Source organism: Oenanthe melanoleuca, chromosome 1A (assembly GCF_029582105.1).
Source record: "Oenanthe melanoleuca isolate GR-GAL-2019-014 chromosome 1A, OMel1.0, whole genome shotgun sequence".
Lineage (NCBI taxonomy): Eukaryota > Metazoa > Chordata > Aves > Passeriformes > Muscicapidae > Oenanthe > Oenanthe melanoleuca.
This window is the reverse complement of record NC_079334.1, coordinates 5,758,692-5,828,758: the sequence shown is the minus strand read 5'-3', so window position 1 is coordinate 5,828,758 and position 70,067 is coordinate 5,758,692. Positions and strand designations below refer to the sequence as shown.

The following is a 70,067-nucleotide window of genomic DNA, read 5'->3' as shown; positions in this document are numbered from 1 at the left end:
GCAAGAGAATATCAGTCATTTGCACGGACGTCTGATGGTTCTGCACAACTTGCCATGCTTTGTAGAAAATGGTATGAATCGATTTCTTCAATTAATCTCATGTATCCTTGTCCACAAATGTCTTACAGGTTGCTCTAAGAAACCAAAAGAAGGGTGTTATACTGGAACAGTGTTTACAAAATTGGTTTAATAGCAAAACATCAGAGAAAATTACTGTCAGTGCTAGCAAGGAAAAGGTTTTCAGGTGAAAAACTTTACTTACAGGTTTCCTGGGTGATTACTGATGTGTTCTGTTGATGGACCATTCTCTTCTTGTTGCAATAGACCTGAAGCAATCTCTCAGTAAATTTGTAGAAGAGGAAACTATAAAAGATTATGACAGAGAAGCTGAAGTGGCTCTGGAAGCAGTAAAATCAGGAAAAGTAGACATCAACCAGCTGGCAGATACTTGGGCTAAAGCTTACAAAGAGGTAAGATTAAGGCTGGAAAGTTAATATTCGAGACTTGCTTTGTGAGAGTATGTGTGTGTGTGCAATCACAGTTGTGAGGATGAAATATTGCACTAAAATTTACTGCAACTCTTGCAATTTGTTTTTTTTTATCTGAAATCGAAAGGATGAGGCTTTAGTTGGAATAATGTCTCCAGTTTCACGTGGGTTCTTAAAAACAGTGGAGTGCAAAAGAACTGGAGGAGTCCTAGTAAGGAGAAAAAAAAAGAATGACAAACCTGCAGTATTTGAGGAAAAGTTTATAGGAACTCAATTTGCTTCTCATGAAATATAGAAAAATGTGAAAAATTCTACCAAAAGCTTGCAAAATCAGCTTTCTTGGGCCATTCTTTGTTTAAAAAAATAGCTTTTCTTAAATCAATGTTGCTGTTCAAATTCTTAGTGACATCAGATGTTAGTCATCCTTACTAGCAAAGCATTTTTGTTTGCACAGCTGGTGTTTTGGGCCTTATCTAAAATTCATCAGGTGCAAATATTATTGTGGTTATTGCTGTTCTTTCCAAGCTGGTGTTGTGTGAAAACACTACTCACTGTAGTCCAAGCCTTAATGATTTTGACTTTAGTTGCTTTGAAAGAGAAAGAATGGGAGAGGAGAAGATGGAAAGCTAAAGTAGAATGCAGAAAGCTTAAATTAGGAAGATAATTTCTGTATGGTAAAGGCTGTTTGTGGGGCCCCATGGTTTTACCCCACCATTATGAGGGATCATCATAAGTCCCAGGAGGTCTTATCCTTTAAAATCTCTTACATTTTCTTTAGACAACATTAGAACACGCCAAACCTGAAGAAACCAGCTGGGATGAAGATTTTGCAGATGTTTATCATGATCTGATCCATTCTCCAGCTTCTGAAATGCTGTTAAACCTGGAACACAATTATTTTGTTAGCATCTCAGAATTAATAAGTGAAAGGGATGTGGAACTGAAAAAACTACGTGAAAGGTATTACTTTTTATTATTTAGGTTTAATAAATATTATTATTAAAAAGGGATGCCTGCCACTGAGTGTGTAAACTCATAGGACAACGTGTGTAGCTTGTATTTGTCTGTGTAAACACAAAGTCATACAACAGTCGGCTGGCACAAGAGTGTGTAGCAAGGGGGAATAGCTTCAAACTGAAAGAGTGGAAATTTAGATTGTATATTAGGAAAAAATATTTTGCACAGAGTATGGTGATACCCCTGGCACAGGTTGCCCCAGAGAAACTGTGGCTGCCTCATCCCTGGCAGTGTCCCAGGCCAGGTTGGATGGGGCTCTGAGCAACCTGGGATAGTGGAAGGTGTCCCTGCCCATGCAATGAAATGAACATTCCTGTCCTTTCCAGCCCAAACCATCCCATGATTCTATGATGTCATTAGGGCCAGCTACCTTATATTACTTTGATGTCCTTCTATTATTTTCAGTGACTGAGGAGAATATAAGTTTTGATTTCCAGAAAGTGTTGAGTTTGAGTAAGTTTGCATAGTTGCAGGTGACTCCTTTAGCCACAAGAGGGAACATCTTGAATGTGGATTTTTCTTTTTGTGCCAGAGTCATTTCAGGAGGTCTGGTTTAGCATTCTGAGTGGCAGTATTCCTCTTGAGCTGTGTGTGTTTAAGCTCACATTAGACAGTGCATAATCAGTTCATACTATGGTTTCTTCTGGACTGAATTGGACATATTTCTAGTTTGGGGGTCAATGTTGCCGGTGAGGTGTTAGCAAATCTCTTTGCTGCTCATTGCCTCTTCTCAAGCCTGCATACAGAAGCAAGAGCAGTATTGTTGTAGAGCTCAGGTGTGATGTAGCTGTGTATTGACCCTGCTGGAATTTATATCTCTGTTGGAATTTCTCACATCCCTATGTTGGGGGGCAGCTGAGACTGTCCCAGATGAGGGTAAGTGGTGTTCTACTTACACAGAAGCTGACTTGAATCCCTGACCTTTAACTCCAGTTTGTTTTGTGGATTTTCATTGCTACATCTGTGGCTGTTCATTCTGTCAGTAACAAACAATCCAGTTTGTTGTTGTATTACAGCAAAGGGTGTTCTGCTGCCAGTCTTCTGAAATCTGTGTTTGCTTCTCTTTCAGGCAAGGAGCTGAAATGGATAAGGTGATGCAGGAGCTTGGGAAGTCACTGACTGACCAGGATGTGAATTCCTTAGCAGCTCAGCATTTTGAGTCTCAGCAGGTAACTAGAATATGTCATGCACCTAATCACCTTAAAAAGAATACCCACACCACTCAAATTATCTCTGCTCTCCTGCCAGGATTTGGAGAACAAATGGACCAATGAATTGAAACAGACTACTGCTATCCAGAAGCAGGAATATCAGGAATGGGTGATAAAGCTTCATCAGGACCTAAAGAATCCCAACAACAGCTCAGTCAGGTATTTAATTCCTCTGTGATGCTTAATTCCAGCTGAACTAGTTCAAAGGATTTGCATTTACAAATCTTTCCTATTTTTATGATACGATAATATCTATAAGTAATTTACATAGAATAATCAAAGCATATTAAAAGGAAATAGACCATCATAAATAAATATGTATAATTTTAGGAGTTTCTTCATTGTGTGAAATTACAACTTCTCTGTAGCAGAAAGTGTTGTAATGCACTAAAGTACAGCTTGACATGAGTGGAATTTCCTCCTATTTTGCCTTTTTTTCCTTTTGTGTCTTTAACACTGTTTCACAAGGCTTTCTGTTACTACCTAAGCATGTTCTGGAGAATAATGGTACTTTAAAAAATGGTAACAATGGTTTGAATTCACAAGCCTCTCTTTTTTTTATGTGTATGTCACTGGACAGCTAAAAAATGGAATTTCTTAGTGTGAACATTTGTGGAGAGAATTGAATGAGAAGCTGTCTTTCCTCTGTTTGAGGAAATAGCAGGGAAATTAGAATTTGTAAATTGGGTGGGATCCTTGTTCCTTATCACTAATACATTACTACTTGGCAGTTGAAATCAGTAGAATTGCTTGCAAGTGTATAAAAGATTTTTGGAGGTGAGGCACTTTGAAAACAGATGAATTTCTCATTAATGCAGAAACAAATTGGAGAGATGCTGATGTTCTTTCATGTACTAGAACAGTATTTATTATATCACTACTAGACATTTGAATTTAGGGAAAAAATTAAAATGATACCTGAAATGTTTCCTGGTAGTTTGAACACTGTGGAACATTAGATAAGGTGTTTTTTAATCTCCCATTTTGTGTGGGAGGAAGAAAAGAAGTGCTTCATCTAATAACTACATAAATAAGGTTTTGGCTGCTGTAAATGGGCTGAGAATTCTTTATCTTTTCCTTTTATTCCTACGTTCTTACTGTGTTATAATTAGGTATTGTGACTTATTTTCATTTCTCTGTCTTGGAATGCTTTACAAATGGCCAAGTAATGTAAATCTAACAGTGGAGTCTCCTCTTCCTGCTGCCAGGAAGGTAAAGGTGAAACCTCACAAGTGGAGTTCATGCTTATAGGTTTGGTCTCCTGTTTCCACAGACCAGCTGAGAAAACTTGGGATAACTTTCCCAAAGTTGTTGGTCTTGAATAAAAATTAAGATTAATTTTTTTGTATGTTTCTCATTATTTTAGTGATGAAATTAAAGTTCAGCCCAGCCAGCTGAGGGAATCTGTGGAAGGAAATGGGAGAATCTATGAAGAGCAAAGGCTGCTAGAAGAAAGCTTTACTATTCACTTAGGTAAGTGGAGTAAACCAAATAACAGCTGGTAATAAATAATGTATCCAAGTCATGTATTATTTACAGTATTTAACTTTAAAGGTCTATAATCCATAGTTTGGAATTGTTTTGTGTTTGTTTTTTACATGTGTAAGAGAACAGCATAAACTGTATCAAGCAATGTCTGAAATAGGTGGAAATCTTAGTGGAAAGCATTCTAGAAGCAAATTTTCATCCATTTTGGTTGGGTGACTCATGTAAAAAAGCACAGCAACAGCAAAACATATTGTCTGAAAATGATGCTTCAACTTTTCTTACATTTGGTAGAAAAATGTGTTTACAAAATTCACTTCCCATGATCAGTTGACAGCAGAATAGATACTTGCAATTTGTATTTTTGTTTGTGCAGTAGAGACTTCTTGTGTTGTTTTGACCATGTTATGTTGTGCAGGAGTGGTTTAGATCACTTAAAAAATCACCATCAAAGGCATCAGCCAAAGCAGGTTTGATACAAATTTGCAAAGAGCATGAAAAAGTTCAAAGGCAAGGTGCATTCTATTACTATATAGATAAAACACAGAGAGGAAAATTGGATTATAACCAAGTCTTAATTGATTTAGGCAGAGATGGGCAGCAACAATCCTCCCAGTATCACAGACTTGGGAGTTTGCAAGCTCTTAGAGGCATCTCTCAGTCAGAGGGAGATGCTGGTACAGCCTTCTGTGGTGCAGGAAAGCTCCAAGGACATCCCTCAGGACCACTGTCCATAGGGTCATAAGATGATTGCCTTGAATCATTTGGAAAAGTTCATCCTCAGGTTGAATTGTTGGAGTTTCCAAAACTCCAGTAATGGTGCTGTTCACCTCAGGCCATGGGTCAGGTAGGGGATGTTTCCAGGCTGTTAGGGGCTGACTGATGATCCCTTTTCCCTCCATGCAGCTCCACTTCAGCCATGCAGCAGTTCCTGGGATGGCCAAGGGATGCCTCAGCACCCAGGTCATTGCACAAGGAATTCCTGAGCTTGTTCCTGGTTCTGGGGAGGGTGGGGAAGGATATACCACCACACATCAGTATTTCATCCCTAGCCCTGCAGTATTCCTCAGGAAGAATTCCTTCATAGAAAGGGTTGGAAAGGACTGCCCAGGGAAGTTTGGAGTCCCCATCCCTGGAGGTGTCCAAGGAATGTGTGGATGTGGCACTCTGTGCTCTGGTGACAGGGTGGGGTTTGGGCACAGGTTGGACTTGATTTTGGAAGTCTTTCCTAATCTTAATAATTTTGTGATTCTACAATGGGAACAAGACTCATTTCACGATGGACAAGCCTCACATTGTGAAAACACTGCTTTTAGTGCTACTTTGCAAATTGCTGATGTGTCTGTAAAACTGAACGTGTGGCTAAGAACTTCCTCTGGGCGTTACTGGTTACAGCTCCCTTACAGATCTTTAGGGAAGCACTCTGTGCCCTTGCATTTCAATCCCAGTCCTCAGTTTAGTCTTCTGCTGGGATTAAGCCACCTGTGCTCTGTGCAGGAGCTCAGCTGAAGACCATGCACAACCTGAGGCTGCTGAGAGCTGATATGTTGGATTTCTGCAAACACAAGCGCAATCACCGCAGTGGGGTGAAGCTGCACAGGCTTCAGACTGCAATGTCCCTCTACTCAACTTCCCTCTGTGGCCTGGTGTTACTGGTGGATAACAGGATCAGCTCATACAGTGGAATCAAAAGAGGTGAGCCTTCTAATGGGAGGTATCAATTAATAACAAATTAGAATAAAATCTTGCTGTCATCTCTCACAGAAAAATATTCTTTGTAAAATTAAAATTCAGTGGAGGCACACATGTTTTGGATATGGTATTGCAAAAGGGTAACAAATGCAAAAAGAGATATTGAGGAGGATGTTGTGCTGTTATCTCTCATCTCTTCCCTATATTAGTCTGAGTAACAAACAGTATTGAAGAGGACCCTTCAGTATTGATCTGGACAAACTTATTATAGGAGTTTCTAACTTTTTAATGCCAGATTATCACACTGAAACCTGTTTGCAAAAATGAAAAAGAAATATTCCCAGATTTTAAAGTGATAGGTAAATATATAAAAATACCACGTACTTTTGATACTGTGAATTTCATAAAAAATGAATAATAGGAATATTCCCTACTCCTGGAAAGTTTGATTAATAGTCATTTTAGATGCATGTCTTTTGAGTAAGTGGGCACTATGATGGTGTTGTCTATTAAGGTTAACCAATGAAACTTCTGTTTATTCCTGTTTGACTTTTCCACATCCATCTTGAAGTTTAATCCCAAAATACTTACACTTGGAATGTCTTTTTTTGACTATTACTTGTCATTTTTCTTGTATGCCATAAAAAATGTACTGTGCTCATTGATATTTCCTGGAAACAGTTGGAATCAGGCTTGTAGTAAGAAGGAGAGGGAAGTATACCAGGAAAAACTTCAGTTGCATTTGTGCTGTTGATGGTTTCCAACTTGTTTACTTGTAACAGTATTATTTTGTACTTATTTTGCAGGTACTTGTCTAACTTTTTAAATATTTACATGAATTACAAAAGAAGATCTGTTTTTATGCTAAATTGTATCTGATGAGAGAAGGCAGGCATTTAAATAATGCCATTAAACACAAAAGTGCATCTTCTAGCCACCAACTAGATCCTGCAGCCACAGTAGGGGGGAAAGTATGGGACCATGTCACAATCTGTCAAATATAATCCCCAATAAATTTTGGAAGAGGAGTCCAGTAGAGCTTTTTATCTGCTTTTGGAGAGTTTGCCTTTATAGCTGGATTTACTTGATGACTAGAGTAGAATTACATAATGTTACTGAATACAACCTCAGGATGTGCATTTCAATCTTATTTTTTTCCTAGATTTCGCAACTGTTTGCCAAGAATGCACGGATTTCCATTTTCCTGGAATCCAAGAACAACTTGAAATTGTCCAGAAGGTTGTACTTAAGGCCAGAGCACAGCGTAGCAGCAAGACAAAAAGACACCACGGTCAGTGACAACCAAAATTACCCTCCTTGAAATAGAACAGTGGTCAGCTGGATGTTTGTGGGCAGGGCAGAGTTGATGCCACTCTTCTGCAGTTATTTCATCTGTGAAATGGAATGTTTGGGTTCATCAAGAAACTGTGTGAACTTCACAGAGAGAATGTGATGTTGAGGTGGTGTCTTCTTTAAAATGAATCAACATATAAAAGTCACATTTTAACAGCATGGGAAATACATCAGGCCATTCTGCTTTCCTATACTGCCTGCAGTGGAACAAACTTTTTCTGTCTTTGTCTTTTTATTGCCATTTACATTTAAACCTTTGAAAATTGCAGAAAAGGAGGTTATGACTTTTCCCCCTTCCTTTAAAGTGAATGTGGAAAACCAAATAACAAATTGCCTAAAGGTGTGTTTAGCTTTTTAGTGCTGACCAAAACTTTGGGATAGGTTTTCCTTGTAGTTGTATTTGCAAATGGCTGGGAAATGCTCTGACCACATGGTGTTTAGGCAGTGCAATTGTACATCATGAAACTTTGTTATTACTGCAGAGAGCTACTTATGTGATTTAAATGCATCAGGAACATGAACAAATATGAGTACACAGAAAAACAAGTTCCCTTGAGAATCTGTATATTGCTGCATCTCAAGGGGAATGGTGAAAGCTGCTTTGATGCTGCTGATTTATGTAAATCTCTTGGGAACAAATTTGTTTTAATTTATTACATTATTGAAAGAGTAATAGCAAGATACTATGTGGCTGTGGGACAATTTCCAAAGTTTCATTTCATGTCTGAGAATATCATGTTTGCTTTTGTCCAAATGAAGAAATGTCAAAGCATGGTAAATAAGAAGGGCAGTGATTTGAGGTAGGATTCAGTTTTTTGGGGTGTGTTGAAGACAGCAAAAACACTTCTACCCATTCCCCTTGCATTTTGGGGACTTTATGATAACTTCATGGAAAAAATTCAGGCCAGGTATCAGTACATTAACCTTTTCATTTTGGTGTAATTAATAGAGGATATGATTAGTATTTGTTCCATGTGTTCATTCACAGAAAACAAAATCAATGGGAATGAAGATAAATTAAAGAATATTGAACGAAACCAGTCGAACATTTTGCCGGGTGAGTTGTGTGACATTGACCCCCTCTTCCTGAAGCAATTTGTGTTTCATACATCCACATTTTTAGCTCTAAACTCAGAGCATAAATTATAAACTGAACCCAAGCTGACCTCAATCAGAGGAGAAGGATGTTCCTGTGGCTGAGGCAGAGAACTGGGTGTCAGGACATCTGGTTTCTATTCCCAGCTTTGCCACCGCATCACATGGTATGGTGCAAATCACTTCTCTTTACCTAAAATTTCCTTTTGGAATTTGAGGGTGAAAAAAGAAGATATCTGAGCATCTTAGGAAAAGGTGAAAACTTCAATACTAGCAGCTAATTTTATTTTTGAAAATGGCTATATGTATATCACTGTTGTGGTACAGAAAAGCATTTTTGAGTAGATTTTTTAACTTTGAGAAATCTCTCAGGGAAAGCATCTTCTGTGTATAGTGTTATGTTTAGTAAGGAAAGTTGCTGTGGAATTTGGAGATGGATATGCAGTTGGAGGGAGGAGGAATTAAGTCCATACAACCCATGGCTGAGTGGGGGCTTATTAAAATTAATTTCATGACAGTCTTATAAATATTGTTAGTGGAAGTGGATTATAAATCAACTTGGATCAGATAAATCCAGGTGTGTCTTGCAGCAGTGGCCTGTCTGTTACTGCTCATGGATGGTCAGTGCTGGGCATTCCTGCCTCCTTAGCACTCATCCAGGAGTACAAGACCCATTCTGCAGCTGTTCCAGTTCAAAGAAAGGATCTTAACTTCAGTGGCCAGTGGGAATAGGTTTGAAGGAAGATGTTTATTTTTGATTGAAAGAATGAGGGCAATTGTACACCTGCTTTTCCCTTGACTGTACTGTAGACTTTAGATCTCCAGTGCAAAGGAGTGATGGAGAAACCTGGATTTCACTGCCTGTCACCTCTGATAAATGAATACCAAGTCTAAAAATACCCCCAACAAGATGTCTTGGTTACTTTTCTCAAGCAACTCTCTAACTCACCTTTCCACTGCTCTGAATTATTTGAAATTCTAATGGTCACTGATCCCTTTGTGTCCCTGTGCCATATCTCAGTTGTTACATAACCCACTATCTTTTCCACCAGCTCTGTGCATCCTTTATTTGAACCCATCCTTTTTTGGCCTTTTCCGCCTCCCACATCTGTCTCCAATTCCGTGCTTGCATTGTGTATTTTGAGTATTGCACCTCCTCTGGGTTTGTTTTTCTGTTTTGTGCTATATAGAGATCATATCCTGTACTGGCACTGTTATGTTTATTACACCATGTGGCTATGATGCCAGTGGAACCCATCAAAGCAGTGGAGAGAGTGTGGGATGGATGTAGAACAGTGACAGTCCAAGAGATTTTACATCTCCTGTGTATGTCCTCATCTCTGCTGAATATTTGTATTGGCCTCTTATCATTCTTACATTGCCAAACAAGTGGATTTCAGTGCTGATTACTACCATGCTTTCTTACCTTCCTGGTTTGCCTGATTGTGCAGGAGAGTTCTACATCACACGGCACTCAAACCTCTCAGAGATCCACGTTGCATTTCACCTGTGTGTGGATGACAACGTCCGCTCTGTGAACGTGACCGCTCGGGACCCGGCCATCATGGGGCTCAGGAACATCCTCAAGGTCTGCTGCACACACGACATCACCACCATCAGCATTCCCCTCCTGCTGGTGCATGAAATGTCTGAAGTAAGTTTTATATCCTTGGTTTTTTACAAGGGATGTGTTTCATGCTGATTTAGGCCAAATGGGATGGTTTTTCTCACTCACAGGCTTCTGCCACACCACATGGCACTTGTATCTACATGGCGACCCAAATTAAGGAGCTGGACCCATTAAAAATACTTGAATCACTTGAAGCTTTTATTCCCATCCTTCCTTTTGGACAATTCATTTCCTGATCCAGCTCTCTGCAGTTGTACAAGTATTAATAAAAGATGGCACTACACAACTGGAAGCTCTTTCTTAGAAACTCTACCTTCAGAGTTGCTGATGCAGTAGTGAAACCAGATCCCCACTTTTAATTGTTTTGGGAGCAGAAGAACTGGCAAAGCTTGGCTTAGAGTTCTGGAAATCTAAACACCACCTTTACCTTCTCTAAATCTTCTATTACCTCAGCCCTACAAAGGAGCAACCAAATTTCACCTTCACTTTGAACTATCTCCTTCACTGGCTGATTTCATTCCCTGTTTCCTGTCTAAGTCCCCTCAAATAGTGGCTGGGCAAGGGGCAGAAATTGCTGAAGCTCTGTGTTCTTATTTACTGTGCTGAGTTTTGTGTTTTCTTCTGTAGTAGGACTGATGTAGGGCTTGATTCTCAATCAGCTGTGACATTTCTCAGTGCACAGCAATTTAAAACTACTGGCAGTCTCTCTTCTCTGTCACACCTGGCTCACAGAGAAGAACAGGGGTGGGAAGGCAGGGAAAAAGGTGATGGGCAGAGAGTACAGCCATATGCCACATACCCTGAAGAGCTGGGAAGTCTGTAAACCTAAAGAAATGAGAAAAAGAAGATAATTCTTTCATCCATGCAAGGATATCAGTAATAATTACAGTGTGTTGGAGGGTTTTGGGTTTTTTTTTAGATAATCTTCCGATTTTTCACTTGTAAATTCAATATTGCATTTCCTTCATGGAAAGTGCCTGACTCACAGCAAGATAAATGCTCACCAGTGGATTGCCTTTAACAGTGACTGGTTTTATAACAGAATTTGACTTGAACACAGAGTAGAAGTGACCCTTGTTGGAGGATCAGGGTCTATTATCATGAAAAGCAAGCAATGAAAAAGGTCAAAACACCTAATAATGAAGCTTCTAAAGGATGTGTTTTCACATGTAAAAGTAGACTTTTAGGAATAGATGAGATTATTTCTGAAATTTTTCATTTCTTGTAATGAGACCTTTTTTGGGGCACAAATGCAAGTAATCAACATGCAGGACAGCAGCTTGGGTCACTCATGGCACCCAGTTACTGTGTTTCAGAAAGTTATTAAACATATTGACCATTTTCTTAATCAAGGTGCCACCTGATTATATTCTTCTGCTTTTTGTTTTCTTTAAACATGGTTAGTTTTCGTTTCTGTTTGCATATCTGTATTTTAAACTACAAGTAAAGCACATGACTAAGTGTTCAACATGCCTTGAGATGTGTGAAACTTGTCTTGTGCTTAAAAGGTCCTGGTAAAACAATTTACCTTTTGTATTAAGCTGTAAGTCTTTGCAGAGTAAGCAGAAGGTGAGCTGGATGGATTTGTATGACTTGCATTAGCAGCTTGTTTATTACAGTGCTTGGCAGCTGGCTGACCTGATTTGAAACACACAAATCTGTAACTCCTTATTGAGGGAAAAGTGTATAATGACAGGTTTCTGAAAGTTACCCTGAACTCGGTGCCTTTGGCAGCCACAGTTCTGACTGTGCATTTACCACCTACAGAAGAACATTTTTGTGAGGTGGTTAACCAGGAGCCCAGCTGCAGAGATGTTTCCATGCTTCCCTGGGACAGGCATTCATTAGCAGTGTTCTCTGTGCTTTTCCCAAAGGTTTTCTCCTGATGCAGATGGAATAGTGGTGTTTATAACCTCTCAAAAGTAATCACAGTATCACAGACTGCTTTGGGTTGGAAGGGATCTTAAAGTTCATCCTGTCTCATCACCTGCCATGCCATGGGCAGGGACACCTTCCACTATCCCAGGTTACTCCAAGCCCCATCCAATATTCCTTTCCTGAAATACTTCCAAGGATGGAGTAGCCACAGCTTCTCTGGGCAACCTGTGTGAGGGCCTCACCACCCTCACAGGCAAAAATTTCTTCTTCATATCCTATCTAAACCTGTCAGTTTGACTATATTGATCTCAATGAAGCCATTATATTTCATTATTATTTCTAGAATTAAAAAAAAAAATTAGATTATTTCTGTAATCAAAAAAATCAAGAATTCTGTTTTCCTTTGTTTTTTCTTATGTCAAGAACGACCAAAAAGATATCTCTGGTCTGATCATTAAGTTAAATGAAGGAGAGAAACTGGTTTGATACCTGAGAAAGACAAAAGCAGGCAAGTTTGGTTTCAGGACAAGTGAGGTGTTACTGTCTGATCACTGCAATCTGCTATAAACTAGGGAATGAAATGGCTCTAACAGCAAGGCATTGCTAAAAATGCCAGAACTGACACCCTTCCTTGATAGTTTCAGCATTGCTGTTGTCCACACAGCAACAGTGACAAAAAAACAACACTTCAGTGATCTCAGTCCAGTTGTCTCTATTACCATAATTTAAGACAAAATTGTTTTTTAAAAAAAAGTAGAAATGAAAGGAGTGCAAGCTGTGTAACAAATATTTATGAACATAGTTATGTCCATAGAGAGGTTGCTGATGGGTGTATTGACCTCAAATGTTTCTCATCTGAGTTTCCTGCCTTCAAATTCATGTCTGCTCATCCAATATTTAGGATTTGCACAGATGCACTGTGAGTAAAGCACCTTGCTTATTCTTACTGAAATTACCCATTGAAATTTAGTTTGAAATATTTTTTTCCCACATGATGTATGTGGACTTTACTGTTTTAATTTCCTGGTTATGACATGGTTCTGCAAAGGCCCAAGCACTAAGCAGCCCCGTGTAGTAAGCCTGTCACAAATTAAATGAAAATAAAATTTGAAGGGTTGCAGCATATCTTTCTAATCAATGAAGCTGGTCTTCCCTCCTCCCCTTATTTTTTTTCTAAATGAGTAGAAGACATCTTAATTTGACAAGATGGTTGCATCCTGAAAAGGGTTGTAGTGCCTCTGCCAGTGAAAAACACCCAAAGTTCCAGGTGTGGGATTTTTTTTTAACTTTCTTGAATGCTGTTATTCAAAACTCCCTCTAGGAGGTTGGCTATGTGCTTTTTTGCTTTCTTATGTCCTTCTCTGTATTTTGAATTGGTGCTTAGTTGATCCTCCATAATTTCCACACCAGAGAACTCCTGGTAACATGGTGAATTCATGAGAACTTACATTTGTGAAGATGGAGTAGAATTGAATCACTACTATGTTGTTTCCAGTTCTTGTGGCTTGCATGGAACAACATTCTGTTATTTCCCTGAGTGCCCACAAAATTTAACTTCTCTGCTCCTCTAAATAATCCAAGGAATGGTGTCATATCCTGCTGTGTTGATCAGACTCAATTGCCATCACTGATTGCTCAAGGTGCTCCTGAGAGAGAACTTTTCTTCTTAGTCACTTGTTTTTTACTAAGCCAAAGCAGTGATCAAAACCAACAATAAACTTTACTTGTGACAGAAAGCACACATGAGCATAATAAACACCAAGTGTTCATTGATGAGTTACAAATGCTTAAAAATTAAAAAAGTTAAAAAGCAACCACAACAAAAAAGTACAAACCCAAACTTGTCCAACCCTGTTCTGTCTGATTAATGTGGTGTATACCCTAAAAGCAGTATGTAGGAATGCAGTGATTTACATAATGAAAGCTTTAAGAAAAGGTATTTCCAACTTATCCTGTTCTTAAAATACAGTGTATTTTGGGGGGATTGCAGGAGATCCTCCCACCTAAGGAGAAACTTTGGCTTTCAGTAGTTGCTTAATCAAGCCACGCACTCAGTTTATCAGTTGTGTTATCACTGGGCATTCTTAGGTCACCTTGTCTCTCAAATAACTTTCTTTAGTCCTGAAATTAAGCTTTTTGATAAGAACAGATTGCTCTGTGTGTTTGACATTGCAAAATAGAGACTGGCTTTAGTGGGTAGAAAACTATGTAAAGCTGAAGAATGATAAATTGGTTTCCATGTCTATATTCCTATATTCAGAGTAAAATGTGCTCATCTTCATGTTGAAGAGTACAGCAGAAACAAACAGATACTGTTTTCTTCTTTCTGAGAAGTGTTTGCAGTGAGTCATGCTGTCTCTGATAGAATTACATCATCATGGTGTAATTGGCTTTGTTGTATAAAGCCAAAAAATGTTCCATGCACTTTAAATTTAAATTATTTAGCCCAGTGCTTGTAGCCATATCTTAAACCACTGTGGCTTTCATGTCATGTTTTGCTATTTAACTTTAGGTAAGGATTTTCTGGCTGTTAAGATCTGAGACCCCTTCATCAGATGAAGATGAATTTTATTTGTTCTCACTCTTACCATAAATGCATCTTAAGGAAGAAGATTCTCATTCCAGTATTAGAGAGAAGGTTTTACTGAAGGTTGTGGACATGCCAAGAAACCTTAAACAAAATCAAGAACAGATAGGAGTCATCACTGGGCTATTAAGATATGGTCATGATCCTGCCTTTGATTTGCTGAAGCATGAATCTGACAGTTATCAGTTGAATATTAGACTTTTTCTGGAGCTCCATAGGAGCATTGAACAGCCCAGTTTCCAGTGGGTTCAACAGCATTTTTATTCAACATCTCAGTTTAAAAATGTGTAATATTGTTCTGACACTAGCTCTCCCAGCAGTAAGGAGTGGTGGTGTTTTTATGGTCACCTGTAATGTGTGTATACCTGCCTGGAATATTCTGAGAACAAGGTCCAAAATGTTGCTTGAAAATTATGTTCTAGGGCAAAAAATGTATTGCTTTTAATAATTTCCCTGCTACTCTTGCTGGTTATAACTGATGGGCATTGAGGCTTTTTATGTCTTCATTTTAGGAGATGACCATTCCATGGTGTCTGAAGAGAGCAGAACTCGTGTTCAAGTGTGTCAAAGGTATGGGAGGGGAGCTCCAGTGGGATCTGGGGAGCCATTCCAGAGCAGGGACATGAACTCTTTAAAGGGCTGGAGCAGCTCTGCTGGGAGGAAGGGCTGAGGGAATTGGGATTGTTCAGCCTGGAGAGGAGAAGCTTTGGGGTGACCTCACTGTGGCCTTCCAGTGCCTGAAGGGAGCCACAGGAAAGATGGAGAGAGACTGACAAGGACCTGGAGTGACAGGACAAGGGGCAATGGCTTCACACTGACAGAGAGTGGGTTTAGGTTGGATATTAGGAAAAAGAAGTCCTCGTGACTCAGCATGGTTTTCTGTCTTTCCAAATGGTTTTTTTGCTTTCTGCATTTTTGTGTGCTGCACTTAAATAGTTGAACCAGTCACTTTCTTTCAACCACCTGCTTGAGGAACGTTTTCCTATAGTAACAGACCTTTAGTAGTTCATAATTGATATATTATTTATGTCATCCACTTCTATTAAACAAGTATTTTTCAGAACATCCTTACTTGCCACGAGAGGATTCCTGTAGCCTTTGGTAGTTCATCACTTGAGCAATAAATGAATGGTTTTTTTCCCTGTAGAATCATCATAGAATCATAGAATTGTTTGTGTTGGAAGGCACCTTAAAGATTTCAACTCCTGCCATGGGCAGGGACACCTTCCACCAGACCAGGTCACTCAGAGCCCCATCCAGCCTGGCCTTGGACACTGCCAGAGATGGGGCAGCCACAGCTGCTCTGGAAAACCTGTGCCAGGGCCTCACCACCCTCACAGGGAAAAAATTCTTCCTAATATCCTATCTAGACCTCTTCTCTATCAGTGTGAAGCCATTCCCCCTTGTCCTGTCACTCCAGGCCCTTGTCAAGACTCTCTCTCCATCTTTCCTGTGGGCTCCCTTCAGGCACTGTGAGACCACAGTGAGGTCACCCCTGTTTCTCAGTGAAAGAAAGCCATGGGAAGAACACTGATACACTGGAGAAACCCTCACTTCTGCTGTGTATCACTGTGCTGCACAGTAGGTGTCCTCAGTGTAGGTATTCTGCAGAACTCCTCATTAGTTTTTTCTAATTTTCATTCAGATTGCCCAAATCTGATTTAAAGGCAGTTGAGGACATCCCTAATTAAGGCAGTTCCAACCCTACTTGAGTGTGAAAACTCTCTCACTCCCTGCTCATTCTGTAACTTGCACAGGTAATCCAGACAGTGTCAATGCTGTTTTCTAGGTTTCATGATGGAAATGGCCTCGTGGGATGGAGGAATTTCTCGGACTGTACAATTCCTGGTACCACAGGTAGGTGAAACCAAAGTCACATCCAGCCTAGGAGACTGCATGTCAGCAGATCTAGTTGAGATTTTTTTTTTTTGCTATTGCCTGCCCCTTTTGAGTGAGTTTTAATTAATCAATGTGGTTTTACTTCCTTCACTATAGAAGAGGAGTAATGTTGGGTTTATATTTTTGAATACCCAGTAGTATTTTCTGAGAGGATGCTAAAATGTCAAATTGGGAAGTTCACCTTCATAAATGGTGAATGCATCACCTTTGTAAAAGAGACTTTTTTGCTGTTAATTGCTCTGAAGGGCTAACCTTGCATTACATAACTTCAGCTGTTTATTAGTCTTTCTGTCTAACAACACAGAAAGCTGCAATGCAGAAAGTTCAGTCGTGATTCCACAAAAACATTAATTACTCCAGGTATTTGAAGTTAGTTCTGATTTAGATTCTGAAATTACTTAATTTGGAGTTCTAGCTGATCTTCCAAAACAGGAAGATATCCAAAGATGGCCAGCACAAGGTTTGTTCTAAAAAGAGTAAAAGTGGAGTTATGTTAGGGAAGGAGTAACATGAATTTCTTGATGAGAAAGCTGCTGAGCAAGGAGGAAGCCACAAATAAATTCCAAAGTTGAATCTAGTCCTGAAATGCAGAGAGAGGGAGTCCTGTAGATAACAAGCAGCACTGTCCTGCTTATGTTTGGCTGAAATAATCCCTGGAACAAGAAATCTGTTGGAAATGGATATGTGGATATGTCACATAAATATACAGCCAGTATTTTTAGGTCAGTCTTTTAACTGTATTCAGTAAAATTATAACACACTTTGGAAATTATTTTTGTTGTCTTCTGAACAGCAGCAATTCTCTTAAATACCAAGAAATAAAGTTGAGAGAGATTTAATTCTTCCAAACTACAAAAAAGCCAAAGCTTTCCTTTTTTCTTTCCAGACAATTTCTGAAGAAATGTTTTACCAGCTGAGTAACATGCTGCCACAGATCTTCAGAGTATCCTCCACACCGACTCTCACCTCCAAGCACTGATTTCTGTGGGGCACTAACCTGTATCCTGTTGGTGAGGATGAAATTAAGGAGATTCTGGACTAGGAAGTCTCTTTCCAGTGTACTGGTGACCCCAAAGTGGCATTTGTTGCAATTTCAAGAATGGTGTTGTAATAAACGATAAATGTTGTCTGTACTTGGCTGTAGCAGCTGATTTTTGCCTCTTGCTTCATTTCAGCACAGGATTGATGATTAATTCCTCACCTTTATCTGAAAGACATTCAACATAGCTTGTATGAAATCTACAGAAATATATAGGTAATTCTCATACATAGGGATAAGGGCTTATGCTAGGAATGGGGTCTTCTGGCTTCTACAAACGTATTCTGAATTTTCTCAGTGACTTTTACAATAATATGGAGCACATCAGGTGTTTCCTTGGAATAACCAATGGAATTTGTCATAGTGACCATGGAATAAAATGTATTACTGCCTCATTTTACTGCTACTAAGTGAAAGACTTGAATTAAACATCTACCCTGTTGCATTTTGTAGATCGTGGAAGTGTTTAAAAAAATCTAATTAATATACACTTGTGACAATAATTAGAAATTTTAAAGTATTATTTCTTCCTTTTGTTTTGCTTTTTTTTTTACAATGTTTGCTTTTTGCTTTATTGCCAGACTTCACATTGACAAGTTTATCATATGAACAACTTTATAGGAACACTAAAGTGTTCTGCACCCTGTTAAACAGATAATAATTAATTTTAGCATTTTGTGAGTAATCAGAAATGCCAGGGAGACAGCTCAAGCTGCAGCTATGATATTTCTTGGGACAAGCTTCCCATCAAAATCCAGTCAAATCCAGTAAAAAAAAAAACCCAACCAAACCACCCCTGCATCCCACTGATGGGGAATAAGGGGGACACTGGGAGCTGCTTTTCTCCCATCATGGACAATCCTGGAAGTCAGCTGTGGACCTAGGAGCTGGAAGCAGCTCTTCTATGGCCACAGGAAAAGTCCTGTCTGGAAACTGGAGAACCTGGAAGCTAATTATTTTCTGTCTTCGTAGTGATTTTTTTAAAATGTTATTTAGCTCAATAAATGCAAAGACTGAAAAAAATCTGTCTTGGGGAAGCTACATAATTAAAAATTCTCATGGAGAACCAAAGGAAAACTCACTATTTCATGATGATTATAAAGTCACTGTGTGGTAACAGACTCAGCTTAGTATTTTTATCAAGACTTGCATGCTGCAGGAAGCCATGTAAGTGACCCAGCAAACATCTCTTGCTGAACTGTCAAATGCTTTCTTTTCCTCTGCCAGCAGCTTCTAAAGAAGAATCATGCAAGTAACGTGACCTAATTTGGTGTTCTAGAAAAGAAGGATGTAAATTCCTCTAGAAGGAGCTGGATTAATCCTGTTACAGCTCATTTTACATTGCTGGCCTTAAACTGAAATCAAACTCTGGTCCCAGAAAAGCAAGTGCTCTAACACTATTCTGTCTGGGAAAGGTGTGGTGGCAGAACTATTCCTTTTTAGAAGTTTTAAGGTTTATCTGTGTGTGAAAAAGATCTATGTTACCTACTTACATTAGTTTTATATTTTCCTTCAGTCAGTAAATCTACCAACAAGGAACACCAGCAATTCTTGGGCAAATATCTTCTAGACTCTTTGATAATAAAAATTATGCCTGGTATTTTTGCTAAAGCATGAAGACTCCATTTAATTTAGTAGCACTTGGGTGAAACTGCCACTTATTTCTACAAAAATAACTTAGCTTTTTGCCTTTTGTTTTTGAAATGTTTGTTTTCACTCCTCAGCACATTTCATCTAAATTTGTCATCAGAAGAACAAGTTGGTCCGATATTGAAATGAACAAATGAGGTTTTGGAAAGTGAAAGTTGAAGGAATAGTATGGGAAAACTATGAATTCTGCTTGCTGAAGTGTGACCCTTGTAAATGCTGAATAAGCCTACCAAAGGGAATCTTTGGAGGATCCATGACAGAGCATTAAATATTCCCATTTTTCATAAATGTTCTCAAGGAAGTGGTGCTAACAGCAGATTTTTAACTGTCTTTGGAGAAATACAGAATACAGAGATGGGCTGACCTAAGCTGTACTTTCTGTTTGGTCTGTGCATGGCAGATATAAAAGACAGGCTGCAGCTTAGGGTATAAAGCCACCTTAGACATTCTGTTTCAGTCATGAAAAGCTATTCAAGATTAAGAGGAAAATGACTCAATGGGCATGAGGTTTTTCTATTTGTATGTGCAATGCAGATTCCTTGGACGTGTGACAGTATTTAACACCTCGGAAATGTTGTGTAAAATTATACACGTGGTTTGAATTGAATAAAAAATTCTTGCCACGTGGGGAGGTGGGGAGCAAATGCCATTGTTTAGCTTTTTTAACTTGCTCATGGTGACCACTGTAAACTGCAGGTGCCCTTTAGAGGGTCTGAACTGAGGTTATTGCAAGGAATAAAAAAAGCCAAGAGTCTGGATTTGTCAAGGATATAACTTAGTGCCCTTTGCCTCTTGTCACCAGCTCTGCAGCTTCTGTGTCTGTTTGCTTCTGTGGGAAGTGGTGACAAACAGGAGGAGAATTCAGGCAGTTAAGCACATGTACAGACCTTATCCTGGCCAGGTGCCTCTACCCTGCTGCAATGCCAGAAATGTCACTGTTAGAAGGTGGCACTGCCCAGACAGGTAGGAGTTGTATCTGAGGTCCTTTCTTCTGAATAGTTCACTCTGGACAGCAAAATCTTAATGATGAAAGAGTTATAAAATAATTCTTTCTGTTGTATGAGAGGTGAATGAAGCCACAGGAGGTGATTATGGGTGGGGGGATATCATGTGAGGAAGGAAATTATCATGGAATGGTTTGGGTTGGAAGGGGCTTTAAAAAGCATCCAGTTCCATCTGAGAGGATTGAGATCGCACATTCTAACCCAGTTCTGGTATTTCTGTGAGCTTAAAAGTTGATCAGTTTATTGTATCTGTACCTCATTTTCCCCTCCTTAGAGGAAATTTTAATTTATGCTTGTGTAGTATTTTGAGCATTAGTCTTTCATGCCTCTTTTACTGTTATTTTTTGCCAGTGCTATACCCAAAAATACAGAGCTATTCCCTGGTATTCACACCAGGTCAGCTGTGTAAAGAGATGCCTGTCCTCTTGTATCTTTGCCTCATGGAGCTTTCAGGATACACCATCAGTGCTGCATAAAAATAAATTTATTACTTCATACTATATACTGGATGTGATAGAAGTCAGTAGCAACCACAGGACTGTTGTCCTATGGGACCACAGAATTAGAAGAATATGTTGTTATTACTGTGTATAAGAATAAACAGCTATATTTCTGGTTGCATAAATTGAAGGGCTTGATTTTATGATATAATAGCATTTAAACACTAAAGTGTAATCTTACCCCAATATTTAGGAGCAAGTTCTTTTGCAGATCATTCCTTGGAGGTTATTCCAGATTCTGGGTAAAGAATGGTGGTTCATAGTTCTTTATTTCCTTTCCCACTTCTGTCAGAATAACCTGAAAAGGGAGAAAAACAACATTCACCCTTTATAATAAAGGCTCCAAAAGAGAAAAGGCATGGAAATGAGTCAACTTAGGATGTGAAGTCAGTGTTGCAAGCTCTGCCAAGTGCAGCTTGGAGAAGATGAGACAGCTTGAGAAAGCAAAACTTCCTCTGGGCACGCACTTTCTACATGACGTATTTTTTAAATTGGGAAATGGACTAGGGACTTCAGTTTGTGATGCTCAGTTCTGGTCTCATTGGCCAGTTTCTCTGCTTTCAGAACAGACATAGAACAGTATTTCCAACCAGCCCTGTGAAGGGCTGAGAAAAGGTGGAAAAATGTTCTCTGCTGGAATAATTATCAATACTCACAGGAAAAAAAGTCACGGAACAAAACAAGGTTAATGTGTTGTTTGTAACACATGCAGAATTATGATGTATCTAGTATCAAATATTCTATTTAATGTAGAAAGACCTCTTAAAATTGGTGTTAAATCATGCAAGCACTCTGCATGGACCAGTACACAATTATGTGCTATATCTCACTTCTCAGAGGACCCATGGTAGCTACTGGCATCTTCCTGATGGCTGTTGCAGTTCACAACAACTTCTAGATCTTCCCTCCAGTCACTGAGAATGCAGCAAAACATACCGTGATGGAAAAGGCACCAACCTTGTGCAGTTTGTGGCCTGCAGGATGTGATGTTAGTCTTGATTGTCATCCTGTTTTTTATTTTGGCATTCACCTTCTGCTCTGTGTGTTGCTTGTGTCAATTCAGTATCTAACAAGTTTGCTGACTTACTCCAAAATTACAGAGATGTAACTGAGCAGAATTTGGCCTTGTGTGCCCTTCCAAGGGTGCTAAGTTTGAAGAGATACCCACAGAGCAACACTGGCTAAATGGCAGCTGAAGGGGGAATATGAAAACCATCTGTCAATATTTAAAGGATGCAAAGTCTAAAGAGGAGGCGGTTTGGACTTTGCATGTTCCAGTAAGAGTTTCAACTTAACTAACAGGGATAAAAACTAACAAAGGAAAATAGGGAAGATTTAGAGAAGCGTATTTCTGAAAACTTAGAAATCAATCTCACAGTGTACAAATATTTCTCTGAGAATGGAGTGATAGCCACTGTGTGATTTCCAAGATAATAGGAGGATACAGCTATGCCTTTGTGGTATAAAGTACTCTTAAGCTGATGGCAAGACAGGGATTCATATCTGCCTTTCTGCTGTTTGGTCAGCAGAAAGGGATTGATTTCTCCCTCCCTCTTTTCCATCTTTGGGAAGCACGTGGATGACCATCTGGGTCCAGACACATGTGCTTCATCTCCAGTTGGCTTAGTAAGTTGATTGATTTTAAATCTGCAGAAAGGAGGATCCCATGGAGAAAAATTCTACATTCCTTCAAGAGGTGCCTTCCATGAAAGACAAAGCCTTGGGGGAAGAAATCCTTAAGTTAAATTAATTCAGGTTTAGATGAAGGGTAAAGAGAATCATAAGCTCCAAGGCACTATCAGCTCTTTCCTAATGGGCATTGGCTCACTCTGAACAGTGCCAAATATCATCAGAGCATCTTTGAGATCCAGTAGTTTCAACAGGAGTTCAAGGCCCTTGGCCCCTAGGCAGGAACAGACCCTGTACATATCAATTTAGGAGTATCTTGAACTGGGGAGTTACCAGAGTTGAAGCTGGTTTGGTTGTCTCCCAAAAGTCTTATTTTAAGCTCCTTAAACTGAACCATAACAGCTCCTGCCTGGCAGAAATTATAATCCTCCAAAATGCTCTGTAGTCTTTCATGCAAGTCATTTATAGTGACTGTTTCAACTCTGTTCCAAAGAGCAGTTTTAAATCCCAGCAGAAATAGCCTGACCCCACAAACAGGGGCTGCTTCCTTCCGCCACTCCTCGTGTGTGCAGCACCCAAGTTATCAGAGTGCTCCGTGCCTATTCCCACAGCGGAAATCCTACCAGCACAGGCCAGCCAAGCCTCCCTTTTTGAGAAATGAATCTCTCTCCTCTCACCAATCAGAGATGGAAATTGGCAGGAGCTTGGCCCCAAGCTTGACCAGCTGCACAAGAGGATGTGCGTGCTTCTGTTGAGTAGTTGTTTGGAAACCGCTGCCTGACCACCAGTTGTTATCTTGGATGTGTTTTTAGCCATTTTGGGCAGTTCTCCCTGCTCATTGGAAGTGGTTCTTTCTTTCAAGCAGTGCATAAATCATGAGCAAGTCATGCAAACTGATGTTGCTACATGCAAAATGGCACACACTGCATTTATATCTTGCTTTTGCTTACAGTGGGAAATCTTTTGCTGCAAGAGGACAACAACATTTTCTGGTTTTTCTTCTCCCCATGATTATTTGACAGCAAGTAGGTATTTATGGATGAGGACAATCATCCCTTTTGCCTGAGTGTGAGACCCAGCAGGTGAGTCAGCACCTCCTGATGGCTGAGAAGTGGTGTCCCCCAGGGGTCTGTGATGGGACCGAGTAATTTTTGATGTCTTCCTCAAGGACGTGGACAGTGGGATTGGTTGCACACTCAGCAAGTTTGCAGATGACACCAAGCTGAGGGTGCAGTGACACACCTGAAGGACAGCATGCCATCCAGAGGGACCTGGACAAGCTCGAGAAGTGGCCCAGCTCTGGGGGCTCAGCACAGGAAGGATGTGGAGCTGCTGGAGCCAGTGTAGAGAAGGGACACCAAGGTGATTGGAGGTTGCCCAGAGAGGCCCAGGTTGCCCAGAGAGGTGGAGGATGCCCCAGTTCTGGAAACTTTCAAGGTCAGGCTGGGCAGGGCTCTGAGCAATTTGATCTGTTTAAGTTCTCCCTGGCCATTGCAGGGAGGCTGGGTTACGTGGCCTTTAAAGGTCACTTCCAGCCCAAAGGATTTTATGATTCCATGAAAAAGGCATCAAGAATTTGGAAGGGCAGACTCTGTACAATACATGGTGGAGCCATGTCATTTTTGTATTTTCTTCTTTTTACTTGTGATGCTGTCACGAGCAGCTTTTTAGAGAAGCATTGTGCCCACTAATAACTGGCCTGCTGGATCACCTCCTTCTGTCTAATCTGTCTTAATTTTTATAGTGGAGTCATACACAGACCTGCCAAACACTTGAAGAAACAAAGGATGGAAAACATAAAGCAGTCAAAGAGAGGTAAGGGTGGGCCAAGCTGGAGTGGTGTAAGAGTCTTTCACTTCCTGTCTGTGTCAGGAAGACTTTAATATAAAGTAGAGCAACCCAGGACCTATTAATGTGCACTCCTGTGGCCAGTCCTTAAACTGGCTCCTCGAGGTGGTGATTATTGTGTCATGAGCACCATTAATTTTCACAACATTATTTCCATGAGAGGTTATTACACATTAAATTACAACATTCTCATGCATCCAGGCTTCTTGTAACAGTAGGAGAAATGGTGGGCTGGAGAAGACAGCTGGGTTTGCACGTGGTCTATGTCAGTTTACTTAAGCAGAACCATTTTACTGCTGCTGGAGGAATGCAGCAAAAGGTCAATGCTGAAACTCCACTAAAGTAAGCTGAGCACACATTCCATCTGCCAACATATGCTCACTCCTTGCTTGATCAAAAAGGAAATTTCAGAGCTCTGCTGCATGCTTGCCTTGACCCTGCTCCACACCGCCTGTCCAGTGGGCATGAGACAAACCATTCTCTAATCCTGCGTGGAATACGAATTCTGCTGAAAGGATGCTTGGAATAGCTGCACAGCAGCAGCAGCAGAGTAATCCTAAACTGGGCCTGTGCACAGGGAGAAGTGCAGGGCAGCATGGACAGTCTTCTCAGGAGAAGTGTTACATGAATGCATTAAATGTATGGGTTTATTTCCTAGTCCTTGCACCCATCACAACCTGACCCTGTCCAAATGAGACTCATCTTTGCAGAGGAAAAATAAACTCAACATTGTCATTCAGCTCTTGCATTTTCTGTGCCTGTCTTCTCCAAATATTTCATCTTCTGTAGTCTGCCTGATCTGGTCAGTGTCAGAGGAGGAATTCTGTACTAACAACATGCACAAGGAGCTGCACCAGCTTAACTGGGCTGTTAAAAATTGCAGAAGTGAAGCTCTTGTAGCTACAAGAACTTTTGGCTGATTTAGAACATGCCCTCATAACATCACTTGATAAAATAAGACTTGGGCTTTTTAATAGAACAAATTACTTAGGTTTTATATTTAACCATGGTCACTGTTAAAGCTATAACTGGTTTTCAGAATATTTTAGGAATCTGATCTTGATCTTCCATATGTTGAAAACCATCACAACAAATACCTTACACTGCGGTTCCTGATGAAGAAATAACAAGGTGGCTGCAGCCTTAAACACAAAAATTTTGCACTGGATTCAGATTTGCTACAGTTCAGAGTGACTACTGGAAATTATCATTTCAAGGCAAAGAAGGAGACATCCTTGAACCAGAGAAACTCACAAACCTGCATGATTTTTATAGAGAGGGTACTAGCTCTCAACAGATCCCAGACTCCAGTGGGAAAAATGGCACCAATGCTGAGGTCTCCTCAATGCACTGAAAGCAGAGGATATTTTGATACTGAGAGGCAAGCTCCTTTCTGAAAACAGGACTTGCAGTCTTTAAAAATAATATGGAATGACCATTGTAATCGACCAGATTAGAACTGCATTTACTCATCTCACATTGTCTTTGGGCTGTGCCTTGGGGAGAAGATTCAAGTCCATTTAAGTCTATTGTATAGTCATGAATTATGAGGAAAACACCTAAAAATGCACAGAAAAACATGAGTGTAAAAAGATGAGGCTAAAGAATGAAGTCTTTGCTGGCAGAAACCAAATCTGTTTTTTATATATTGTATTTTACTATGTGTGATGACATAGAATCAAATCACAATGAACAATAATTTGGAGAGTGGAAACAACATCCTGCATGAATGTGGCAGGTATTTGAGGAAGAATCCATCACTACCCCTAGATTAGTTTATTTTCCCTAACCTGCAAGTCTGCAATTGGCAACAATAAATTGTAGGAAAAGTTGATACAATGAGGGTAGGGCTGGCATCCAGCTGGCCCCTGAAAAACTGGAATTGACAGGATTCTTGTGCAGCCTGGCATTAAGAAATGCAGAGCCTTGACCCTGGGAATACATTATTCCTGGCAATAGTCCAGGCTGGGCACTGATTGACTGGGGAGCAGCTTTCCTTTGAGAAGAGGGTGGGGATCAGGGTGCAGAGAGCTGAACTCAGATTCGTAGTTGTGGTGAGGCAGGACAGCCACAGACTGGGATGTATTAGCCCAAAGGTGGCCAGTAGGTCAAGGGGTGAGGGAAAGGATTATTTCCCATTACTGGCACATCTGGTGTGCTGTGGTCACTTTAGGGCATCTAGCACAGGAGAGAAGTCAATAGATTGGAGGAAGTCCAGTAGAGAGCCCCAAGGATGCACAGAGAGCATGTTGAAGGTGTTCAAGGAGAGGCTGAAGGTGTCCTCAGCAGCTTCTGAAGGATCATGAGATTGCTAAGATGTTTGGAGCATTTTTGGCCAAAGGGAAAAAAGCTTATTTTCGCCTTGGAAAGGTGCCTTATGAAGAAGGCCCTGGCTATCACCAGGGAAGTAATTCTGTCATCCTTCTGTGGAGAATTCAGAGCACTGTGTCATAAATGCATTCCTTCTTCAAGCACAGAAGATGCCAACAGGGTGCAACCCTAACAGATCTCTGCTGGAACTGTGCAGGTCTCGTAGAATGAACAGAGTGCAGTGGGAATGGGAAGAGGGTGGCAGAAGAGCACAGGAGGAGATGTCAAAACCAGGATCCTTTCCATGGAAATTAAACAACAAATCACAACTGCTTGAATGATGAATTACAAGCTTTAGGCCTCCAGGTGTTGCCTGCCATGCAGGAAAACAACCCAAACTTGAAAAACCCAGGAAAAAGGTCAGATGACTGCACAAAAGGTTTCAGAATTCTCCTCTGAAATATGAGAGAGAATCCAGATTAACAGATGAAGAATTGACATGCAAGGGAAAGTCCTCAATTGAGCTAGTGTTGCACAACAGAAGGAAGACACAATTACCTGGCAAATGACAGAAATTGCCTTTAACCTTCTATGGTCATTGCATTACTTAATCTGAATAGTTCTATGGTCAGGTATCACACAGAGGTCAACAGGGCCACTGGACAGAATCTCATCACCAATAACAATAAAAACAAGGGGGGTTTTTTTGCTTTCCTACTCAAAATGTTTCTTAAATGTGGCATTTAACATCCCTGTTCCTGCAGTGTTCCTGCTGTAATGAGAAAACTGTGCATGAAACAAGCCAAATTAAACACGTCCCTTGTCATGCATCTCTTCTAATAAATAACACCAAGCAGATCCCTGTGGGGGTGGTGGCTGTCACTTCTGTTTTCTTCAGCTTGGCCTTTTACCCTTGGACTGCCTGTCCTTGTGGAGTGGGAACAGCTGAGGAGGTGATGAGAGAAGCAGTGTGGGCTGGTGGGCACAGCACCAGGTGGGAAGCCACAGGTTCACCGTGGAGTCACCACTCTGTTTTCTGACAGTCATTCCCATTTCTGTGGGACATGGAGAGGGAGACCTGGCCAACTCAGGAGACAAAGATGGGCATGCTTGGCATACCCTCTGCAGAGAATGAGTTCAGCATGAACAAGCAGCAAACCAAGATCTTTTTCCAAGAAAGCTGGCATTCACCTAGTCCTAAATCCTCCAGAGTTTCTTGTGGAAGTAGATCCTTTCTCTCACTTCCCTCCAAAAAGAAAATAGCAGGAAGCTGTTCTGTGATTTGTGCTTGCCTGTAACAAATTGGCATGTGAAATCTCAGTGAGAGATTTCCCTGTAGAGAAATGGGAAGATAATTATTTGTGACGACTCTAAGTCATTAAATTTACATACTCTCCTGCCCAGGTGTGGCCTAACCAGGACCTCTGTGTGTGTGACAAAATGGAGGCTCCCTGTTAATACCTTGGCTTCCTCATGACTCATGATGACAAACCATGTTTGAGCAGGTCTTGTACATGCTTTAGGAGTCAGCAGCTGCAATGAGGGGATAGTTTTGGGTCAGAAGTTTGCTTGCTTAAACCTCGAAGAGCTCATCAGCTGCCAAGGCTCATAGGACAGGTTGCTGCCTGCTGTGCTGTTTATTCATTTTGGGAATCAGTGTGACAACAAATCTGCCTCTCTGTTGAGCAATGGGAAGAGAAATAACAAATACAGTGTGTTACAACTTTTTGTCATCCTCCTGGTACCAGACCTCAGGTCTGTTGATTAATTATTTATTCTGTGGCCCTATCCAAACTAGCCTTGATGCCAACAACACCCTCTTCAGTGCTACCAGTTCTACAGTTTGGTGGGGTCCTTGGGTATTAGTACAGCCCTGAAACCCTTGCTCAGTTATTTTTTTCTGCTGCTTTCAGATTGTGATTCATATTTCATTTATAACAGTCCTTATGTCTGTGTTACAAATCTCTCCACGCTGGCCAGAAAACCCCATTAACCTAAAGATGATCAGATGGGGCTCCATGGTCATACTTGGGCTTACAGATTTTTATGCAGCTTTTCCAGTCTGCAACACCTGCCCTGATACAACAGGCAGAAATCTCCCTTCTCCACTGTCCTCCATCAGCTTGGGTCTTCACAGGCAAGGTGAACAATTTTAGTCCATCCTTCTGTGTTTGAATGAGGGATTGCTCTTTCCAGGCCTTAAAATAGGGAGAGACTTTTAACAGATTTGCAAATGGAACTTAGGATCCTAAGTCATCACACATTTTTTGAAAGACGTGCTCTGCATCCATATCATGTTACTGCTCAGCTGCAGGACTTTTCTTAGACTGTCTGAAAGTGGATCTGAACTGCTGTGCTCCAAAGCACAGAGGTTATTTTAATATTGTGCTAAAATACTGACAATTAAAACTTGTTGCTTTAGTTAGGCAGTGAGCACTGTCACCCTGGGTCTTAAGAGTTTGAGTAAGCAGAGTTTGATTGCTGAAGTAAATTTTTACCATTTTGAAGTTCACAGAGTTTGTTTTACTATTGGTGTCTCCCTTCTAAATTTCACTGGGCACATTAAGCCAGGACAACATGCTACCTGAAAATCAGAAGGTTACAGTGTGTTTTCTGGAAATAGTAATTTCATGGGCCAAGAGGACAAGTTTAAGCAGAATGAGACATATTTTAGAGCAAACAAGGCTTGCCTAATTGAATCCGAAGCTCAAGAATTTACATGGCAGTTCAGAGGCTAATACACAGAAACTCAGCAGCCTGCTGGCCACACATCCAGATGCAGAATGGTTTAAGACTCATTTCAACTCTGATGCAGAATTGCTGTGCAGTACAAGACTGCAGAATACTCTTTATCTCCCAGCTAAACACTATTGGTCTGGGGCCAGACAACAGCACTCCTGGTCTTAAGAGGACCAGGTATTCCAGTGAAGTCACAAATTTTAGCTATTTGTTTTGGTTTACAGATCAGGCAAGAAAAGTCCTGATTTTTTGCAGTCAAGTAATCTGTGCACCCTTTCCACACAGAATGCTGTCAGATGGACTTGCTCAGCAGGAAACTGATGAAGCAAGGTGTTTCCTGGGTCACCACAACCCTCAGCAGTCACTTTCCAGCTGGACTGACTAAAAGACAAAGCAATGCAACTCATAGACTTGTCAGAAATTATCTTTTGTTTGTTTGTTTTGTGTTTGACCATCTGGTTTTACTTCTAGGATCAAGGGTACTGGGATGAGATACAAAGTGTTCCTTTAACATGTGTCATCAGGACACCTTGGGGGGAATCTGCAGTGGCAGATGTGCCAGCAAAAGTTAGAGGAGCTCTTTTAGCCCATGGTTTGTCTTTACTCTGAGAAACCTGATGAATGAGACATAAAGATGCAAAGGTGATTAATGCTGAGGGTGGAAATCCAGCTTTGCGCCCATTACTCTTGAAAGTTCTCTATGGAAAAAATAAACAGGAAAGAAAATATTACAATTCATGTTTTTACAGACAGTGATGGCTCTGAGATCAGGCAGTGTTACCAGGAGTCATATGCATTGGGAATGAGCAGGTTTCAGACTGCAGCATAAGAAAAACCAGGAAATCAGTGCTCCATGCTTGTAACAGGGACCCTGGGCTTTGCTTCCCAGTGATGCTGGCCTCTCATGAAGACTGCAGCTATGATAAGAGGGTGTAAAATACTAGTATTATTCCTTCCTAAAAATGATACATGTCCTTTACATAGATGAAAAAAATATCAGATAAAATAGAAAGCAGGAGAGAAAGGGATCTGAGGATTTTCTTTGTCAGCAAAAGATATCCTTCCTTTGGCCACCACCCCAAGCCTGGCCAAGTTCAGGGAGTGTTTGGACAAGGCTCTCAGGCACATGGTGGGATTGTTGGGGAGTCCTGTGCAGAGCCAGGCATTGGACTTGCATGATCCTAGTGGGTCCATTCTAGCCCAGGTTATTCTATGATTTTGTGATAGTACAAGTTCAGCTTCAGCAAAGGCACAGAGACCTTGAGATGTAACCTGGCACAAGACAGGGCCTAGCCCTGTGGTTCCCAATTGTTTTATTGATGAGCCTGTCTCCTGAGAGCAATCAATATCCACATACATCACTGACTCTGACTGTTCACCTGCCTCAGGGCTGCCAGGAGCTCCCCTTCAGCTCATGGGGCTCATGCTGGGAAGTCTGCAGTGTCCCAGCTCGTATTACACCTCTGCTAATGTGAAACTCTGTCACACTGGGTGTGCTCACTTTAATTATGCTTCCAGGTACTCTCCTCATTAGCAGGCTTCTCAAATGACACAGAAGATGCAAGGCCTGTGCTATGAGAAGCTGAGAGACATATTGACAAAAGTACTTGTATAAATCTCAGCCATTTTCCTGTGAGTTATGTCTTGATAAGATCTGTGTCTAATCTGTCCAACTCCAAAGGAACTGAAACAGCATCAGTGAAAAATGAGGGGAAACAATTAAGAGTCTGAGCAAACGGAAGGGGAGGCAAATTAAGATGGCCCTAAGTTATAAAAATAGTAAGTATTTGGGCTTGAGGAAAGGAGACAGTAAAACACTGGGAAGCTGTGGCCATTTCACTTTTTCCTCATCTTTAACACATCACCTAAGTCCTTGTCTTGCTCCTACAAATACAATTGCAGTCTGCAGAAGGCACACACCCTCCCCAGGTAAATGTGATCATTTGGAAGCTACCTCATTGAAAAACAGGAAGGTCTAATGTTCCCAGCTATGTATCACTGCAAGATCAATGCTCCAGCCTGTGTGCCCTGCTCAGCAGAATTCTGGCTGGTATAAAACCAGCAGGAGCTGGGGCTTCTGTCCCTGCAGCATGGCTTACCTCTCATTTAGCCAGCCCCTGCAGAGGTACAAAGATTAGCACGTGGGTTGCCCAGTAAGAGGTGCCTTGGCTTTGCAGGCTGTGCACAAAAAGAGCCGATTGTCCCCGAGTATCGAGGTGCCCCGACAAGCACCCGCCGATCGTGCCACCAAGGAAGTGGCTGCAAACCTCTCATTGCTCACTGATGAGGTCCAGAACTGTTTTTACACCTTCTTCTCTAAATAAGGAAGCTGCCTGTGAGGTCTCTGACTCCCCGACCAATTTGACTCCTGTGCTTCCCACAGCCAATGAAATCCCACTCCTGCTTCCAGTCTTGGGTGACAGCACTCCAACCTCAGCAGGCAGGGAGGACGGCAGGTTTGTGTTACAGCCCTGGCAGCTCACCTTGGGCAGGCTGTTGATGTCAGAGTGATGATGTGGGCAGGGACAGCCCCTGCACTATAAAGATGGCTCAATCAAATATAACAGAGGCTGCCCAGCAGGAAGCAGGATCTACAAACCATGGTCCCCACCAGTTGGAGTCCTGCTGGCCTATCTCTGCTCCCAACCCAACTGCTATCAGGCTTTAGTTTCAGGTCAGCAAGCTCTATTTGCTTTCCAAAAATAAGCCTCTGCCACCATGCTGAAGGGAGAAAAACAAGAAGGGCGGTATTTTTAGGGCCATTAATTCTGACCACGTGCCCAGGAGGTGAACCGGATGGCCACGGCACAAAGACTTCTCATCACTATGTCCTGCGACGCCAGCGCTCGCCGGACGTTGCCTGCGTTCCTTCTGCTGGGTTTGCTCGCCGGGATTGCTGCCACACACCCAGTTGTAAGCAGAACTAATGGCACATTGCTGGAGAGAGGATGGCAATCTCTGCTGTCCAGGTCCATGGCTGGGATGTCAGGGGAGAAGGCAGATGTGAACTGGGAGAGTGACTATTTGCTAGGAATCAAGAGGCAGCGGAGGCTTTACTGCAACGTGGGCATCGGGTTTCACCTTCAAATCCTCCCAGACGGAAGGATAAGCGGAGTTCACAATGAAAACCAATACAGTGAGTTGCATCCAGAAATGAAATAGAATAGATGTCACTTAATTGCTGTGAACTCTAGTAATCACCCTTCACAGAGTGCAAATGTTATGACTTGATATTATTAATCTGTGCTACATCTGTTGCCTTTTAAAACTCTCTGGGATCAATAAACATGAGAACCCTTCTGGTAGAAAAGTGGCACAAAATGCTTAGACAAATTTAGACAAAATTTATTTTTACCTGCTTTGCTGCACAGATGAGGAAAGAAAGGTTGAAAACTGACTCTGATGCATTTTCTTGCTCCCCACCTTCTCATTTTCCTTTTGAATCTGGGAGATTTTTGCTGAGTCCAGAGTGCCAAAGCATGATTCTTAAATCCCAGCTGACCAGTATTTTTGGGACACTCAGTGTGTCCCATAGAATGGGTTTGCTGGTCCTGGTTTGCTCATTCTTGTGGGTGCTGTTCTGTTACCCTAAGAATTAAGGAAAGCATTAGTCATGTGGATTTGAATTTCCTGTAGAGGGCAGTTGCTAAAATCTTTTACAGCAGATGTCATGTGGGACTTCAAATGCAAGCCACACTTCTCTAAGGCTCAGAAAAAAACCTTTTGTAAGTATAGAATATTACATAAAAATAATTTTATTATTGTAAAGGTCCAGAGTTTGACAGATCAAAAGAGTTTGATAGAGCAAAAGGCTTATACAGAATGTTATTACAATTATAGAATAGTTATTTTTAAATCTTGTGACATGCAGGAAAAACCCTCTTTGTGTATATTTGTTTTGCTGCATTATTATAAAAAATATATTACAAGTTTTTTAGTGTTAAAAAAAAAAAGATAACTGAATTGCCTTCTATTAGCTCTAGATTCTGTGATAACACTCCTATTAATCTTCATGTTTTTCAGGTCTCTTTGAAATATCCACTGTAGAAAGAGGTGTTGTAAGTCTGCTTGGTGTGAAAAGTGCTCTCTTCATTGCAATGAACAGTAAGGGCAGGTTGTATGGGACGGTAAGTACAAGTGCACAAAGTTTTTCACAGTTTAAACAAAAAGGTTTTGAAGTGGTTTATGTTGGTTTAGTGTTTTGCTTTGTTTGTTTGGGTTTAGTTTGTTTTGGTTTTGTTTGTTTCAGTCTTTTCCTTGTGGAAATCTCTGATTACAAGCAGAGAAAATAGCCCTGGTGTTACAGGGAGGCTGCCCAGCCTGCTGTCATCAGTGCTATTTAATGCAACGAGCAGTGTGGCTGTTACAGGGCTGGGATTTTAAAGCTCTCCTGTAAGACTGTACAGGGGACACCTTAGGAAAATGAATATATTCTGCAAATAGTACAGATTAATTAGCTGGCTTCTTCTAAGGTCACAGGGCTGCAAACACATTGTAGTAAAGCTGAGCCCCGTTGATTCCATCCTGCATTGCATTGTGTGTAGGAGAGGCACAATTATAGCTATTTCCAACAGCTACCCTTAGTAAAATAATGACCACATGCTCTCTCCTACCAAAACCAACCACACCATCAAGAATAAATAGGAAGTCTACCCTACAAGGTCAGTATGTGTGGCTGGGGTTATTTTAATGATCAGTTTTGTGAGATCAGTTGCAAAGGGTGAGAAATTAATAATAACTATTAACAATACTATGCAAATTATACTAAAACGCCATCATCCTCATCTAGATGATTTGCTTTCTAAATGCAGTTTAACCTCTGAGATGTGAGCAACACATTTCCAGTCTCAACATCCAGCTTGTTAGGAGATGCTGTCTCTGGGCAATAGGAAAAATCAGCCCATTTCACAGTAAAAAAAGTCACTGGCTATATCAATCTCTTTTATAAAGGAATAGCAGAGTCCTTTCCTTGGAACAGCTGTAATTTCAACAAAGCATTGCAGTTGTTTAAAATAATGCCAAATGTTGTGAGGGCCCTGTGGCTATTTACTAACCTGACACTGATTCCTTCTCACACTCATAATGACAGAGAATTTAAGATCCCAGTTCAGGAATATTCCTTCAATCACAAGTGATCACCTAAAAAGTGCCACAAGTCCAACTGCTTTAGTTAGCTGGGTCTTCCTCAAGATGAGGAAGCTTCAGAAATCCCTTTGATTTTTCCCCTCACTTTCAATACAGTTTTGTTTATCTTCAAAGACACTTTCAAAAAGCTGTAAGAGATGTGCAATTTCCCTTGCACAGAACAATGTGTTAAGTTAAACTCTTACAAGCTTTATGCCCACAGATACCCAAATAGAACTGCACTGGTGGCATCTCATGTGCCAGACATTTGAAATCAGAGAATTATTCTGCTTTCTCTTTTAATTTCCTTTGCATTTGTCTCCTGCTTGTCCTTGCACCTCCTCTCCCAGATAACTCCCTCTCCTTAGATTTTCATGTTTTGACATGGAGGAAATTAAAACTATTTTCCCAGCTTAGAACTGGCTGCACAGTTAAATATTACTAATGGTTTAAGAAAGGGAAGATTTATTGCTAATGAAATCTCTTATTCAAGCAAGCAGTTGTCCCTGAACACTGCTGTTTGGAAAAGCTCTGAAGCTTTCAAGAGCCAACATATAATTTTTTAATAAATGATGGAACTTCTGGCAGAGCTGTTGTTTGGGCAAGAGGGTGTGATGCTGACAGAAATCATTACTTGCAAATAAAATGAAGAAATCCATGATTTATAATGAATTAAATACAGGAAATACACAGTCCATTATATGGACAGGTGGCATCTGAGTTCATCTGACACCAAATTAGCACCGAGGAGGGAGATTTATTGTTGGCCGCAGTGGCTGTGGCACCACCTGTTGCTCACTGCAACAAGCCCTGGTGTAAAAATGCAAGGAAGAAAAATGACCTGGGCCTTGGTGGAATACTGATTGTACCTGATTTGTATCCCCACCCCCTACCCTTGCTGTTCCTTAGGCTGTTTTCCAAGATGAGTGTAAATTCAAGGAAACCTTGCTGCCCAATAACTACAACGCGTATGAATCCAACGTTCACCGTGGTGCTTACATAGCCCTGAGCAAACACGGCAGGGTGAAGAGAGGGAACAAGGTTTCTCCTGCCATGACAGTGACCCACTTCTTACCAAGAATATGAGCACCAAGAAAAGAAGATTAAATCCTAGGACAAAGTGTTTCGTTTTGCACATGGGGAATAACCTCCCAGGTAAAGTATTTATACTGGTCATTGAAAAAAAAAAAAAAAGAAATCTCTATATGTATGTGTATATTTGGATAAAAATATTTGTACTAGATTCATCACATGGCATATGAAATACAATGCTGCTTCTCTCCTACTCTGTACAAATTTTACATGGCTGTTTGCCTCCTTTGGTGCTGTACAGAGAAAAATGCAATCTGGAGTGCAAAGGAAATTTTTGGAAGATGCAGAATGGCTGTGGGCAACCATCTAATCAATCTTAGGTGATTTACTAAATGTTATTTACCTCAGATAATAACCTCTTGTAGTGAGCTGTTTACATACCATGGGCCAAATCACCAGATGATTTTGCTTCACCAGAGCTTCAGGCAGTTCAATCCATCTGCATATCTGCCTGCATCCCCGCTTTACAGACTGTATCCTGTCTTGTAAAGTTCTCAAACTGCTTTGATCATTTAAGGTGCCAATTCCACAAATGTTTCTACACAAGCAAACTGTCTATTCCTGGAGCCCCTCTGTCTCTGAAGGGATTCTCCAGGGTCTCCTCACATGGACTGGTGGCAAAATGAAGACCTACAATCAGTTTCTTGTGGGAAGGGTCACAGATGGATTTGGAGCTGAAGATTTTGAATGGAATTTTGTGATCTTAGTTTAGACTTACTTCCAATATAGATGTGTACATCTTTAATATTAATATTTGTATATATATAGACATGGGATGTGTGAGTGTGCATAATTACATACTTTTAATGAATCAATCATCCCAGTGTCCTGATGCCCAGGTGCCTTTATATAAAAGAAAAGCAATATTTAAAGGCACTCCATTTCATTTAGCTTGAATGTTGTTAATCTCTAATTATTAGAACTGCTCTATGGGATGCCTTTTATAAAATATGAGAAATTCATGGAAGCTTCCAGCAAAAGGTTATTTTAGAAAACTCTGTGTTGAATTTTCACTGTCTTAAGTATATTTGGTTCTTCTCTATCATACCTCCCTGAGGTGTGAAGGACAGAGAAAGAAGGAGGCTGAACAAGCATACCTTCCCATGTTGGGACAGAGGAATCCGTGCCATAATTCCAATTTCTGTCACTTGCAAAGCATCAGTTTCAAAGACAACACAGCAAGCTGCATGAAATACTCTTCAAAGCCCTCCTAGAAGCTGTACAAACGGCACATAACCTTGCCTTGCTATTTTGACAACCCTTTTCCAGATCACCAATGAAGCTGCATTCTCTGTGCCTTTGAAAGAGTATTTTAGGAGGCCCTAAGTCAATAGTCACTATAAATGTCAGTTACCAGAAGCCTTGGGATTCCTTCATTGGTGGCGTGCTCCTAAATTTGAAACTAGATTCAATGCAATGTCAGAGCATGAGCATTTTCAGCATAGATGGACCATGCTGCTGCAGAAGTGAATATCTGAGTGCAAGATTATCTCCCACGTCCAGCCAAAATGGGGCTATGTCCAGCCTTGACATGCCATTCTATTTGCAGGGGCTGTCTATTCGTGATGAATTTGAGCCTTCTGACATGCATGAGAGACACTGTCAGGGCCAGATCCTCAGCTGGAGTAAATCAGCCCAGGAAAACTATCAGTTTATAGCTGCAGAAGATTTGGCCCAAAGGACATACCCACAAGGATGTACCCACCACCACCATTCCAGAGAAACTGTCAATGCAATTGTTTTGTGAACCAAATACAGTTTTCCAGCATCTCTAGTGTGACTTATACTTTAATTTATCTGGTTCAAATGTAAGTGATGATCACAGCCTAAATGAAGAGAAAAAAAGAGTGGAATACTGCTCACAGTACAGGAATGGGATGCTTTGGAGGAAACTTTGGAAGGAAAGAAGTTGGAAGGAATTGCTCTTTATTTTCTGGTCTTGCAGTATTTCAGAGAGAAGCCAAGATGATACACTTTGTTCACCCACAACGTGTGCAGCAGTTGGCTTTGGAAAAAATGTGCATTTGAAGTGAAAAATCAGGATGTTTTGAGGGGGGAGAGAGTGGGTCAAGGAAAAGTTTGGAGGGTATCAGGCAGTACATTGACCTGGAGTCCCCAGAAGTACAGAGAGCTGTGCTGAAATACATTAGCTGGCAACCTGTATCCTGGTGTTATATTCCTAATTGTCTTTGAAGTGATGTTTGAAAAGGGTGGAAGAGTCCAGGGATGTAGAAGGAAATAGAGTTCAAATGCTGGCACACAAGTTTGTTTCTGATCACAGCTTAATCTAGCATCCTTATGACATGATAAAGTCTGTTCCCTCTTAAACCAGGGCAGCCTAGAGAAAGTGATTGTTGCCAGTACTGGTAAGCACTGGGACAGCTGACACAAAAGGTGGGAATCAAACCTACTGGCTCCATTCTGTACACACTGGTCAAGCGAGGACAACCCATAGACCAGGTCACAAAAAGCCAGAACAAGAGGAAACAGCCTCAAGCCATGCCAGGGGAGGTTCAGGTTGGACATCAGGAAGAATTTCTTCACTGAAGGGGAAGCCAGGCATTGGAACAGGCTGCCCAGAGAGGTGGTGGAGTCACCATCCCAGGAAGTGCTCAGGAGATGACTGGATGTGGCTCTGGTCTGGTTGACAATGTGGGGGTTTGTCAAAGGTTGGATTTGATGATCTTGGAGGTGTTTTCCAACCTCAGTCATTCTGTGATTCTATAAATCTGTTTGCTCACAGCCTGCTAGGCTGACTGTTCTTAAGAACTGCAGTCCCTTTTGGATGCAGTTTTGGTGGGCATTTGGAAAGCCCCATTAGTCACTCTGCTGAGTTACTCTTTACATCACTGCTTTTTTCCTCATTACACCTCAATGCCAGTCAAATCAACATGGAAATCACAGCTGAAATCAAAGAAGGGTATGTGACTACATAAAGAAAACTCATTAAACTAAAGGGATTTCCCAAATCAGGGCCAAATTAGGAACTTAAAAGCATGTCAAATGTGTATTAACAGGGGTCATGCCATGGGCTATGAGCTTTGAAAGTATTGCTGTGAATACTCCACATCTGCCTGTCATGCCCACATTTTGCACATGGGATTCTCCTGTGGACTTGATGCCTATTTTGACAGTTTCTTCTTCCTCAGGCAAACCCCATAACATTCTAAGAATTAATCTACCCCTGTTAGAAAGCACATTTGGCTGGAACTCAATCATGTTCTTAAATAAATGTATTTTTCCCAGACATGCAGAGACACAGACACAGACACAGTGGAAAAGCAGAGTAATATTTGTATACCTCACTAACTATTTCAATTCCAAGATTTTATTTTGCACAGTAAAATGGTGCCAAAGTTCTCAGATTATTTTTTTCACTAAAATATACCTCATGTTCTGACTCAATATGGACTCACAATTGAGACTGTAAATTTGCAAGAAACACAAGACTGTCCAATCAATTGTTTGTGAAATTGCTTCTATTTTTATATGTATGTGCTGAGCACAATAGTTTAATGTATTCATAAAATAAAATTTTATACATTTTTGGTAGTGTTTTGACTCTAAATCCCTCTTAACATTTGGTTTTTTACCTTGATTCAGAAATGCTGTGTAAACTCCTCCTCCAAATGTTGTTTTTATTCACCTCTAGACCAGAATATGTATTGGTACACTTTAAATTTTTGTAGACCTTCATGTTATTCAGATTTCTTACCTGGGAAGTATGAGGGTGTCCTGGGAGGCATGGGAGCCATGCCCCCTTCCCACTCTGTGCTCTCAGCATGAGGGATGAAAAATCTCCCAGGAATTTTGGGGACAAGAGATGGTAGATAAGCCTCTATGAAGAACAGGAAACATTTTGCTGAGTTTACCTCATCTTCTGCTTCCTCACAGGTAATTTGAAATTTAATAAGGTTTCCATTTCTATGGAGATATTTAGATGGGAAAGGACTGTTGGAGGGCTTGAATCCAACCTCTTAGATGAGTGTAGGACCAACTTCAAAGCTAGGAGAAGATGTATCAGGAAGAATCCCATCTACCCATCTCCTGGCAACAAAGGCAACTTTTTCTCCCACTCTACTGACAGAGGTTTGTAGCTGACTGAACCAAGTAGCTCCAGCTTCCTGCAGCTGTCAGGAGAAAACACTTTAATTTTTAGGAAAGCTGAGCTTTTTTCCTCCCTCACCAAAACCCCCAGGACAGCAGGGGAGGGGGATTCTGCCCCTCTGCCCCACTCTGCTGAGACCCCCCTGCAGGGCTGCACCCAGCCTGGGACAGCACAGGAAGGACAGGGAGCTGCTGGAGCCAGGGGACAGCAAGGGATCAGAGGGATGAAGCAGCTCTGCTGGGAGGAAAGGCTGAGGGAATTGGGATTGTTCAGCCTGGAGAGGAGAAGCTTTGGGGTGACCTCATTGTGGCCTTGCAGTGCCTGAAGGGAGCCACAGGGAAGATGGAGAGAGACTCTTGACAAGGGCCTGGAGTGACAGGACAAGGGGCAATGGCTTCACACTGACAGAGAGCAGGGTTAGATTGGATATTGGGGAGAAACTGTTCCCTGTGAGGATGGTGAGGCTCTGGCACAGGGTGCCCAGAGAAGCTGTGGCTGTCCCATTCCTGGAAGTGTCCAAGGCCAGGCTGGATGGGGCTTTGAGCAACCTGGGGTAACTACTGGCCATCTAATTAATGATAGGCTCATAAAAGGAAATAAACAGCTGCACATCTCTTTTTGCATTGGTTTTTTTAGGGGTTTTTTTAGGTTTTTTTTTTTTATTTTACTTTTGGCATTTGCTGAAGCCACCCTGCTCTGCATCAATTTGAGCAATGGAGACAATTAGGTCCCAGGGACTTAATTACAGGTGACTTTGTTTCTTCAAAAAATGGCCCAACTGCAAACTTGAGCTCCATGTTTGGAATCACAACGACTTGCAGAAGCCAAGAGGACATTTTGGTTTCCTTGTCAGAACCCAAGATTAAAGGAGGAAGTAAGAATCTCTTCCAGCTGCTGGACAAATGAGGAGGAGACTCAGGCTAAGATAAAACACTGGGCATCTCTACGTTTAATATGTGTAATGCAAACTGGAATTGCAGTGAACTGCAGTGAGCAGTCCTGGCTAAGGAAAGAGCTGTCATTGGAGAAAAAAATTATAAAAACAACCAACCAAGTATGCAGCCACAAGCAGAGATTTCTTTTTTCTCTCCAGCCAAGCTCTGCATCCAGCTCAGTCCAAAAGCATGTTTGTTTTGGAAGGCATAGGCTGCTGAAAAGTGTTTGGCCAAAATCCAAAGGGCCAATAAGTCCAAATGAGCTGAACGAGCTGTGTCCTTGAATCATGAGATTTGAACATATTATTCAATCCTGGATCTCATGAGCACATATAATTGTTGTTTATTTCTTGTCAAAGGGTGTGGACCAAAATGCCTTGATTAGGACTAATTTTTTTTCCCTCACAATTAACTGTTTACAACTCACAATTTTATTGTATTCTTTCCTGAGCCATAGCTGACAGCTCTGGAATAGCTTCTCCACTCACAATGAGACCACATCAACTTATGTAAAACAAGAAATCATCAGGGATGGTATCTAACACAAAACAATTTATAATTACATTTGTTTCAGGGCACTCTGAAGAAGAGCTTCCTTTCATTTTTTTTTATGAGAAATAATCCATCCTGATTCATTCCAGGTAGCTGGGGCCTTGCTTTTTTCCTGCAGTTACTTTGCCTATGACCTGAGCCCAGGACTCACTGGTCCAACACAAATCTTCCAGCTTATTGAAGAGGCAATAAAACAAAATGATGCAAAAGCCCAAAGAAAGGAATTATGCTAATCAGCATAGGTGTCACTCAGTGAGATCAGGAGCACTTTAACTACTTCAGTTATCCAGTGAGGGATAAAGCAGTTTACATTTAACCCAGGGTCAAAACACAGATGGAATGGCTTCAAAGTCACAGAGAGATTGAGATTGGATATTGGAAAGAAATTATTCCCTGTGAGGGTGGTGAGGCCCTGGCACAGGTTGCCCAGAGAAGCTGTGGCTGCCCCATCCCTGGCAGTGTTCAAGGCCAGGCTGGATGGGGCTCTGAGCAACCTGGGATAGTGGCAGGTGTCCCTGCCCATGGAAGGGGGTTTGAATGGGATGGGCTGTGAGGTCTCTTCCAACCCAAACCACTCTATGATTCAATGATGATGATTTTGCAAAGGCAATGACTACAGAAATAGAAACTGTGGGAAAGTGGATATGTACAGGGCATGTCTGGGTGTCACTTTCTGTAAATCTTGAGCAAATCTGCAGATGTGTTGCACATTTTGAAGAGAAACTTGCAGATTTCAAAATAAAAAGCTAATCTCTATTGGGATTTTTTTCCTACACCCCTATAACAATCATCATGCAGGTCTACAGGCCACCTGGATGACTGGAATTTCTTGTGCATAAAATTTTTTATGTAGGTTTGCATTCTGCATATTAGTTCATGCTGAGATGGTCATCAATTGGTTATGAAGGTGGTACCTTGAATACATTTCCATTCTACCAGAAGTGGAGACTGCAGGAGGAATCAACTATGGTGCAAAGGGTCAAGTGACACCAGTATCAAAGAGACATAGTAGTCATGTTCAGGGTAGGCAGATGGGCTAACCAGCCTCTGGCATGTAAGGAAGTTCATTTGGCATAATGGAAAGGATACTAGCGAAGATTTTTTTAATTAAAAAAAAAAAATATATATATATATATTAAGTTGCATTTTCAAGTTTTGAAAAAATTGTCAGCAAATAAACCTTTTCTTTTGGAGAACTGAGCAGTTTGATGAGAGTCCAGAACTTCAATGAAGATGACAAGAACAGCCTGATTGACTTATTTGAAAGAAAATGCATTTCCCAACCAGCCCTGGCATGGCACCAGCTTGTGACAGCTGTGAAAATGGCCAAAGATCAGTAGAGCCCAGGTGCAGGATCAGTGTCCCAGCAGCTGATGAACCTTTGTACAGTGTGACTCTCAAGTTCCTCCTTGCCAGCAACGTGGCAGGCTGAGAAAGCAACATGGAGAACTATTGTGTCTACGTTGCAAAAAAAGAAAAATAAATTGTAGCTGCACATCTACCTGAAAAGTCATTTTGAGAAGGAAAACCTGAATCAGGGGAAGAGTTCAAGACATATTTTTGCCAGATTTCTGTTCAGTCTCATAAATCCTCCTCAGTGTGCTCCCTGTCACAGAAATACCTCAGAAAACATAAACCAGCTTCTGAGAAAAGAACAGAGTTTAGCTGAAAAACTGAAGCCACTCTTACTTGTCTTGCCCTGCCCCTTACAAACTTTGATCTCCATAAGGACTCCAGAATCATGGACTGGTCTTGCAGTGGCTTAGGGAATCTTTCTATTTTCCTCGCATTAGAAACACTGAGTAGGACAATGTTCAGTCATTACTTCCTTCATTTATTATTTACGCTTTTGTGTTAAAAAATTACTCTTAAAACTGACAGAGAGCAACTATTTCTACAATGAAGTTTTAGTTTCTAAGAGATCCCACAAAAAATAATTCTCAGAGCTAAAGAGCAAGACCTGCAATTGCACTGAGGCAGCTCTAACCATATCAGTCACATGCTCTGTTATTACTGTCCCACAGTAAAAGTGCCCTTGGCTGATGATGATGTCTGCATATTTTGTCTTCTTGTTTCACTGCATTCCCTTCTCCCTCTTTGCATTTTTCCATTCCTAATGTCTTTAACCTAAGCCTTTTTTATCTCTTCTTCAAGGAGACAGATCTGAGTGAAACATGTGAAACCAAGGAATTAAGAGTAAGTTTAAAAGTAGGTTACAACCAAGTTTATTATCGATCCTTGTCTTCTGCCTAACAAGGGGAAAATAACAATTTAGTTTATTGAAAACTGTCAATGGATGTAGTGGCAGATGTCACTGAATCCTAGAAATACTTAGATCAGAAGTGGCTCCTGAATGTTTCTAGTCCAAGCTGAGATAACAGTATTGGGAAATAGAAAACTTTACATAAACCAAAGAGTTTTCCGAAAGTAAAACCATCAGCCTGCTTTTAGGGACCTGTCAGTGTATTACAATAGGAGACGGATGACTGAAGTGACTTTCTAGTTGAGCCTGTGTATCTGTGTCCCCAGGATTCCTTAGTACCTGGAAGCAAGCCCACCAGGAGAAAGAAGACACTTTCTTAGACAAGACACACTGCCTGGGCAGGAAGGTCAGTAGGACTGGGTGTGCAGAGGGTAGATTTCAGAATCCAGACAAACTTCAGGCCTTCCAGGCCTCAACACCAAACCAGAACATTTTTCAGCCTTCCAGACCTGAGCGGAGCCTACAAGAAAGATGAAGAGAGAGTCTTGACAAGGGCCTGGAGTGACAGAAAAACAGGGGATAGCTTCCCACTGATAGAAGTGTAGGGTTAGATGGGATATTAGGATGAAATTGTTCCCTGTGATGGTGAGGTCCTGGCACAGGTTGCCCAGAGAATCTGTGGCTGCCCCATCCCTGGCAGTGTCCAAGGCCAGGCTGGATGGGGCTCTGAGCAACCTGGGATAGTGCCAGGTGTCCCTGCCAATGGCAGGGGGTTGCAATGAAAATATCTTTAAGATCCCTTCCAATCAGGCCATTCTGTGATTTTAGTTTTTTTTTTTAATTGAGGGTATCAGCAGTTCTCACCACAAATTGCACCCATCCTCTCTCCCACAACACCTAAGAAAACTCAGACCCCTTAAAATGACAGAAACACTCTCTGTTCAGAAAACAAAACCTTTTAGGGAATGGTTCTGCTTTGCCTGGGCGCTGTGCCAAGGATTTCAGCTGGAGGAGGAATGAGGCCCTTCATTTCAGTTCATTAGAGCAGGCACACTGCAGAAACTGCTGGTACATGCTGCGGTCCCAAACCCAGTGGGCTGTGCTTACCTCATCTTTTTCACGTAGGTGAGCTGAGCCAGGATGTTTTCTTTAGTCGTGGGCAGCGTGACAAGAATGGGGCCTCCAAATAAGGTCACTCAGGATGTGTTTAACAACACCGGGTGAAGGCTGTGGCAAAGGCATCTGCACACACACACACACACACACACACACAGAGCATCCACTGTACGTTCCCTCGGCTCAGTGCGTCAGTATTCCTAGAATAACTGCTGGAGAGGCACTCCACCCTTGTGCTTCCAATGCTGGGGGTGTGATCATCCCAGAGCCACTTGTAACACTTGTAACTTGATTTCAAGGAAGGGGAGGCAGAGGGATTTCTGTGACCTCTTTTGAAGAGACGCAGCGCAAATGAAATTATTAAGAGCAGAGGTAGTTTCGAATCTGTCAACCCAAACTCCTGTGTGAGCTGAGCAGCAGAGAGCAAGAGGCTTCCTGAAGCCAGCACAGGCACTCAGATGGCACAGAATGCTGCAAAAGGGCAAGCCACCCACCTGTTTACATATAAGTCAATATGCTTTATTAGGCAAGAGTGCTACAGGTGCTCCTACGTGATGAAAGGAATACCAGCACTGTGAGGGGACGTGTAGTTTTACTCGTAGGAGAATCCTGGAAGTCAAATCTATTGGATTGAGTAGAAAACTTTTTTATTTTAACTGGCAAATTTCTGATGGTCCACAAAGCCCTTCCAAAAGATAACTGCAAGTCACTTGTAGTAACTTAAACCTACTGTAAATAAAAAACTTGCCTGTGCCTTGTGAGTCCTCTCCAGAACTGAGGGGATAAACAGTAAAAGAAAGCAGCTCAAGGGATGACATTTAGCTGCTGAGGGTTTTACAGAGTTGAGGTGGTAAATTTGGATTGCAAAATAACCTAAAGCTGAAATTCAAACCAGTCAAAAGGGGGGAAAGTCAGACCTCAATCTGCTCTTGTGACCCTCAGTTCCTTCTATGCACATTTTTGCAGTTAAATGATGATACCAGGGAGGCCTGAGTGTCATCCATGTTCCAGCTGAGGCACCTGGCCCAGGTGAGTACCCAGAGTACCTGGCTAAACCTGAGCTGAGCTGCCTCTGGAGCAAGGAGCAGGAGGCAGCAGGAGCAGGCCTGGGACAAAAGGCATGGCAGGGAGGGAGGGGAGTGAGACTCACTAAGGGCTGGAGCATCAATCAGAGAATCAGAATGATTTGGGTTGAAAAGGACCACAAAAACCATCTTGTTTCAACAAGACACTTTCCCCCTAGACCAGGTTGCTCAATGATTACCTTGAATAAATTTCATCCTGAAAGCTGGGGTCTGCCTTATCCATCTTTTCCTTTCATCTTTTGCTCTGGAGTGAGGATTTCCTCGCTTTACCTTGGTTCCTGACATTCATAATAGGTGGTAGCTCATCCAGACTGCCTTCCAGCTCCCTTTCCAGGATACATCTAAGGAGTGCCCTGCATCACTGTGGCATCTGACACTGGCTGTGTAGCACCCCTGCAGTGGGAAGTAGAAAATGTGGCAATGTGAAATGCTTGTGACAGATCTTTAAATTCAGCCCCATTTTTTTTCTTATTTCTTCCTACAACAAGCAATTTCTGTTAATTATCAGCAATTTCTTAGCTCAGAACTGAGAAAAGCCATCTCAATTCATCAAACACCACAGTGCAATACAGAAATCTGAAAAATTAATACCAACTCCTGTGGTAAAAGTTGCAGAAATATTTTTATTGCTAATGCATAGCATGCAAGACAAGAAAGTTGTCATCACTTCTATTGTAACAGACTTGGCTGAAGGAGTAAAGCAGCTTTCATACACCTGGCTATCCCATCAACTGCTGAATGGGTGGAGGATAAGTAAAATACCCACAGAAAGAATAAATGGATCAGCCTGAAATAAAAAAGACATGGGCTGTAAAAAAAAGAAAAAAATTCACAACAAACCACATGTACTAGGTATTTATAGGTTTAAAGCAAAAAAGTCCATGAAAAAGCAGAATTTGTGTTATCATTCTCACAAGCAGGGACTTAATAGATTCACTTTAGCCCAGCAGATTAGACAGAACTTAGTAAAGCCTGAAGTTTTCCTGATGCTGTGGGAAACTTCAGAAAATGCCAAACAATTTATGCTTGTAAAAGTAATCTTTGCTTGTCTGACTATTATAAAAAGAGAAACAAATGCTCACAACTGGCATGTGTTTAAATGAGGCTGAATAAATTTTTCAAACATCTGAGAATGTTTTCTGTGCTACCAAGGCACTACAGAAAGATCAGATTAGTGCATGCTGGCAAGCACAGCAAAATATCATGGTGAATATGAAACATCAAACCAGAAAAGCTGCAGTCACAAAAGAATGACAGAATATTCCAAGAGGGTACAGTGCCTCTGTGAGACACTTCTGCAACTGAGGTATCAATATCCATATTTCCATAAGAGTCTAACCAAGGGGAACAAAGAAAAAAACCAGAACAACCAGCCAACTAACCAACCAAAAAAACCCAACATTTGTTCTAAGACCAGAGTGAAAAAGAAAAATATGGGTGGATAATTTCAACAGTAAATATAAATGTTTCTTTTTAAAAAAATTAATTCTCCTTCCCTTCTAAGATATCCTTTAATTTAAAGCATTTCAGATGTTATTGCCAGTAAATCTGAGGCCTGAATTGTCTTTCAGTGCAGCCAGCTTTGTCAGCTTGCTCAGTTTAAGATCTGACCCTTATACACTTTGGCTAAAAATTGCTGTCATTTACACAGGTGAATATACTCTGACGCAAGTCTCTGGATTTACACAGATGTGGCAGCAGAATTTGGCAGGGTTTTACTAATTTTACACAATAAAAAAAACCAAACTCAGATCCACTTTTGCAGTGGGTTACAGCTGTATCAATCCATTAATGTTATCAATCCATTATATGCTGATGGTACAGCTCCACAGCTTGTTAATAAAACTAAGACATTTTCATGCTGTGTCCAGCTAGAGACTGAAACTGAACCTAACACTGCTACAGTTAAAATTCTCAGGTTTCATTAAAGAAATATTCATTTATTGTTTGGTACTTTTGTCAAGTTTATATTAAATTTTGAAAGAAACCTTAACACAGTCTGATTTTTGAAATCTATCACTCCTATCGATTCACCCACATACAGTGTCCCATTAGTACAGCATTTTCATGTAATAAATGGAACCACCTTTTCTTTTTAAATCAGAAAATTTGTTTGTAAAGACCCACAACATTGGCAGGACACCTGAGAAAGCAGGTCTTGTATCCTGAAACATTTTTTACAAACTGCCAACTAGATGTGCAATGTAGGAGCAAACATACAGCTTTTAAATGTTTTACAGATTATTTTCAGCTGGTTTTGGCCAACTTTAGATTATTTATGTGACTTAGAAGGAAACAGGTGAAATAAAAGGGACAGTTGATTTGAAGTAGGCTCTGCTCACATCAAGTTCACTTAAACAGAGTGACACAAATATCAGCCCAACAAGCTTGGTGGGGAACTCAGATCATAATGAAGGGGGATCAGGCTCAGGACAACTTAATATTAACTTTTGGCACATTTACAACAGAATTTTAGCTGTATTTGGCATTTCCACTAAATCAGAATGCAGCTTGGAAACGGTGAGGGGAGGTGGGCGTCTGAATAAACATGTCTGGCAAAAATGAAAGATAATTCAGGTCCGAAGGGTCATTCCCTTCAGTTCAAGTGCAGTGGATTGCCCTTCCTGGATCCAACAGCAGGGGCGTGGGAAGCTTTCAGATGTCACAGGGTTGTAGATAACATTTGAACATATGATTAGCTTTCGTGAGCTGTCTTTAGAAACCTTACATTTTTCCCCCACACACCTTAGCCAGAGATCCTTCCCTTGAGGTTTCGGGACACTTAAAATGTTGCTGTGCCAAAAATCAAGGATGTGGAGAAGGTTTTCCTGTGTGATGTCATGTTGCTGCCCTTTATAAGCCTCTGCAGAGAAGAAGGGATCCTGTCTGAGGAGCGACACTCCAGGCACGAGGGGAGGCAAGGAGCAGACGCTGACCCACCATGGAGCGGCGAACCATTCCCCAGGGCATTCCCTGCAGCTCCCTGCTCCTGCTGCTCTGCAGCCTGAAGGCTTCCCTCGCCTTTCCCAACTCCTCTCCACTGCTGAGTCCCAGCTGGGGCAATGGAGACCACCTGATGCACCTCTACACCGACACGGAGAGGAGCAGCTTCCACCTCCAGATCAACGCTGATGGCTACATCGATGGCGCTCCTCACCAAACCATCTACAGTAAGTGGCTTCCTATGGATCTCCACGGGAGCAGGGCAGGGACAATGAGATTTTTTACATCCCCTCTTCTCATTAGGCAGGTAGGCAGGTGAGTGCAGCCATGGGATGGACACTACACATCATTATAATTCTCCTTTTGTTTAACAAATAAAATCACTCCAAACAAATCTAGTTGATAGGGAATTTCATTCCTTGCCTAGGACAACTGAAGTTCTGTGGTTCCTCTAATACCCTGCAAGGAAAAACCAGCTGAATTATCCTTCACTTCATGATTTTACCCCAAGTTTCTAGTGGAAGTTCCTATTAGCACTTGGTAATGATATCTCCCAAATAGCTACTTCCCACTGGTGGTGCTACCAAAGAAAGCGCACTGAGGGAACTCACCAGAGCAGTGGTGGAAAACTGTTGGCATCCATAAATTGTGTATTTTGGGGTGGAAGGCTGAAAACTACTAAAACTTAAATTTCAATGTGCACAAAACATGAGCATGCAAAGGTCAGTTAAAAAGGGGGAAACTATGAAAGAACAGACTGGCATAAAAGAACTGTTGAGCTTTTGGGGCTCATGAGAAGGAACTATACCCTAGTATCACTAAAAGGCTCTCAAATTGTGTCTTCACAGTTTATTTTATTATATATTTTATTATTCTATTTCGATAGAGAAAAGTTTTTTCTTCTTCTTTTGCTAAATACCTGGCCCAAACTCTTTAGTTAGTAGATGAATGTGGGGGGCTTTAAGACTCAGGGTTCTTTTATAGCATTTCAAAAATACTTTTCTCTTAGCAGCATTCAAAAAACAACTAACTATGCATTAAAAAATCAAGTTGTTGTTGATGTTGTTGTTATTATTACTATTACTATTACATCTATTTTATACACTAGTTAAAAATCTAAGACTAGTAACAGAGCTTTGACATAAGCAAATAAGGATGTTTTTTAAAGTTATAATTTAATTAATGAGGAAAAAGGATTTTTTAAGGAATTGATAATGAAACACGCACAGAAATGCTGGCACTGCCTTATTATTCTTCCTACATGTTTAAAGATTTTATGAAACTCATTTTAGGTATGTTGGTCATGAACCAGTGTGGGATTTTAGAGAACAGATAGCAAAATATCACATTTTTCTATATCTGCCACGAAACAAGCATAGCAGGATTTTGAAGGTGGAGCAGGAAAGATGGAAATCAGACAACAAAAGGGATACTGGGAGGGAGGGTGACTGGTCTGCTGCCACTGAGCCACCAGACAATGGGAAGTGCCAAGTTCAGCACCAGGGTGGAATGGCCTGGGTGTGCACAGATCTCCAGGTTGGGACAAAGCAACACTGAATCAAATGCAAGCAGCAGATCAAGGAAAGTTGTTATTCCCGCTTTACCTGGCACCAGTGACATTGCTCTTGGAGCACTACAGCAACCCCAGTTCAAGCTGGATGAGTACAAGGTGGAGCTAATCTGGCACAGGGTCTTCAGGGGGCCTTGACCATGATCTGTTGTGGTTTTAGTCCAGCAAAAAGGATGTTAAGGGCAATGTAATCACAGAATCACAGACTGGTTGAGGTTGGAAGGCACCACAGAGGGTCACCTGGTCCCACCTCCCTGTTCCAGCAAAGCCATCTCAGAGCACAGGGCACAGGATTTTACCCAGCTGGTTCTGGAATATCCCCAGTGAGGAGACTCCACAGCCTCTCTGGACAATCTGTTCAGGGCTCGATCACTGCACAGGACAGAAGTTCTGCCTCACATCCAAGTGGAACTTCCTGGGCATCAGTTCCTGCCCATTCCTCTGGTGCCATTGCTCAGCACCACTGAAAAAATACCACAGGGCAGTCACAAAGATGAGGAGACAAACTCCCCCTGGATGTGGGCAGAACTGAGGGCAATGTCCTCAGACCACGATTTGGGATTTCAGGGGGAAAAAGTTGCCTTTGGAAGGTTAGTGCCACATTGGAACAGGGCACCCAGAAAGGTGCCCTTCATCCTGGGAGTTTTCCAAAGCCACAGCAAACCTGATTTAGGGTGGGCAACAGTTCCAGGTCATGTGGGAGGTTGGTTTAGACTCCCAGAGGTCACTTCCAGCCAGAGCATCTGTGGATCTGTAAATGCAGTGTAGATATGGATCTTGAATTTGATGTTCTTATTGTTCTGAACAGGTGCCCTAATGATCAAGTCTGAGGGTGCTGGCTCAGTAATAATCACAGGTGTGAAGAGTGGACGCTACCTGTGTATGGACATGAAAGGAAACCTATTTGGCTCGGTGAGTGACCTTTCCTAAGCCTTGAGGCTGAATGGCCAGTGCATTCTGCTGCTGTGGTGCCCATTTCCCCAGCCAGGGCAAACCTGTGTAGCTGCAGGTGGAGGGGGAAGTGTTACAGAAGATCTGACACTTAGGTCAAACTTTGCTCTCTCCTTTGATTGCTATTAAGCTGTAGAGCTGACAAAAATCATCTGAGGTCCTGCCTGAGTAAATGAGGATGAAATGGGATCCAGTGAGTGACCAATCTGTAGCAGAGCCATGGGTGGAGACCCTCTGGGAGAAAACAGGGTTTACCATCAGAATTCCTTTGCTGAAAGCATGGACATGCATCTCTGGTCTACATTTGGGTCAGACACAGAACTGGGAGATTAGAAAAACACCTGCTGCAAGACCTCATCCCTCTTTCTCTCTTTAACCAGTGCTTGTAATTCACCAGACTCCTCTGCTCACAGGTGTCCTATCTTTTCCCCTCAGCATTACTTCAGCCAAGAGGACTGTGTGTTCAACCACAGGACACTGGAAAATGGGTACGATGTGTACCAATCCCCCAAACACCACTTCTTGGTGAGCTTAGGCAGAGTTAAACAAGCCTTCTCCCCCGGTATGAATCCCCCACCATACTCCCAGTTTTTGTCCAGGAGGAATGAGATCCCTCTGTTCCGGTTCAACACCCCCGAGCCCCACAGACACACCAGGAGCGCAGATGTTGATCCGGTAGATCCTCACCAGATCCTGGTGCCGCAGAGGAAGACGCCGGTGTTCGGCTCCCAGCAGCAGCAGCCAGCAGACTTTCCCCACATGCCCAGGGAGCCCATGAGGATCAACCAGAACGACGTGGTGAACCCCGATGATCCCCACGCTATGATGGAGGCCAGGAGGTACCCGAGCCCCCGCTTCTACATCACCAGATAACCGCGGCCCCTGTGCTCACCAGGTGAAGGCAGGGGCAAAAGGAGCTGTCTGTCACACTCAGCCTGAATGCCAAAGTGCCTCTTAAAAACCTAGGAGACATTGGGAAAAGTTCCTTAGCTTCAAATCTTGTTTTGTCAGTAAACTGCCATCTGTAAGTACAAGTTGGATTTTTCCAGCTTGAGCTCTACTGGAAAGAAGATCCATTTCTGAAAAGAGTAACACAAACCAAAATCTTTTGGGGTCTGAATCACCTTAAGTTTGCATCAATGAGGAAAACAAACAAACAAAAAATCCCTTCTATGAAATGGGAAACTGGTGTTATGATACTGATGTAGAGACCTGGAGCATCCAAGATTCCAGCATAGCACCATCCTATCCAAGCACAGCAGACAAACTGCCAGGCAGTTCCTTATTTTATTGTATGAAAATTACCATATATGTCATGTATCCAATATCTGAAGAGGCTAGAAGGGAGCTGGAGACGGGCTCTTCATCAGAAACTGCAGAGACAGGAAGAGGGGGAATGGCTTTACTCTGACAGGATATCAGGAAGAAATTGGTCTCTGTGAGGATAGGAAGGCCCTGGCACAGGTTGCCCAGAGAAGCTGTGGCTGCCCCATCCCTGGAAGTGTCCAAGGCCAGCCTGGATGGGGCTCTGAGCAGCCTGGTCTGGTGCAGGATGTCCCATTGGAGTTAATGAGCCTTAAGGTCCCTTCCAACCCATTTTGTGATTCTTCGTTTTTAGCTTTTAAGTTGGAGCTTCATTCTCTCTTCACCCATATGGGTCAAAAAAAGGCCAACTCTGTCATAGGAACAGTAGACATGGAAAACTGAAGGAACTGGCAGGACAACAGGACAGCATTAAAGGGTCCTGTGGAAAAAGAGCAATTTCTGACACTGAATCCAAGCTGAGATTTTGAAAAAAAGAGGACAGTCTTACTCCCTCTCAAGTGATTCTCTATCACAGTTCTCCATTTACTAAATTCTAGCATCCCAATATAGAAATAAAGTTCATTAGTTTTGCATATTTCCAACTCAGAGAGAAATACCAGGATTAATAACCAATAGTGTGTTAAACACTGGACTCTAAAGGGGAAAATAAAAAAGATTATGTTTTATAAGGATCAAACCATTAATATTTAGACTAAAATGAAGACTCATCTAATAAGTGAAAATTAGGTTTGAATTTAGAAATGGAAAATCCAATTAGCATCCATGTTTGTATGCAGTTCTGAGCAGGTATCAGATGCTGTGTACTTGTAGGAGTGAAATTACTATCAATCAGGAGATCTCTAATGGTGACAAAACCTTTTCCCTAGATTGGTTTATGCTTTGGGGAAGTTCACTTTGAAAAAGCTATTCTTGATGAACTTTGAAGAAATCACGTGCAAGGCACTGATGAGCAGCACAAAATCCACTCTGGCAGAGATTTGAGGTTTTTATTTTGCAGGGGTTTTTGTGCATGTCACAACACAGATTCTTCTGCTCTGTTTATTTAGAGTATTTATCAGCCTGACAACAATTTGAAGGGGTACACTGCTCCGCAGTGTGCTCATAGCAACATACAAAAAACATTAGGTTGGATGCTGTTATTTTTTCCTTCCTCAGGAAGTAGTTCACTGAAGCCACTGGAGTAACATCAGTGTAACAAAATCAAAGTAAGAAGCCCCTGTGCTTCTTGCTCTCATTTAATTTTTTCTGGATTTAGCACAGCAGCAGGACTGCTGATAGCTTTTTAAAAAATCTCTTCCTCCCACCCCCCCCGTATTTGTATATACACTAAATCTCTTTATCTACCACATCCAACTCATTATATTGGAAACGTCATAGGTCCTGATTGTGCTCTTAGAATAGTTTTCCTACATGGAGAGATTCCTAAATATAAATACTTAGGAGCACAGGACAAGCCAAATTATCAGGATTAGTTCAAGAGTCCCATCCCTTGGAATTTCTTTTTCTAAAGTTATTGTGGTTTTTGATTAATTTCTGAAGGAAAAGAATGATTTGAAGGAACTAAGGAAATTGCAGGCAGGCTGACAGTTGTGCTTTTTCTTGCTTATTCAAAATACAGCAAGACTTTTTAACTTGCTATCTATACAGTGGAGAGGTGTGATTTTATTTATGTTCTAGTTTTATATCTTTACTTGATTCCTATACCATTATTCTTGGCTTTTGCTCCTTGAGAGCTCTGGACTTCAAATACACCAGCAAAGTTTACATTTTGCATTAATTGTAAGAAGCTCAACAGAGCTCCTCTCTAGGACTCTGAGGCAACCGCCCCACAACGACTGGAACTATTAAAAGCTCTGTCCACATTCAATTATGATGGGAAATATTGGTGGGGTTAAATCTACAGACCAACTCTATATTCCTACACTAGGACAGAGTAAAAAGGGCTCCTCACTCTATCAGAAGCCATGGGATAAGTAAGCTAAGACTAAATACCCAGTGGATTTTCCATCAAAAAACAGTATTTTTAACTATAGGCAACTGTATCAAAACTTAAAAGAATTTATTCTTCAATGGAGATGCTAGCAATCACCAGCTAGTAAGAAAGCATTACTTATTTATGTCACAGTATTTATTTATTTATTTGAGTGGTCTTAAACCCACAGAATATTTATAAGTATTTATAATAATGTATTGTAGAGACTATTTCCTTTTATATAAGTACCAATAAACTTTTCCATTCTCTCCAAATGGTGGATTCTGCATTGTCTGTTCAAGCTCCCACTTCCAGAAGTACTTGAGTGAACAAATAAATGGTAGCAACAGTGTCTGAAAATGTCTGCTGGTGTCCCCTGTGACTTCCAGCCTCACAGATTTCAGCTTCCTATATGTTTCATGCATCCCAAATAGAAAAGTTCTGTGAAAGATGATGAGAAAAATAGTGTCTTAGTAGGTCTAGACTGACCATGAAGGGATTTTAACCTCTATTGGAAAATGCCTTTTACAAACAAAGGGAAACCACAGATCTGTCAGTTCAGTCCTGCTGGGAATTATTTGTCATCCTGGCTCAAAGACATCAGGATAAAAGACACTTGGTAAATTAAAAGCCTCTGCAGGGAGGGCTCCAAGTAGGGCCCAGGCTCTGTTCTGGGGACCCAGCAATGGCACCAGAGGAACAGGCAGGGATTGATCCCAGGAAGTTCCACCTGGACATAAGACAGAACTTCTGTCCTGTGAAGTGACTGAGCACTGAAGAGATTATCCAGAGAGGCTGTGGAGTCTCCTCACAGGGGATACTGCAGACTCCTCTGGACACAATCCTGCACCCTGTGCTCTGAGATGGCCCTGCTGGAGCAGGGAGGTGGCACCACACGTGCCACTGTCAGGGTCTGGCCTGACCCATTCTATGAAGGCTCAAGCAGTTGTAAGATTGAAAGTTCATAATTTCCTCCTCTACATGCCATTCTGCCCCATATAGTTACTGATGATGCCTTCTCACTAATAGTTCCACATTCCTGTATTTTCATTCAAGTCATTACAAAAAAATGCCCCCCAAAGGGACTTAAATACCAGCTTTATTCTAGCTCAGTGCTTCACCTTGGACACTACTATTTCTAGGCTCACTTATTCCTTGCATACCTTCTTCACCATGTTTTTTCTCCTAAGCAACATTTATCTTTTCCAGCAGAGCCGATGGTATCCATTGTGGAATTAAGCATTCAATTAAAATTTAACTAGATTGTACTTCACCTTTCCCTTGCCTATACATTAGCTACTTCATCAAAGAACTACCCATTTATTCTACTGTGAACTACTTCTGGTAAAAACTCATTTAATTAGATTCCAGGTTTCATTTACCTCTTGTCTGTAATTATTTTCTCCTTCAGAATTTGTTGCATTAACCATTATTTAAATTACTTTGGAGAAGTAGAATTAAGTTGTGTGATTCTTGGGACTACCCCATGCAGGGCCAGGAACTGGAATCAATGATTCTTGTGGGTCCCTTCCAACTAAGGATATTCCACAATTCTAAAACTAATTTTGTGATTCCTGCCCTTCTGAAATCAAACCTCCTTTTTCCACCTCAGCTTTTAAATTCAGTAAATTCACTTTTCAATGGCCAGCTCTTCCAAAATACATTCAGGACTTATTACAGTCAATTCTGGTGCACCACCCTGCTGCTCCCACTCAGCTATGGCTGGATGACCCAACTGGGCATCAGAAGGAAAGAATATTACACTCAAACAAGTTCTGCCTGGACCTCGGGTGCATTCCTTTGGTGACCATTAACAGCCTGCTCAAGATTCCCGGGTTTTATCCCAGTATCCTCCTGTGCCTTACCCTCGGGAGCCCTGCTGCCACCCTCTGGCACTCAGGTAAATAATCCACTGCCACATGGAGTCCTGGCACACCGGGAAACCCAGGGCTGTCTGTCTCACAGGAGATCCTCCTGAATGGCACTGGAGCCACCACACACACATAGATCCCCCACAGTGGCTCTGCCATATCCATAAGATACCAGAGAAGCAGCTCATAAACCACTATGTAGTTCATTTGTGCCCATGCAGCTGCCATGTGCCTGGGATTACAAAGATCCAAAAACCTCAGGCTCATGGCCAAAGCCCTCAAAAGCAGGACACATCTGGAGGAAATCTGACATATTTTAAAAGTCCAGGCATGTGGGCTGTGGATCTGAGGCAGCCAAAAGCTCGGATAGAGAAGGCATCTGATTTAAATTCTGTTCTAAATTAAAGAACAAAAGGGAAAAACCTCTTCCTTTTGCAAAGGCAGGGCTATGTCTGGACAACAGTCTTCAACAGAGAAATTATCTTTGCTTTAGAGGAAGGAAACTGTGATACTACCAGAGCTCTCTGCCTGATAGTTGCTTGAGGAAAGGCAGACCCTTGAGGAGATGTTGTTGGTGGAGCCAGCATCCATTGCCACCAACGAGTAATCCCTCAAATACTTACGTTCTGTTGCTATTCCTAATAGACCCACCTATTGCTGCAGCTCTCCTTTCCCATGATCCCAATAAACTGTACAAATTTACTGTAGAAATGCACAAGAGTCACTTGACCAAAAAAATATTTAGTCTCAGTGTTGATGGAAAAAAAATGGAGCACTATACACAGACCTAAAGAAAATAACTTTTAGAATGAGTTTCAGAAGCTTCCAAAATTAGTGACTTTTTAATGCAAAGAGAAACTGATATCTGACATAATAAAGGAGAAGTGATAAGTGCAACTATTTTAGAGCAGGCTATAAGCCACCTAGACTGATGCCCTGTCTCCAGCAATTTCAAGAGTAGATACTAAGGGAAAAAGCATATCTGGGAAACTGCAGGACACTCTTGACTGCTTGTACTCCCAGCATTTTAGTGTGTTTTACAATGTCTGAGTTGGGAGATTCTGATGCATTTTCACTGAAAAATACGACATCAAGATAGGAGCTGTTTAGAAAACCTGAGTGGTTTCACCCTTTGGTATGTTTCCTTGTTAGGCACCACATCTGCTTGCCCTGTGTGAGTTACAAGAGGAAAGAATTTGGTAACAGTAAGTTAAAGAAAACCATCACACAGACAGGTTCCTTAAGCTAGGTCTAAATTTTAACAACCTATAAATATAAAAAAAAGCTAAAGAATATTCCAGAGGAAGAGTCAAAAATCCCTCTGGGAATAGTGTGATCTAAGCAGAGCAAAGCACTTAATAATGATGTAGATGTTCTCCTAAGTTATGGCATCATCAACAAGAACAAAACATTAATTACCTGCTTGAGTGCAGGCAAGAAAGAAAAAGAAACTTTTTAAGGTAGAAGCACCCCAATCACTAGTGTGTTTTTGAAATGACAGACTTTGCCAGTGACCTGCCTGAAATAAATTGGCACTACCAGGGACAGGCAAATTCAGAACCAACTCCTGCTCCATTCTCCTACCATTAACTCTTTCAGAGTTCATGATAAAAGCTTTTCTATCTTCATTGGCTGTGACCATTAATTTAGTATTGAAGAGCCTTCTAGGAAGATGCATTTCACAAAGAGCTTGAGGAGTCCATGCAAAAGTCATATTCCCATTTTAGCTTCCTGTGAAGGCTTATTTCCTTCAGTATATTGAGAAGGAATTATTTTATGACTGAAAAAGAGCTATGGACATGTTTAAACAAACACCAGCGTCTTTTTCACAGTAAAAGGCCAGGAAAGAAAAAAAGGAAGTTATGTGATCTGAGCAAAGCTTCACAGGGCAATATATGAAGGAAGATTTTTACCTCAAAAGAAATACAGATGAAATGGGAGTTCTATTCAGGAGCCTTTAATTTTTTATTTTTTAAACAGGTTTAAAATATGCAAATGAAGAAAAAAAAAATCCATGAATCTTATAAATAACATAAGCCAGATAACCTCACAACGCCACAAACACCCCAGTGGGGAAAGAATGCAGTATTAACACCAACAATCACCAAAGAATCAAACTTGCCTCATTCTAGGCAAAAATATTCATAGAATCAAGTCCATGACTGCAGCTGACAGAAGGATTCCAGTCAGGTACAACTCACCCAGACAGAAAGTTCCTCTTCCAGAGGAGAGACCATTACTTCATGCATACGAGGTTCCTTATCCTGCTCACAGCTAAAAATAAATACTCTGTGTTTGTGTACAGTGCTCTTCAACAGAGACCTCGACAACCTGAACAATTTCTTAGGAAGTACTCCTGGCGAGGTAGGTTTATCAACATTCCCACTTTACAAATGGAAAGAAGACTTGCCCAGAGTCTCACAGATATTCAGTGTCAGAGTCATATCCCCTGGCTCTGCACCAAACCTTGCCCACTGAGCAACGCCCCTTCCTAGGTTCTACTATTGCATTCAAAAATTTATTTTAAGACAACATGTATTTTTCATATTACAATATAGAATTTTGTAATAAAACAAGAACACAGTATAGCTCAGCTTTGAGGTACCACTCCTCTCCTCTTCTCAACCCTTTCACTTGGAGGTAACCAAAATAATTATGGAGTAATGCAAAGGAGTTGTTTGAAATATGTGCTTTAGGAGCAGATATGCAAGTGACTGCAAGTATTATGTTTCTGAGAACAGAGAATATTTGTTTTATTTTGCTACTGCCAACTTATACTGGGCACTAGGACCATGCAAATTGTGGTTTTTAAGATGGCAAGCAGTTGCACGTCTCCCTTTCTGCAATTTAGTGTCAGCAATTCCAGTCAATCCCAGTAATTACTACAGATACTTTTCCCAAGCTTAGCAAAATTGTGAACTAATCCCACTTTACCCCCAGAGAGACTCTTAAAACACTTTTGAAGCTACACATTCAGCTCCCACATCCACTAAGTGAGAGTCTAGATTAAGACAGACACATATGATTTTGGGGTTTAACAAACTCCCGTTTTCAAGTTTTATAATGAAATGACTGACTCCTGTATTGGGACTGACAGAAGACAACTGAGACTTGCTTAAATTTGCTGGTAAGGTACAGTGGAGATCTGAAACAAAATAGCCAATCCAGTTCCTCATGTAGGCTCCATGACTCACCACCAAAATATTGGCATCTAATAGGGTGGAAGATCCGCTGCCCTCAGAGCTCAGCTCTGCCTCACTGCAGTGGTTTGCCCAGGGGAAAATAAACTGTTCTCCAGATGTTCCTGAGCTCCTGCCTGGGGCACCAGGCTTGTCGTGCCTTTTCTGCTCCAACTCAACAGCCAGCTGGCATAGGAATTGAAAAAAATCCCTCGCACGCTCTCTCACCTGCAGGGAAAGGCCAGAAGGGAATGTTGTGAAGAACGAAGGGATTGTTGTGAAACAAGCACAGATTTGGCCTTTCAGAAATCTGACACATAACCACTTCAGTTAAAAGACAGATTTCTCACAGACAAGGCTCAGAAGCCAATGTAAGTTAATGCACTGGTTTTGGTTTGCCAGTCTATACAAACCACCAGTTACTGACTCCTATGCAAACCTTGCTGCCCTCCAGAGAGCAATTGCTATCATCCTCCTGTGAGCCAGATCTTCATGAGAAGTCAGTCTCAAAATCATTATTTTAGCTATAAAGAGATTCACCACCTGGCAGCCACTCTTATCAGACCAAGCATATCTCTGGTTGGGCTGTGCTCTCAGAAGGAAGCTCCCAATACCTGAAATTGCACTGATTAAAAAATCTAGAAAGCAGGGCATAAGTAAATTGGTGTGCAGGTAATTCAGTAAACAAATAAGTAAATAAATACCATACTTCATCCAGTGTTTCTCCTCCAGGAGGTGTGAATGAAGGACATTGCTCTCCAGCATCCTTTGCCATAGCCTTGAGGTCAGCCAAAGGCCTTCCTTCTGCAACACCATATTTCTGTAAGGGAAGCAGGGGGTTTGTCAGGCCTCCTGTGCCCCTTCCAGAGGCTGCAAACAGCTCTTCACAGCTTTGTTTTCTTGGATTCCCAAGGCTTAGCTACCTTTTACATTTTATCCCAGTTCTGGGCAAGGAAATATCTTAATATACATATCGTTTAAACAGCAGATAACAATATACATATATATATGCCCAGTAGACAAATACACTAAGAGCAGCATTTAAAGCATGGACATTCAAAACATGACCTGCAGTCTGGTCTTTGCATGGAGATTTTTTTTCTTCCACCCCCAGAATACAATTCAAGTGTCTTTGTGACTGAGGTCACAGTGCAAGTGCTTCTGTACATAGCCCTTCACATAAGGATACAGCCCATTTTCTTTCTGCTTGCAGAAAGGCTACAGAAGTTATTTTACACATGTAAGAAACCAGTATTTTCTCTAAAGACCTCTAAATAAGACCTAAAATTCTCTAAAGAATTTTTGAAAAACACATTAAAAAAGGGAAACAAAACCACAGAAGTACCCTCACAATTAAAAGTAAATAACAAGGCCTTGCCAATTGCAAGTGAAGAACTGAAATTTCTGAGTGAAAAGATTCAAACAGGAAATGCTACAATCATGTGCTGCTCTTTAAACACTAAATCTTACCTTATTTAAATCATTAAGGCAGCCTAGTTACAACATTGCTCACTTAATTTTGGCTCTGCTACACCATTCTGCAAACAATTTGTTGCCCCTGATGTGCATAGTTCAGTTTCCAGTGATTAAAAACACATCAAACAGCACTCTCCACTGCTAAATCTACCATTCAATAAGCCAAGATAGCCATCAGCAGGAAGTTACATTTTCAAATTGTTCAATATTTGATAACAAATTCTTTTGACACTTACTCTCTCTCGCAGTCTTGCATCGTACTTGATTTCCAAATCTTTGCAAAACCTGTTTTTCCCTAGAATGGCAGCAGCAGTCTAAAAAGTGAATATACAGTCACATCAACTGGACAGAACACAGACACCACCACAGCCAAGGTGAATCCCATCAGCAGTATCCAACAACCCAAACCAAAAAATAGGAAGTTTTTCAGCTACCAGTCTGGCAGAATTGGATAGATGGCCCAGGCCAGGCTATAAAAATAGGAAAGCTGCAATGTTCTGGCAGTTCCTTTCCAATTCAAAGTCCAGAACAGCCAAAACCACAGCACCCGTGAGAGGTGGGCAGCAGGGTTTACTGGGATAAGAGCCTCACCTTCTCTTAAGCAGAGAAGAGCAATCATGTCCACAGAATTTTTTCATGTAGTACATGGGCCAGACTCACAGTGTGTTCCCCAAAAGTGGTCAGTTAATCCAACTGAAAAAACATCTGACACCTGTCTGGCTGCCACAGCCAATCCTTAGGGCTGGAAGGGACCTCTGGAGATCACCCTGCCCAGGCAGAGTCACCTGGAGCAGGTGACAAAGAAGCATGCCCATGGTTCACAAAGGCACCCAAGTGTGAAGGCTGCACTGGCTTCACAGACAGTCTGGGCTGTGCAAACATCCACACCCAATCAATCTGACATTTAAAGAACTCATTTTCAAAATGATCCTGGGATTCTGGCACAAATAGACAGCCTTGTTGTACTACTGGCACATTTAACATATTGCTTAGGACAAATCTGGCCTTGGAACTTAAACCTTCTGTCAAAGAATAATGCAGAAATAAAGATAGGGTTGAATCCACTTCCTTGTGTACATGCACAGCACAGTTATTTGTATGATTATATGCAGGAATTTCCTCTTTTGCAACAGAACTTGTACATTCCTCCCATACTTGAGCTGTGAAGTGACAGTGTAGTAACAGGCCCTTCAGAGAGCTGCAGCTGCCAAGAAAGGGAGTTCCAAACACATGGAAACTTCAGCTTTACGCATCTTTGAGACAACATCTTTCCCAACATCTGGATAGCTTGTCAAACAAATGGAAAAACACAATTCCTGTATGCAAAAGAAAAATCCAGGTCTTTCACATTAGGAGAATGCAATTCTGAAAGTGCTCCTCATGGAAAAGGCTGTGTCTAATACAAGAAAAAAATTCCCAAATCAACTCCCATAAGGCAGACACACAGCACAGACACTCTAATGAAAGTTAGAAAGCACTCTTCATGTTTTAAAATATCATCACTGCCATTCACACACATAAAGGAACTGACTCAGGCAGCTATTCTGCATTTTTAAAATATCCAATTATTGCACTCATCCCTCTTTGTCTCTTGCTTTCTGCATAAGTTGTGCTCCTACAGCAGTTTCTGGAATTGTGCTGCAAAATTCATAAGCAATGCTGATGGTGTATGTTGCAAGGAAAAAAAAAAAAAAAAAAAAAAAAAAAGATTTATACTACATATGGTTGGTTTGGTTTACAACACAGTTTCATAGACTTTTAGCAGGACAACACAGAAAAAAGCAAGCAAACAAGAATAGCTTAGGAGTTTCAATCCCCTACATGTCTCTTGAAAAAACAGAATCAGTAACAAGAATTAAAGAGAGGGCCTCCACAGGAGACACGACCTTCCTAGAACAGCTCATCTCTAACTTTAAAAATTTTCTTTCCCTAATTTTGAATATTTCATAATTCTGCACACAAGGTCATATGGGTAATCCCATGTAGTAATTTTTCCTCTTTACTTTACCTATATTGTATATTTACTGCATCAAGGCAAGAGGTACAACATGCCTGACAAAACCCAAAATCTCTGCACATTTAATGATCCTTGTACTGATTTCACAGCAGAACTTGACCTTGCCTGCATTGGTCTGCATTCCTAGGAACACAGTAAGCAGCCAGAGTGCCTGGGACAGCACAACTATGTCACACGTAACCTGGTTTGCATTTTTCAGAGAAAAACTCATTTCTGTCTGTGCTACCTCAAAGTCTTCATTACCCTTTCAGCAAGAACAATGCCCATATAAAATAATGGCAAATCATGGAATCATGGACTAGTTTGGGTTGGAAGGGACCTTAGAGATACCCAATTCCAACCTCCTGCCACAGGCAGGAACAGTTTCCACTACCCCAGGTTGCTCAGAGCCTCATCCAACTTGGCCTTGGACACTTCCAGGTATCCAGGGGCAGCTTTTGGCTCTGTCACTGCCTTATTTTTGCATCACCACAGCAAAATCTAGCAAAAAACCACCAGAAGTCAGTTGTTGCCTCAAGAAGCACTTACCTGCTTTGTTCGAAGGAGATCACTTGAAAAGACGTGGGTAAACTTCACATTACTGAGAAATAAACCAGCAGCATCTGCTTGCCTGAAACCAGTGGCAGAGAGTGGCTCATCCACTCCTTGACCTACAAAAATAAAAACCTCACAACATTGAAACATTCAAATTTTAGACCATTTAGCAGCTGACCAGGCATGTCAGCAAGAAAGAAATTGCCCAGTCATAAGAAAAATAAAATTAAAAAAAAAAAATATATATATATTTTTCCATTAGTAAAGCAAGTCATTAGGAAAAGTCACTGCTTCTCTGGTCTTCCCTAAACTCAGTCACACAAATTTAATGATAAAAAGGAGTGAAGTCTAGGAAGACAGAAGGATCATTATCAATGGTAATTACATCAATCTATAGCTTTGACAAATTTAAACATAAAACAGACACCGACATTTAATAAAATAAATGTGACCATTTTTAGAAGGGTCATTGATGGGGTTCTTGCAAGAGGTATCTCACAGCTGAAACTTCATAAACAGATTTGTTAAATGCAAATAACAAAGAGGACAATGCCACTGAGAGAATGAAATGCAAACACAATTTGTTGTGATCTTTTCCTCACTACCTCACACACTGACAGTAATGCTCATGCAAGCTGGAGCAAACCCAGCTGGGAAGCAGCAAACCTTCCAAAAATTGTTTCCAGCCAGAAAGTCTGTGAGAATAACTGGTCACTGAGCTCTAGGACAGTGTTGAAAGAAGCAGCACTTTGGAAATCCAACCTGAGTTGAACAGGTGCACTCCTGCCACAGCTCAGAGCCACAGGAGAACTCAGAACTGTGGTGGAGGGACAAACACGTAACAGATTGCTATATCCACAGCTTTTACCCATTCTAGTTCTGCAGGAAGCCAGAGCAGAGAGAGTGAAATTACCATCAGATTCAGAAAAAAGAAAATTATTTTACTCAGAAAATACACAATCCAACAGCAAAAGAGGGGACAGAAGTCCAGAACGCGAGTTTTGAGCACCTCATCTGTAATTCAGACATGTGAGACATCTGACCCTGGTGTGCTGGTAAAGGCCTCATGCATCTCAAAACAGAAGAGGCTGGCTCACAAAAGAAGCTATGTTCCCTCAACACTGGAGAGGAACTCACTACACAGCATTTGACCCAAGGAGCTCAGAATTCAAAAGACATCATCAATACTTCCAAGCAAGTAAAGCAGGATAATATTCTTTACGCATTTTATTATGTGCACAAATCCATGTCACAAAGGGAGGAAAATCTGGAAGCACAATTCTCCTTCACAACACGCAGTATTGCAGAAAGCTCATTTATTCAGAATACAATCCCACCCTTGATTTTGCTACAGCAGACATCCAGGCAGCTCAATGTGTTCAGTTCTGGGTGTACAAGCCAGCAGCCACTAAGGTGAAATCTAATTCCAAATGTGTCTAATCAAGACTGCCTTCCTAGAAAGAGCTGGGATTGAGCAATTCAAGCTTTTAAACAACCTTTACTTTTCATTCTCCCTTGCTCTACTGCAGGCTTTTCCTGCAAGTAACAGATATCCTTCTTAAAGTAGCAGCCTCCTTCATGTCAGGATCTTTATCCATCTTCTGCAGCTCCTTTTCCCAAAAGTCCTCTTCCCAGACTTCATATTACTGGGATTTTACACAGTGATATGGAGTCCTTAGTAAAAGGTGCTGCTACCATTTTATTTGGCTACATGCAACATTATTTCTTTCCCGTGTAGAAAAAGGAACTCTTCTAATACTCTTGTTAAAACACAAAATGCATCAGCATCTGGTAATAATCTGTGGAGGGTGACTTAATCTTCTGTAACGTTATTAAAGCCATGTCCTGACTCACGCAAAGTCTCTAAGGTTTACAGTGTTATTGCTTAATAACATGTGAGTAGCTGGTGACAGGATTTCACCACGATTCCCATCTCTAACCAGTCAACAGAATAACTCTTACCTTGCAATATCTTGTCTTTGTTGTATCTTGTTTCTCCACTGAAAGAGATCATAAACAACAAAAAATTGTCATCATTTTAGTGTATTTTCAAAAACACTGTTGCATTAAATACCAACAAGAGACAGCAGCACCTGAATGCAAAAAAAGAGACTCAGTGCAGCACAAACTCTATTCAAAATGATGCACGCAAAGATTTTATAACAAAAAAAAAACATTTTCATATCTATTCCAATCATGCTGCTAGTTTTGAATGAGACAAAACCACCTGGAATGAAAGTAAGAGAAGTGATTTCTTAAATTTACCATAAATGCAGCACAATTTATCTGTGACAACTACACCTCTAGATTGGAGAGAACACAGCTACAGGAAGACTCTGGAGCCCTCTTTTGACAAGCATGTGTTGGCAGCTGGTTCTCTGAACTTCACCAGTTCCAGAAATTATCAAAGGCAGCAGCAGAGCTGCACACCTGGAAGAAACAGAGCCTAGCAAGTCAGAGCAGAAGAAATCATTGACTCATGGAATGATCTGGGTTGGAAAAGACCTTAAAGATCACTCAGAGCCAACCCCCTGCCACAAGCAGGGACATCTTACAGTATCCCAGCTTGCTCAGAGCCCCATCCAGCCTAGACTTCAACAATTCCAGAGATGAAGTAGCCACAGCTGCTCTGGGCAACCTGTGCCAGGGCCTCACCATCCTCACAGGGAACATTTTTTGCCTGGCAGCCAATCTAAACCTCCTCTGTCAGTGTGAAGCCATTGCACCTTGTCCCGCCACTCCAGACCCTTGCAAAGAGCCTCCCTCCATCTCTGAAGTTTCCCCAAAGCTTCTCCTCTCCAGGCTGAACAATCCCAATTCCCTCAGCCTTTCCTCCCAGCAGAGCTGCTCCATCCCTCTGATCCCTTGGTGTCCCCTGGCTCCAGCAGCTCTCTGTCCTTCCTGTGCTGTCCCAGGCTGGGTGCAGCCCTGCAGGGGGGTCTCAGCAGAGCGGGGCTGAGGGGCAGAATCCCCCCCACCTCCCCTGCTGCCTATAGTGAAGGACCAAAAAAGCTCAGCTTTCCTGCAAATTAAAGAGTTCTCTCCTGACATCTGCAGGAAGCTGAAGCAGCCACTTAGTCCAGCCAGCTACAAACCTCTGTCAATAGAGCGGAAGAAAAAGTCACCTCTGGAATTCCACCCGGAGTCATCAACCACCTATTCTTTAACATTTAATGGGAGAAACGTTCACAGCACCATTCCTACCCCTGCCCCGACTGAGAGCTTTTGATCAGCTTCCCCCTCCCGCTGCCCGCGACCCAGGAGGGTGCCGTGCCGCGACGGGGATGCGCGGGCGGTACTCACTGCCGCACGACCGTCAGCCCGAACCGAACCATGGCGCCGGGCAGCTCAGGTGCGCGCAGGTGAACGCAGCCGTGTGCGGGTGCGCCCAGATGTGCGCAGGTGAGCGCGCGTCCCACTGCCCGCACTGCGGCGACGCGCGCCTCGCCGTGACGTCATGCCCCCGCCCGGCGTCCCGCTCTGACGTCACCGGAGGCGGCTCCCGGCAGGAAAGGAGGATCCGGGAAGGGTTTATGGCTCCCCGCAGCTCCCTGATGGTACGGGACAGCTGGCCCTGCTCCCACGCCACAAGCGACAGGACGAGAGGAAACGGCCTCACGCGGGATACTTGGGTTGGACACGGGGAAGAAATTCCTCTCCCGAAGGCTTGTGCAGCGTTCCGGCTGCGGGGCAGCGGCGGAGTCACCGCCCTGGTGGCATTTAAGCGCCTGGGGTCAGGGTTCAGTGGTAGGCGTGGCAGTGTGAGGTTGACACCTGGAATTCTGCACCCTAAATGGTTCTGCGATTGCATTTAGGAGGTTTTCACCTTAAAACTCTGGGTTTCGCTGCGTCTCACGGCGCTGACATTAAGGAAACTTCCTGGGTTAAGCATCCCAGAGCCACTTTGACACTCGCAGCCCCTTCCCAGCTATATCCCCCACACCCATCGTCGGGTCAGGTTTCCTTACTGGCTCAGTTCCAGGTTTCCCTTGCCAGAGTCTCGGATGTCCAGATCCCTGCACTGAGTGTGCTCGTCCACACCGGGATCAGGGAACAGACCGAGTTTGCCCCTTCGCAGGGCACAGAATGTGTGATGTTCAGTGCGGCTACATCAGCTCAGTTAACACTGGTTGGCAGCAGCGCTTTGCTCAGAGTAATATCAGGACACTGATACTTATATATAGATGGATAAAGGGCATTACTCACCAGTCACTTAAGCCTGGGCAGCCAAATCACACCTCGGAGTAACCATCAGCAAAGGTGAGCCGGTTCCAAGGAACAGTTTAAAGCAGGAGTTTCCAAGGCAGAGCAGTGTGAGGTGCCAGCATCCACATGCAGCTGGGACCACATTGATCTTGTTCTGCAGAACCCACAGAGTCGCAGAATGTCCTGTCTTGGAAGGGACCTTAAAGATCATCCAGTTCATCTTCTACTGTCCCAGGTTGCTCCAAGTCCTGTCCAGCTTGGGTTTGGACACTTCCAGGGATCCGGAGGCAGCCACAGCTTCTCTGGGTAACCATTTTACCTGCTGGTAAAATGGACAAAGTAACACAATAAGTGACTGGAACACATACTTTTCCCCTCAGAAAACTGAAGTTTTATGGCTCACAGATAAAATATTAGTTGGTCAGGTGGGTGTATTTCCTTCAGAATTTCCCAACCAGAGCAAATAGATGCTATCTAAAAATCAGAGAAATTCTTCTGGGTTGCCCAGAGATCTGATCTCAGTTTGAAACTGGTTTGCACTTTAACACCAAACATATTCTAAATGAAGATTGAAGGATAATTTGTTTCATTTTATGGCTGTTTAAAGCAGATGCGAAATTAAATATTTATTGCAACAGTTGTGTCTGTTTCATTTCCTTTTTATCTTCCTTTCACAGCGCGGAGTAAACCTCAAATTTCTGCAGTGCCTCTCCTCCACAGATTTCGGAACTGATATTTTCACGGGGTGACACAGTGACAGTCTCACCTGCAAACAAGCCAGTGCCAACTGAATCAGCTCTGACCTTTTTCTATTGTATCACCATTAAAAAAATGACATTAAGAAATGTTTCGCTGCAGCGATAAAACTCCAGCTGCGTCTCACGCTTGCTTTAGAGGATCAAGTCTCAAACATGAGCTGACATTGTTAACATTTCTTCTCTTGTAAGTGCACGTTTTCATACAGGTCCTTTTGGAAAGTGACAGCCCTTCAGGCAAAGTTCGAGACAGACTTTGAAATCACCCAGCTTGGCTTTGTGAGGAAACGGCTTGGAAAGCCTGTGCCTTCTGACTCAGAGCCTCGTGGCTTACCTACTAGATTAGGTTTCCCTATTCAATTGGCATTTGGGATCTGATCTTGCTCCTTGTGCTTACAAATGCACCCAGCAGAAACCTTTGCTGAATTTCTTCAGTTCTGTGCCACTGCACTTCGGTGCCTACGTAACGCTCCTCTGAAGGATGTGCAGGCCTGAAGAGAGGCATAACCCGGCAAATCCCACACAGAGATTGTGCTGCCTCAAATTAGGTCTGCTGGAGAACACAGCCCTTAGAATTTAATTCATGGCAAAGCGACTTCGGGAATGTTTTTAATTGTTTTTAAGCTGGTTCTGAGTGATCCGTGGGAGCCCCGGGAATGTTCCTTTCCCAGCGCGGATTCCCGGGACTGAGGCGGGGGTTCTGAGGGCGGGGCGCGGTGCGCGGGCGCCCCCTGGCGGCCGGCCTGCGACCTGCAGCGCCCCCTCACGGCCCTTCCCTCAGGCAGCCCTCGCCTTTCCCTGGATCACGGACCCAGCCCCGCATCGCCGCATCATCGAATATCCCGACTCGGAAGGGACCCACAAGGATCATCCAGTCAGCTCCTGACCCTGCACAGACACCCCAATAATCCCACCCTGTGCATCCCTGAGAGCATTGCCCAAACGCTCCTGGAGCTCTGGGGCTGTGACCTTTCCCTTCAGTGCCCCAACTGAAGAACCCTCTGGAGAAGAACCTTTCCCTGATAGCCACCCTAACCCTGCCCTGACACAACTCCAGCCATTCCCTGGGTCCTGCCCCTGTCACACAGGTCCTGCCCCTCCTCTTCCCCTCGTGAGGAAGCTGCAGACTGTGATGAGTTCTCCCCTCAGAAACAATGTGAGGAAGCTGGAAAAATTGAGATACATTTTTGTCTGAATGTGCTGGATGACAATGCCGATTTCATCTGTTATGTCCCCCTTACAGCTCTGCTCAGGTTCTGAAAACCCTCATCAGAAAGGTCAATCTACTGCTCCTCATGGATGCTTGTGAGCCCTCTGTCAGATGAGCCACAGCTTTTGCTCTAAGAAGGGCTCCTGAGTAATCTGAGGAGCCAAACCCAGCCACTCTGCTGACCTTTCCCTCTCTCCTTCACTGCTCTGGCCTAATTCTTCTTGCAGTTTCTGCATGTTGCATTTTGGAAGAGCTCAAATAACAACCCAGTTTATTTTTAGAGAAAACTCAATAGCAAGACCAAGCTAGCACCACATCATTTCCACAGAAGGACAGGCATTTAAGGAGACAGACATTTTCCCTTTTATTGTTTTCTTCTTGCATCAGCTCCTTTAGCAGGTTGCAGCAAGACTCAGTGTTTTTTCTTACCTCAGTGTAAATACTTCAGCTTTACTCACCTTAATTTGCAATCCTAGCAGGTGTTGATTGAATGCCACTGCTGCTGAGGGATGGCCTTCCTCAAAGTGCCCCTGGAGCCCAGCAGAGCACTGACCTGATGTTCTCCCTGGCAAGTGCCCTTGTAGTAATTATGTCACAGTAATTATGTTGAGATGGACTGGCATCACCACCAGTCCTTTATTAGAAAGCTTTTCATGCCTTCTTTCAGTGAACTTCTTTCTGACAACTCTGATCCCTCATAGGCAGCTTCACACAGCACTGACCCCTTCTCTCCTCTCTGTATGACTGGCTAAACCCCAACCTGTCCCTTTCCCAGGCACCTAACCCTG

At 42.0% G+C, this 70,067-nt stretch overlaps 4 protein-coding genes across 9 annotated transcripts in view; 3 read left to right on the top strand and 1 right to left on the bottom strand.

Annotated features, from left to right (window-relative positions):
• Window positions 1–17,468, top strand: part of C1AH12orf4 (chromosome 1A C12orf4 homolog) — an 18,845-nt gene extending 1,377 nt beyond the window's left edge. For 2 of the 3 annotated variants that reach the window (XM_056516349.1, XM_056516348.1), the window contains exons 2-14: window positions 1–71; window positions 325–470; window positions 1,267–1,448; window positions 2,575–2,674; window positions 2,754–2,875; window positions 4,083–4,189; window positions 5,699–5,896; window positions 7,056–7,184; window positions 8,235–8,303; window positions 9,793–9,995; window positions 14,949–15,006; window positions 16,226–16,293; window positions 17,222–17,468. The exon at window positions 1–71 is cut by the window's left edge and continues 124 nt beyond it. In XM_056516349.1, the coding sequence (XP_056372324.1) occupies window positions 1–71; window positions 325–470; window positions 1,267–1,448; window positions 2,575–2,674; window positions 2,754–2,875; window positions 4,083–4,189; window positions 5,699–5,896; window positions 7,056–7,184; window positions 8,235–8,303; window positions 9,793–9,995; window positions 14,949–15,006; window positions 16,226–16,293; window positions 17,222–17,314 (1,546 nt within the window). In that variant the 3' untranslated portion in view covers window positions 17,315–17,468. Of the gene's footprint in view, window positions 72–264; window positions 471–1,266; window positions 1,449–2,574; window positions 2,675–2,753; window positions 2,876–4,082; window positions 4,190–5,698; window positions 5,897–7,055; window positions 7,185–8,234; window positions 8,304–9,792; window positions 9,996–14,948; window positions 15,007–16,225; window positions 16,294–17,221 lie in introns of all 3 variants that reach the window. The other variant, XM_056516350.1, reaches the window with a different exon arrangement.
• A 14,381-nt stretch (window positions 17,469–31,849) lies between these two features.
• On the top strand, window positions 31,850–37,667 carry FGF6 (fibroblast growth factor 6). Its single transcript, XM_056515164.1, has 3 exons — window positions 31,850–32,190; window positions 33,078–33,181; window positions 35,088–37,667. The coding sequence occupies exons 1-3, from the start codon at window positions 31,851–31,853 to the stop codon at window positions 35,262–35,264; spliced, it is 621 nt and encodes a 206-aa protein (XP_056371139.1). The 5' UTR covers window position 31,850; the 3' UTR covers window positions 35,265–37,667.
• Window positions 37,668–42,706: 5,039 nt separating this feature from the next.
• TIGAR (TP53 induced glycolysis regulatory phosphatase) lies at window positions 42,707–66,943 on the bottom strand. Of its 4 annotated transcripts, XR_008842996.1 has the most exons (8): window positions 66,412–66,943; window positions 65,071–65,108; window positions 63,103–63,224; window positions 60,794–60,871; window positions 59,791–59,901; window positions 59,097–59,309; window positions 44,176–45,662; window positions 42,707–43,588 (listed from the first exon to the last, which is right to left on the bottom strand). XR_008842996.1 is itself a non-coding variant. In XM_056516045.1 (7 exons), exons 1-7 carry the CDS (start codon window positions 66,441–66,443, stop codon window positions 45,997–45,999), a joined length of 654 nt encoding a protein of 217 aa, XP_056372020.1. In that variant the 5' UTR covers window positions 66,444–66,943; the 3' UTR covers window positions 45,875–45,996. The 4 variants fall into 4 exon arrangements, 3 of the variants coding, with proteins under 3 accessions (XP_056372020.1, XP_056372029.1, XP_056372012.1); XM_056516045.1 differs by lacking the exons at window positions 42,707–43,588; window positions 44,176–45,662 and adding an exon at window positions 45,875–46,056; XM_056516054.1 differs by lacking the exons at window positions 42,707–43,588; window positions 44,176–45,662 and adding an exon at window positions 57,758–58,176.
• On the top strand, window positions 46,129–54,306 carry FGF23 (fibroblast growth factor 23). Its single transcript, XM_056516067.1, has 3 exons — window positions 46,129–48,439; window positions 50,591–50,694; window positions 51,169–54,306. Exons 1-3 carry the CDS (start codon window positions 48,211–48,213, stop codon window positions 51,604–51,606), a joined length of 771 nt encoding a protein of 256 aa, XP_056372042.1. The 5' UTR covers window positions 46,129–48,210; the 3' UTR covers window positions 51,607–54,306.
• Window positions 66,944–70,067: the final 3,124 nt, after the last annotated feature.

Coding starts and splice junctions, on each gene's coding strand:
- FGF6 (XM_056515164.1), top strand. CDS start 31,851: ATGGCCACGGCACAAAGACTTCTCATCACTATGTCCTGCGACGCCAGC. Junction 32,191..33,077: donor TCACAATGAAAACCAATACA/GTGAGTTGCATC, acceptor CATGTTTTTCAG/GTCTCTTTGAAATATCCACT. Junction 33,182..35,087: donor AGGGCAGGTTGTATGGGACG/GTAAGTACAAGT, acceptor GCTGTTCCTTAG/GCTGTTTTCCAAGATGAGTG.
- FGF23 (XM_056516067.1), top strand. CDS start 48,211: ATGGAGCGGCGAACCATTCCCCAGGGCATTCCCTGCAGCTCCCTGCTC. Junction 48,440..50,590: donor TCCTCACCAAACCATCTACA/GTAAGTGGCTTC, acceptor TGTTCTGAACAG/GTGCCCTAATGATCAAGTCT. Junction 50,695..51,168: donor AAGGAAACCTATTTGGCTCG/GTGAGTGACCTT, acceptor TTTTCCCCTCAG/CATTACTTCAGCCAAGAGGA.
- TIGAR (XM_056516037.1), bottom strand. CDS start 66,443: ATGGTTCGGTTCGGGCTGACGGTCGTGCGGCA. Junction 65,109..66,411: donor GGGCTGACGGTCGTGCGGCA/GTGAGTACCGCC, acceptor GATCTCTTTCAG/TGGAGAAACAAGATACAACA. Junction 63,225..65,070: donor CAAAGACAAGATATTGCAAG/GTAAGAGTTATT, acceptor TTATTTTTGTAG/GTCAAGGAGTGGATGAGCCA.